We start from the raw sequence: 62,475 nt of genomic DNA, 5'->3' as shown, positions 1-62,475 counted from the left end.
GTCCTGTCCAGTTATCAAGTACTGATTTTGATGGAAAAGCCAGAAGAACCTGACAGTCATGAAAATCTGCCTGCTCTGTTTATCTGATCCTGATTTCAGTAACAGCTGGGCTTTTCTGGGCTTTCCAGTTTTCACCCAAAGCAAGGGGCAGTCCTGGGGGTCAGGGGATGGTTGGAGTTGGCTCCCCTGCTCCGGTGGGTGCACTGGGGAACGTATTGCTACCACAGGTGCACACAGGGTGAAAGGAGCAGAAGGTGACACCGGCCCTGGTTATCAGACACCCTCCTCCTTAACCTTCAAGGAGCTTTATTCAGGCGTGGGGTGGGGTGCACGTCTGCTTTAGCAGACCCCTTCCCAGGGGCAGCAGCGTCTTCTCACCACTGTCTTTGAAAGGCAAATACGAGGTGCTTCAATGCTGTCCTCCAGCTACAGCTGTCTGGGCATCTAAGTGGCCTCTACCCTCCTGGCAGGTAAGTGTGCAGTTGGTTATGGAGTTGGCCTTGCAACACCCCCTGCAGTGCAAGGATGTGTTATTGCTACTTGGGCCGGATGGAAAGCAGGGCCCAGTATCCCATAGGAAGGTCTTTGGCAGAGACAGAAACAGAACTTTGATCCCTGGGACCAGAGCTACTGCCTCTGCTCTCCTCCCTCCGTGGCCTTGACTCCCGGTCTTCTGGGACCCCTTCCCTGTCCGCACATCCCCCTGAGATTGTGCATTGGATGGAAAGACTTCAGCATTGAGGAAGAAAGCGCCAGCCAGCATCTTGGTGTCACCCGAACCAGGAGGCAGCACTGGCCAGGCTTGGAGCCGGCATTCTGGGCGCTGCCACGCAGACTCCCTGCTCAAGTCACCACGTGGAAACCCACTGGCATGAGCAAGCAAGGTTGCCCGCAGGATGTCCTAAAAAGCACCTTAGCAGGGAGGATGGGACACCAGCTCAAGTCTGTCAACCGCTGAAAGCAGCAGCAAAGGGCGGAGGGTAGCAGAGATTAGCAGCATCTGTCACCGGTGCCAGTGCAGGGTGGATGTACAGTGCATTTGTGTGTGCAGCCTTGGGACTGAAACAGTGCTGCGAACTTGCCAGGGGCACACACTTATCTGTGCTCATTAGGAACGATACTCATTAATTACGCAGCCTGGCCAGAGCTGGGCTAGTAGCAACCCAGAGAGGGGGGAGCTTCTGGTCTGAGAGCAGGGCAACAACGGTGCTGCAAACCTAGCCAAGTCCTGTTAGTGTCGTGGGGTCAGTGGCCCCAGAACTGAGCAGCTCCCCTCTTTTCCTCAACTTCTAACTGCAGCCCTTGGAGAGCCGCGTCCCCTGCACTGCCCCGGCATTGTTGCAGGCAGTACGGTCACGTGTCGGTGCATGTAGGTAACTGGCATGCACATGACCAGGTGGTTGTAAGGTGGGGGGAGGGCTGTGACACGGGTGCCACGAGTGGCACTGCAGCCTCTGTGTGGGGCGTGTGGCGGATCGGGGAGGGGACAGGCATCAGTGCATCTAATGGGACAGGGAAGACCAAGTCCCTCAGCTCAGCGCTGCTCCGGAAGAGGTCCACAGGTTGGCTGGAGCAGTGCAAAAAACTTTTTGGCAGCTGTGCCCCAAATTAAGCCCTGTGCCCTCCCCAAGGGCCACTCCGATTCCCTTCGCCTGCGAGCAGCAGCTGGCACAGGGGTGAGCTGGGTCCGGGCCAGTGCCCAGGAAGCACGGTTCCCTTCCCGCCTGCAGAGGTTGTTCAGGACGGGGAGAACAAGGGCAAGGTTCAAGTGCTCGTGGGGCTGCACAGTCAGGAATGCAGCTGCGCTCCCACAGGGCAATGCAGGAGGAGGGAGGGTCCGGATCCACCCCCTCGCCTGGCCTGCCTCTCCAAAACAAGTTTGGCAAGGCTGAAAAGCAAAGCCAGCTGCTGCAGGACCCGCAGTCCTGGGGAAGGCAGCCTGGAGCACAGCATGGGAGTCATCTTAGGCTACTGGGACATCCGTGGGGTGAGTGCTGGGAGGACAGCAGGCAACCTCCGTGTGGGGGGGGTGACAGCCCTCTTTCTCCTGGAGCCCCCTTGCCTGGCCTCCCTTTCCCGCTCCCACCAGACCCTGGAGGTGCCCCTGCCCACAGGCTCGCGGGGGAGGACTGGCGGGGGCAGGGTCTCAACCCACAGGGGCTGTCCCACCGCAGAGCAGAGTCCTCCCTGTGCCCCCTTTGCCTCAGCAATAGGAGCCCCTTCAACGCCCTCCCAGCCAGGCTTTCCATTGACTCTTGTCTTTAAATCCCCCTATTGCTATGGCACGTGTCGGGGATCCCACTGCCTTCTTGCCTTATCTGTCCAGCAGTCTCAGTGGTGGCAGCCCTGGGTCAGGGCTCCCCATGAGGCAGCTTCTAACCCTGCTGATGCCGCAGAGCCACCCTGCCCCGCAGCAAAGTGTTGGCATGTGTGCTATGCGCCTGGGAGCGTGGGCCCAAGGGCTTGGCGTCTCTGCCTCTTTGGAGTGGGGCAGGCTGTGTGGTCTTCCTCAAAGGGCAGACATGCCACTGCAAGGCACCTGCAGTGTCCAACTCTCTCCCGTTCCCCCCTGCAGCTGGCCCACTCCATCCGAATGTTGCTGGAGTACACGGGCACCCCATACGAGGACAAACAGTACAGCTGCGGAGAAGGTAAGGGCTGGAGAAGCTGCACCCTCCTGCCAGGTGTGAGATGGGTACTGGGCACTAGCAAGCAAGAAAGGGACCAGGATCAGTGCAGGGGAGGGGAGGGCTTGTGCCAATGTGCTGGAGTAGCGAGCCTGCAGATGTGGTATTGGAACAAGGGACTGGTGCTCCAGAGCTGCTTAATGCTGGGCATGGGGACCCACCATTTGGCACTTCAAGCTCGATAGGAAATCAAAACGAGTGCCTGGGTCTTGCACTGTGTGGAGCTGGGAGCGGAGTGACAGTCTCTTTAGGTCAGGCCCTAGTGAAGTCAGCAGAGGCACTGAGCTTGAATCAGCCCTGATTGCTGCTGGAAACTGCAGGCAAGTTGGCCCTGCGGGCCCGGCTCTTCCCTGTAGGAATCGGGAGCAGAATGGCAGCCGTCCCAGGGACAAACTAGGTCAGGTTTCCTGCGCGAGGGGAGGAAGTGGTTAAACAGGCTGAAACATTAGCTGTGTTTACTCTCCCCAGGCGAAAGGGGAGGACTTACGTTTCAGCATCTCTGTCTGGGCTAGAGGCTGCCTTGTGCTGCCTCGCTGGGGGATGGGGGCGAGAACTGGCCTGCGAGTGCCATGAGGTGGAGGGGATGTGCCTGACCACCCGCTCCTCTGGGGCTCCCCCCTCACTGCCTGCTGACTGTGACAAGAGGACAGCGAAGCTCTGGCTGTTGTTAGATATGTCCTGGGGAATTATGCAATTATGTGCCTGTGCAATTTTGTGCTTAATAGGCATGACCGCACATAATTGTGTAACTTTGCATAATTTAACTATGGCAGGCTCTGCGCCTCTGCCTCTATGATGTGGAGGCACAGAGCAGGGTGACCGGACAGCTGGGTAGGCAGAGAGGGGAGCTTCTGTCTGCGGGAAGGAGTGGGGGTGGGCGTGGGGTTTTTGGGTGGGCATGGGCCACACACCATCAGGCTGGGCTGGCCGGGTCAGTGCCTCTACGTGGGGCTTCCAGCACTCCAGCAGGAAGCTGCATGTGGAGGCAAGCAGGACCCCGCCTTGCCTGATGGCAACATGACTGTGCCTCTATGTGCAGTGTCCTGTTGGAGTACTGGAAGCCCCATATGCAGGCCTGGCCTGGCCCGATGACACATGGATTGGGAGATGTGCATCATTGGGCTGGGCAGGAAGCTGCACACGGAGGTATAGAGCCATGCACCATCAGGCTGGGTGGACTCCTGCTTGCCTCCACATGTGGCTACCTGCTGGAGTGCTGGAAGCCCCACGTGGCAGCACTGAGCCTGCCTGGCCTGATGGTGCATGGCTCCCGGTCCACACGCCATCAGGCTGGTCCAGCCGGCTCCGTGCCTCCATGTGGGCTTCCAGCAGTCCAGTGGGAAACTGCACATGGAGGCATGGGACTCAACCAGAGGTGTGCGCTGCCAGGGCCTCTGCCTCCCATGGCTATGAGCACCCCAGGGCCTGCTGCCGTGGAGCCGCTGGCAGCGGGGCTGTGCACTATGGGAGAGGGGATGTGTAATGGGGGCGGGGGGGCCACAACCACCTATAAACCCTACACTCGCACACCCCGTCTCACTGCCCCACCCACACCCCACACCCATCCACATCCCCCACATACACCCACACCCCTCAACACCTTCACAAATCCCTACCCCCCCCCAACCATACAAAGTTCCTGCATATATTTCTAAAGAAGGTTCAAATAGTAATTAATTGTGCATAATTTTGAGTTTTTCTGTGCATAATTCCCTGGGGTGTAGTTAGTCCTCAAGATGGTGGATACGTGGGGGGTGTGTGTGTGTGCATGTGTGCGTATGTGTGCGTGCGCACATACCAGGGGCTGGAGGAGATGCGGTGTCAGAGCCCATCTTCTCCTTCCCGCCCTAATTCGCTCCTCCTTCAAGGTCATGTTGTGTGTGTCCTTGAGGCCAGGGCTACTTGCTTTCTAGATGCTGTTAACAAGAGCCCCCCACCCCTTTTGCAGTGCATTGCAGAGGTCCCCTTGGCCTTCAGTTACAGCAAAGCAATGTTTGCACCATGAGCTGGTCTCCTCAGCTGCTGTTAGGGCCTGACTATGAGCCAAGACCCTGCGTGGATCCAGTGAGAGTGATGGGTAGGTCAGCTCCTGGGTGGCCGCAGAGGCCCCCCAACTCTCCTTGCCATGGCTCCTCTGGCTGGCTGGGATCTGTCCCCATCACGTGTCAGGTATTTCTAAAGTCGATTGCTGGTTTCTGAAGGGCAGGACGTATTTGTTGCTCTTTGTTTCAGTGGGAGACAAGGAAAACCAGCTATCAAAGGAAGGCATTGTCTCCGAGAAGTTCAGCTGGATTAATGTGTGCTGGGGAGGGAGGATCAGGTTGCAGTTGGGCACCAAATCCTTCACTGCAATGTCTTCATGCTGCTCTCCGCAGGATCCTGATTAAATTACGCTCACGCTTTCCCAGGGTATTTTGGAGGCACAACCTTCTTGCGCGAGTGGACGAGGTGAAGGGCAGCCAGGGTTGACTTTGCGTTCAGGGACACAGAGGTTGTGTTTGCTCAACCAGGTCCTTTTTTTAATGTCATGAAACCTTTGGGAGGGGAAGAAACCCCTGAGGCAGAGGGGCCTTGATAGGTGAGGTGAATGTGCTGGAGAGCACTTGAGTGGATGCGTTTGTCCCCCCCTCCCCTTCACCCCCCCAAAAAATCCTAGCAGTGACAAGGCTAGGTCTTGATTGGCTACAATTGGGGAAAACAGCCCAGTGCCTCATTTCACCAGGCTTATACCTAGAGGTGGCTATGGCCAGCTAAATGCTTGCTGCTTTTGCAGCCAAGATAAAGCCCCACCAAGTCAGTGACAGAGTTGGAGAGTGGTACCCGGGAGTCCTAGGGCCCAGAACTTTGCTTTAACTGACCACATGCCCCTGGAAAAGGATGAGCCTGTATTGGAGAGAGCAATGCAGTGACGGGGCTTGGGAGCACGGCCCTGCCTGTCCCCAGGCCTCCAGGGGGTGGCATTGGAATAGTCTAATCTGTGCTGATTGCTGGGACAGAGCTGCGATAGCAGGGGAGCGGCCTTTGTTCGGAGTGGGGCAGAAACTTTCCCAGTGCTGTAGCCAGAGACTATTAAAATGCGAAGTGCAGTGACTCAGCTCCTAGGGGAGGGCTGGAGAGGGCTCTGGTTAATAAAAAGCTGCCGGTCCTGGTTAAAGCTGCTGTGCTGGGGAGCAGAAGATAAAAGTTCAACCCTGCTTTGGTTGGGTGGGGGCTGAAATCGGGGTCCCCTGCTCCCTGGCTAGGGCTCTGACCACCAGGGGATTGGGCTAGAAGGGGGCGGGCTGTCATTGTCCTCCTCTTGTCCAACACGAACAAGTCCCAGCTGAATAAAATCACGGCTCTTGCCTTCTGCTGTGCTGGGGCAATTCTGTTCCCTGCGCAGTTGCCCGGCTGGAGCATGTGCAGCCCGCTCGCGCTGGATCGCAAACCGCACGCAAGTGCCAAACGCAGCAGGTACAAGCTGTGTCGTTGGCATATAAGCACAAGAAGGCAAATAGGATCTGCCCCAAGTACCCGCCGCTGCCCCTTGAAGCTCCCACGCTGCATTTACTTCCCATGTCATCAAGGTCCCAGGTGGGCAGCACAGGGTGCTTTACCGACGGGCATGAGCAGCCCAGAGCCTGAGCAGCTCTTCTACTCTCTTGCAGTCTTCCTGAGCGCAGTTGTTTTGCCTGGACCTGCGCCTATGTCGCAGGCTATGCTGGGGTCCCACAATGTCTCTTCTCAAGTAGTAGCTATGCTGGAGGGTGGGGCTAGGATTCAGAGAGACCTACAGAAATTGGAGGACTAAATCAAAAGAAATGTCGTGAGGCTCAACAAGGACAAGTGCAAAGTCCTGCACTTTGGACAGAAGAATCCCATGCACCCGTGCAGGCTGGGGGCTGACTGCAGCAAAGGACCTGGGGGTTACCGTAAGCCAAATGTGAGTCAACAGTGTGCCTCTGTTGCCAAGAAGGTTAACGGCATGCCGGGCTACATTAATAGGAGCATTGCCAGCAGATCGAGGGATGTGACTCTTCCCCTCTATTCAGCAGTGCTCAGGCCACACCTGGAGTACTGTGTCCCGTTTTAGGCCCCCACTACAGAAAGGATGTGGACAAGTTGGAAAGAGTTCAGTGGAGAGCAATGAAAATGATTAGGGGACTGGGGCACATGACTTATGGGAAGAGGCTGAGGGAGCTGGGCTGATTTAGTTTGCAGAAAAGAAGACCGAGGAGGATTTGATAGCAGCCTTTAGCTACCTGCAGGGGGGGTTGCAAAGAGGACAGAGCTGGACTGTTCTCAGTGGTGGCAGATGAGAGAACATGGAGCAATGGGCTCAAGTTGCAGCAAGGGAAGTTGAGGTTAAAGACTAGGAAAAACTTTCTCACCAGAAGCGTAGTAAAGCACCGGGACAGGTTACCCAGAGAGATGGTGGAATCTCCATCCTTGGAGGTTTTGAAGGCCTGGCTAGACAAAGCCTTGGCTGAAATGCTGTAGCTGGGGCTGGTCCTGCTTTGAGCAGGGGGTTGGACTAGATGACCTCCTGATGTCCCTTCCAACCTTCATTTTCTATGATGCGTTTTAGCTCTCTGATGCCACCTCCACCTTGTGCTCACCAGGGCCATGGAGCCCTGCTGGATAGAGCTGAGATGGGCCTGGGCATTCCCCCTTCAGGTGAGGGGAGAGGCAAGCAGACAAGTTTTGCACTGAAGAAAAACTCAAGGTCCCATTCTGCTTCCAGCAGCTATGGGGGGTGAGGGAAAGCAACAAGCAGAGGCAACTGGGGTGCAGAAAGTGTGATGATGGGCGTGGAGGAAGATGCAGTGGGTAGACTGGCATGGGAAGAAGACTGTAGTAGGTGGGTAGCATAAAGATATCGGTCCTTTAAGAGGCTCGTACTCATGTGAGCAAGCTGGTTGGATGGAGCTGGCTGTGGGCATTGGTGAGATGGAAGGCCTCCAAGCAGCTGGTAGATAGAGTGGGCTCCTGGTTACATCCCTCTCCTTCAGTTTAGTGTATCAGCAAAGTTTAGTCTCTTCTGGAAAGCTGGACAGTGGCTCCCCGTGGAATCCATGGGTAACACAAGGGCTGGGGGTGGAGAAGGGCTGCAGTGGGCATGGGAGAGCATGAGGTGGGGCACAGGGTAGCGTGTGGTGAGAGGCACGGTAGCTGGCTGGGGCAGGGGTTGGTGGCTAGGGGTGCATAGATGAAGGTTGGGGGCTATGCAGTGGGGGAAGAGGTGGACACCTCTTCATGCTGTTGCATTTGCCTGCTTTATACCTCCAGCTCCTGAATATGACACAAGCCAGTGGACTAATGAGAAGCAGAACCTGGGGCTGGATTTCCCAAACGTAGGTAGTAGGTAGCAGGGTGTGTGCCTGCGGGAGGGGAAGGGTGTTTCGGCTTGGGGTGTTGCTTTTGCCCTGATAACTCGTTGCCTGACCTTCCCTCTCTCTGCCCTCCCAGCTGCCCTATCTCATTGATGGCAAGACCAAGCTCACGCAGAGCAATGCCATCCTCCGCTATATTGCCCGCAAGCACAACATGTGTGAGTATTGCCGGGGGCGCCAGATTGCTAGGCAGGATTTTGTGCTCAGTGCCAGGAGTGGGGGCTCTCTCTATCTCTGTGTGTCTTCTGATTCCCAGGTGGTGAGAGAGAAGAGGAGATGATCAGAGTGGACATGGTGGAGAACCAGGTGATGGATTTCCGCATGGGCTTTGCAAAGGTCTGCTACAGCCCTGACTTTGTGAGTTCAGCTCTGCTTCACCTTGGGGTGTGGGTCAAAGCTGGGGTATCGGAGATGTCTCTAAGGCACCCCCTAGGGAAGCCCAGCCAAACCCTCCTGCTGTTCTGATGTAGGTTATGTATAATGATTGTTGGCTTGTAGTTATTCAACCAATGACATATCCATATCCACCTAATAGGAATTCCATCTAGCCCACATTTCTCCAGCTTACTTCTGAGAGTGCCTTGTGGGACCATATTAAAAACCTGCTAAAGTCCAGGTGTATTATGCCCACTGCATTCCCTTCAGTCACCTAACTAGTTATCTTATCAAAGAACGTAGGACCTCCACATCTGTGCCATTGTTTGTCCCAAGAGCGCATGGTCTCTGGCAGTGGTTAGACTTAATTTTTTGAAATCCAGGAATGCACTGCTGGATATATGTATATGTATGTATATGTATATGTGTGCGTGCACATGCACGCGCACACACACACACGCGCGCGCGCGCACACACACACACACACACACACACACACACCACCCCCCTGTTCCTGCACAAGAAGAGGAGTGGTTCCTATCATGCACAAGACAGTTTACCCAGTGCTGAGCAGGGGGAAGTGGCCGCAGGAAGAGGTTCCTTCCCGGCTCCTGTAGATCAGGGGTGGCCAACATGTGGCTTGCATGCCACAAGTGGCACGTGTGGCCTGTGTGTGTCACACCACAGACTGGGGAGGAAACAGGCAGAGCAGTGGCAGATTGGGCAGGGAACAGAAAGCAGAGCGGGGGGATGGGGGGGTGGCATGCAGGGAGGGTGCAGGGCTAGCTTGTAGCATGCCTGCCAAAATGTTGGCTGCCACTGCTCTAAACAATCCGATTATGGTCTGAAGGTTGAGACTAATTACTGTTATCACTGCCTGGAGCCTCACAGGAAAGTTAGAGCTCCCCACTGCTCTATTGAGGGAAAGGGTAGAAGATCGCATATGTGCGATGCACAGTTCTCTGGCCTATTTTTTTCCTTTGTCTCTTTGCAGGAGAAACTGAAGCCGGAGTACTTGGAGCAACTGCCTGGGAAGCTGAAGCTGTTCTCCCAGTTTCTGGGGGACAGGAAGTGGTTTGCTGGGGAGAAGGTGCGTTTGCCATATTGCCCAGGGGGGACTAGTGGTGCTGTTGTGCCAGTGGAGAGGCCGGTGATGGGAAGTTTCAGTCTGGTGGTTCTGATCCGAGTCTCTGCGTATTTCCCAGCTCACCTATGTTGATTTCCTCATGTACGATGTGCTGGATCAGCACCGCATGTTTGAGCCCAAGTGCCTGGACCAGTTGAAGAACCTGAAGGACTTTCTTGATCGCTTTGAGGTGAGCTCAGCCCGGCCTCTCCCATGACGTGCTCCAGACCTGTAGGGTGAGTCAGGCTGCTTCCAGCCGGGCAGCGTGGCCAGCAGATGTTCCTTTTTGCCAAGTTCTCCTTTCCCTAAGAAGAATTTCCATTCTAAACCCCTGGCACTTCTTCGTCTTGTCAAAGCCACTTATATCATGATGAATGGCATCCAAATTGTCCTGCACAGTGGCCATACACTGGAGACCTGCACGCGAGGGTCCACGCAGCTCAAATTTGGAGGACTTCCTGCTTTTTGCTTTTCTTCACTGGATCAGCCTGGTTTTCAGAGCTCTCTCTGAAAACCAGATGCTGAGGGCCTGACAGAAAGTTTATTGAAGTCATTGGTCAACAGAGTTTGGATCGGGCTCTTAGTCCTCCAGGAGAACCAGGCTGTGGGACATGCCTGAGAAGACTTGGCTGCATGGCTTTTAGCCTTTTGGTTCCCAATAGGAAATTATTTCTGGGTTGGTGTTTGGCCAAGGCATGTGCCAAATATTTAGCTAAGGTATTGTGTATGGGAGGCGTGTAAGGAGCTGATGTTGCCCTCTTCACGTGCATGTATCTTGCCCTGCTTTCCCCGCAGGCCCTGGAGAAGATTGCTGCCTACATGCATTCTGGCCGCTACATGAAGACCCCCATTTTCTGGAGGATCGCCCAGTGGTGCAGCAAAAAGGAGTAGGATCACCTCGAGTCCAGCAGGCTCTAAAGAGCCCCCTTGACACAAGAGGGCATCCGAGGAGAGCACTGTGATCTCAGGAATCGCTCTGCCCTGCACAACGTTGCTGAGCAGTGAATCAGTCATAGCCAAAAGCTGTAAGCCCCATTCGTATGCAGTTTCCCATGCTATTGGCTAATGAAAGCAGTTTGATGATTGTCCAGTTGTTACTGGGTCCCTGTGTGTGATTTTCCTCATTTGTTTAAAAATAGATGCTGGACCACTGCATTGGGTGTCCAGGGAGCTCTGATGAGGTGTTTGCTGAACCCTCATTCCACTGCCAAACCTCTCCTCTGTCCCAATGCTCCTAGACAAAAGGGCCTGATTTGTAGAGCTGCTGAGATCCTACCACGCCCTTGATCCAGGCGCTCTGAAGAGCCAAGGCTCTTTGCCACTCCTGCCTAAGCTAGACACTGGAAAATAGACAGTGCGCTCCACTTCTGCGCATATTGAATAAGTGCATCGTTCTCTCTTAGCTGCATAAGGAAGCCAGGGCCAGCTATATTTTATAACCGGTTCTGGTTAGTTGTGTAGTGATTCGTTGCTTAAGTACATAACGTCTTTCAGTCCCACTGTCGGCTTTGGAACCTAACGGCACTTGATTTAACTGTGCGAGTACTGAAGTCGACCAGGAGTGAACACTTTTAAGGCTTCAAAAGCAGCCCTGAATCGGCTAGGGTCTGCCACTTTCAAAGACAGAGAAAGCCTTTTGCAAAGTAAGGAGCTCCTAGTGAGGTGCGAAAGGCCTTGCTGGGCTATTCCGGAACACTGTTTACATGACCATATTGTTCCAACCATAAATTGACCCTACATATAAAAGTCAGCCTCGTATTTCCAGGCTCGATTTTAAGACAAACAGCTTCCCTCCACCCCAATGCAAGTTGATAACCACAGATAAAGCCCAGGATCTGCTATTGCCCTTGCAAAATCCCACAAGAGAATCAACTAGCCAAGGAAAGGCGCCCGACAGGTGAATCCTTTTGTTAAAAAAGGGTGTTCTGTCCCAGTGAGACGTTTGCCCAAGGCTCACCATGGGGGGAGAGAAGGAGTCTGTCTTTCCTCAGAGCTCCTCAAGCAGTACCCCGAACTTAACCCCATTTGCTAAAAGCCGGTTCAGATAAAAAAGGACTTAAGGCACTTTGGGAAGATGTCCAAGCTTGGGCTCTGATAAGCCTCAAAAAGCTGTTCCAGAGCTGAGGAGTGACTGCCAAGAACAACGTCTCTCATGTTTCTGGGAGATAATCATAGCGTAGGGATGGTACTTGTAGAAAGTTGCTCTCAGCTGCCTTTGTGATGGAAACAGTTGGTTTTGGGGAGGGGGGGTAAGGCCCAGCCCATTTATTGCCTAGTTCCTGGAGGGTTCGTGAGAAAGCACTGGTGGCACTGCTTAATGCAGGTAATTAAATCCTGCTGTACTCCACGGTAACCTGAGACAGGCCACGGTGAGAGAAGCTGGTTGAGTGCACCCACATCTCCCTTTGGGACGCTGAGGGCAGACTTGGAGAAGACTGTAGTCTGACCCCTCCAACAGGGACGTCCGGGACTGCTAGGCTGTTTTGCCCAGCAGGCAGCGATGTACACCAGCATCCCCTTAGAACAAGCTGAGCAAGTGCTTGTAGGCCCTGCATGTTGCAATGGGAGTGGGCTTGCAGAGATGGAGCCTGGGGAATCTGCTATTTCAAAGGAACCGCTGCAAACAGGAGGGAAACGCTGGCTCTGAAACCATCAGCCTTTGCTGTCTTGTTGAGGTCTCCCCTGGCTGGCAGCAGTGCAAGTGCCTTTATCTGCACTGTGGCTGCACTTGCTCCTATGCACACAAAGCCAGCCTGTGATAACGGTGAGCCCCAATGGGCGTTTCAAAGCCTGCGACTTTATCTCCTCTGCTGAGCCATATGTGATTAATGCACCGAATGCACGTTCGTTTTCCTGATTTGGCGCGTGCTGTTATGACTAGCCGACACCCTTTGTCTCCTGTCCTTCCAGGTGCAGCAGTCTCACTGCCCTGCACTTAGGCAGGAGGGATGCTAGTCTCTGCATGTTTGTCATTGCATCGTGGGCCTGCGAAGCACAGGGTTGTTAAGTCAGAGTAAAATAAAACTGTGGAAGGGGAAGATTTACCTTCAGGTCTAAGTGCTGGAGCCAAGGGGGTTTAGGTGTTGCCTGGACCCTGGAGTGGGACTCCCTGTATAGTGCATGGGGCTTGAACTAGCCAGCATGCCGGGCAGGGAGGCTGCTCAGAGGAAGGGCTGAGGACCCAGAGCATCTCAGTTCCTGCCACTCTTGGCCTCGCAGCAGTTCTCAGGCTGACAAACTTAACTTGTACTTGAGCCCCTCAGTGCTGCTTCCATCTGTCTCCAGATCTGGCCTAGACCTTTCATCATTCAGGCTGTGGTGACGAAGCCGAATATGCGGGCAGGAGAAATTCCCAGCCAGGTGTTCCAGCAACCATGCCGTCACAACATTGCTGTAACAGGCCCTGTTCTTCTTTTGCTCAGCCTGACTCTGCAGATCAAGCTGAGACTTGTTTCCCGGCGTACGTTAGAGAAGCTGGCTCTCGTTTTGGGATGCTTTCTGGGCCCTTTGCCCCGCTCTATGAGAGTCCCTCAGCACGAGGTCTGTTTTGTGTGCATGCCTCTTTGGAAGGATGTGGCCACGGTTTGGTCACGGTCAGTGTGCTCTGGCTCTTGGGGGGCTGTGGCATGGTCCCTTAGGGCATTGTAAAGCCGGGGTGCAAGTTAAGACAGCCTCTGGGACTTAACCAGCTGCAGCAAGTCTGGAATCCGGCAGATTGGGACTGTCAAACTCACCCTAGCCCCAGGCTGAATACAGACGGCAGGGCTTTTTCTAAACAGATCTGTGGGGCTAGTGGCTACAAAGGCAGCTGTGATGGGGGATAGCGGTGGGAGGTGGAGGTAGGGGGGTCTGGCGGCTACAGGGCCAGGAAGTAACGGCAGGCCAAGTAGCCATAGGGCAAGTAAGGCTGTGTCAACACATCCATTCCTTGCACTCCTGCCACTAATGGACATGTCCAGCAGGTCTCGGTGACCCCCTATTCGGCAGCAGGTCACACACCCCCTCCAGACCTGCTGGTGCCTTGGGAGACTGGATGGAGCAGCTCTGCAGGCTCACTCTCGCCCCTGGGCTGGGTGTTGGACACCCCTGTGGTAGTAGATTGAAAGGTATGTGTAGGGGGAGTGAGGTCTGCTCTTCCTACCTGAGCTGTGGAAGCCATCCCTTCCACAGCCATCGCATAGCACAGCCACCGCTCACCTCCTGCTGCTGACACGTGGCCCCAGTAGAGCGCCATGCCCCAGCTATTGATGCCTCTCCGGCAGGGCACACGGCTAACGCTGCGGGGTTTTGAATAAGTGGGGTCACCACTAGGTTTGGACAGAGTCTTCCAGCCTGACCGGTTTCCTGGGGTATGCAGAGCCCAAGGGAAGTGGGAACTGGTGGAAGACTGGGCAGTTAAATGTGGCTGTAGAGAAAGACCTGGGAGAGGAAGCAGGAGTGTGAACTGTGGGATAGGAGGGGGAAGAGTCAGTAGGGTGTGCTACAGGGGGCTATGGGCAGCTGAAGGCAGAGGGGCCCATGGGACAACAAAGACAGGAGACATCTCTTATGACAGCAGGTATGAAAGAGCGACAATGCTGATTGTCCTGATTTTGAAATCTCTGTGTACTTTGGCTGGCTGCCCCTGCTGAGCCGCACGCTCCATATGCCCACAGCTGGCCTCTGCTCTTGGCACTGAGTAATTTCCTCAGTATCACTTATGACTGTAAAACTGCTGCTTCACCTTGCTTCTGAGTCAGCTATGTTTCTGGTCCTGGAGGAAAGCTTCAGGCACTGCCTCATGCGATGGCCTGGCTCTGGGGGCTGGATCTGGCCTGTGGCCATATATTTGGCACCTCCGGTCTAGATCACAATTATGTGGCTGAGCACCTGGTTGAAAACTGCCTTTCAAAGAGTAGGTATTGGGGCTCACTGTTGAATGGGGAGGACATGGGGTCCTGCGTGAGCCTGTCCCGGGCCTCGTTCAATGCAGTATGTTCACTAATTGCTTGATTCATGAAATGGAGAGTGCTCTTACCACATCTGCACATGACACCAAACTGGGAGAGAGGGTGCGAGGACTTGGGAAGATGGGATCAGAATTCAAAATGATCTTGATGCTGAGATGGTCTGAATTGAAAGCAATGAGATAAAAGACCTGAGCAATATGCCAGAGGTGTTGGTTGTAGCTCTGCTGGTCTAAAGACATAGGCAGACAAGGTTCTTTGGGTAAATGTGAGCTCTTTTATTAGGCTAACTAAATAGTTGGAAACCTTTTTCTTTGCAAGCTTTGGGGTACAAACGCCCTTCTTCAGGCACTGAGAGAGAGACTGAATGCACAACATGCAACAGGGCCTAACGGTAGGCGGCAGGACCACAGAGGAGGACTGGGATGTGTTGGAGTGGATCACAAGCAGGCAGTGAGCCCACAGCGTGATATTTGGCAACAATGGCTGATCACATCCTGGGAGGTGTTGACAAGGGTGTTGCGTGTTAGACGCAAGGAAAATGGCACTAGCGAGACCTCAGCAGGACAACTGTGTTCAGTTTTAGGGGGATGATGATGAATCATTTTCTTGGTATTTTCTTGTATTCAGTGCACAAAAGATGAGACTATCTGATTTGCAGCAAAGTAGATTTAGGTTAGATACTAGTACAGGGGTGGGTGGGCAAAATGTGACCTGTAGGCCAGTTGTGGCCCGCCAGGCCATTTTATCCGGCCTGTGGGGCCCCTAAAAAATTTAGAAAATTAATATATATCTGCCCTGGCTGCCTGTCATGCAGCCCTCGATGGCTTGCCAAAACTCAGTAAGCAACCCTCCACCCGAAATAATCGCCTGCCCCTGTACTAGGAGAAGCTGGACTATGTGGCTAGGCTAATGAGGCCAGGGCATAGGGAGGCTGTGAAATCTCCTCTCTGGCCTGACATACCTTGCCCATCCCCAACCAATATGGAGAATTGCAATACAGAGAAATGCAAGGTGCTCCACCTCAGGCCGGGACCGCACATCACACTTATAAGGCTCGGCAGTGCTACACTCACTAGCACTACAACCAAAAGAGACTTGAGGGTCATGATTGACCACAAGGTGAACATGAGCCACCAACGCGGTACTGCAGCCAGCAAAGCAACGCAAAGCAAACCAAACTCTGGCTTGCATCTACCGATGCATGTCGAGCAAGACCCAGGATGTCATCTTCCTGCTCTGCTCGGCCTTGGTGAGGCCACAGCTGGAATCCTGCATCCAGTTCTGGGCTTCGCAATTCAGGAAGGATGTGGAGAAGCTCGAGAGAGTCCAGAGGAGAGCTGTGCACATGATCGGAGGGCAAGACAATAGGCCTTATGAAGAGAGGCTGAGAGTCATGGGACTCCTCAGCCTGGAGAAGCACAGGCAGCCTACAAGTGCATAAGGGCTGGGCATCAGGATCTTGGGGAACGCAGAGGATGACAAGGTCCAGTGGTCACAAACTCCTCCAAGACCATTTTAGGCTGGACATAAGGAAAAACTTCTTTACTCTCTGAGCCCCCAGGGCCTGGAATAGACTGCCCCCCAGAAGTTACTCTGGACACTTTTAAGAAACATTTGGATGGGCGTTCCCATGGCCGTGCAGCTTCGAGGGAATGCTGATTTGGATGCCTACCTTGCTGGGATCCTTCTTGAAGGCTCAGATCAAGTGTAACGGCTTCTTAACCTGGCAGGGGAAATACCATGTATCTGTGTCCATGAAGGCAGTTTTCCTGAACCGCCTGGCAGGAGAACTGCTCTCCTGGCTGGTTCAGTACCTGCCGAGGTGCAGCGGCTTTAAGCCCATTTTCTGGAAACGGGAGTCTCCTCCCTTGCTTGCTCTGTGGGCCATATGGCTAAGAGCAAGCAAAACTCAGGGGCATCTGAACCCCATGCCTCCGGGCTTGGGCCTGCAAGTAGGATGCCTGCGAAAGGTTTTGGAAACATCTGAAAGGGAAACACCAGGTATCTGGGTCCAAGAAGGCAGTTCTCCTTAAGTGTTCGTGGGGATAACTGTTCTTCTGGTGTGGTTTAGCACCTGCTGAGGTGTTAGGGCTTAAAGCCCACTTTATGGAAATGGGAGGCTCCTCCCTAGCTTGCTCCCGCGGCTGTAGGGCTGAGGGCAGATGAAACTCGGGGGCATCCAAACCCCAAGCCTCCGGGCTTGGGCCTGCACACAGGATGCCTGCCAAAAGACGGAAATATCTGAAACCCCTGGTGGGGGTGGAGGATGTTTGTCAGTAGCAGGGCTACATCTGGTTCTGGACCAACTCACGGATTTGGACTTGATTTGGTTGATTTGGCTTGGAACAGGAAGCACTTCTTTAAAAATAAAATAAAATTGGAAACATCTGACGCCCCAGGTGCAGGTGGAGGATGTTTGCCACTTCTGGTTCTGGACTCCGGGATGTCAAATTAGTTTGGGGTAATTTGGCCTTGGATACAAATAGATCTATATGTATCTTAGATTTCACAGACATCAGGGCTGGAAGGGACCTCGGGAGATCATCGAGTCCAGCGCCCTGCCCCAGGGGCAGGAAGTCAGCTGGGGTCATAGGATCCCAGCAAGATAAGCATCCCATTTACTCTTGAAGGTGTTCAATGTAGGTGCTTGAACCACCTCCGCTGGCAGGCTGTTCCAGACCTTGGGGGCTCGGACAGTAAAGAAATTCTTCCTTATGTCCAGCCTGAAACGGTCTTGCAGGAGTTTGTGACAGTTCGACCTCGTCATCCCTTGGGGCGCTCTGGTGAACAAACGTTCCCCCAGATCCTGGTGGTCACCCCTGATAAACTTGTAGGTGGCCATCAGCTCACCCCTGAGCCTGCGCTTTTCCAGGCTGAAGAGTCCCATGGCTCTCAGCCTGTCATCATAAGGTCTGTTTTCCTGACCTCTGATCATGTGCGTGGCTCTCCTCTGCACTCTCTCAAGCTTCTCCACATCCTTTTTGAATTGTGGAGCCCAAAACTGGACGCAGTACTCCAGCTGCGGCCTCACCAAGGCCGAGTACAGGGGGAGAATGACGTCCCGGGATTTGCTCAAGAAGCATCTATGGATGCACACCAGCATTTTGGTCGCTTTACTAGCCACAGCATCGCATTGCAGGCTCGTGTTCATCTTGTGGTCAGTGATGACCCCCAAGTCTCTTTCTTCCCGCCGAGCCTACAAGGCTGCTGCAGGTTCCCCCCCCCAGGGTGGAGACTTTTTTTTTTTTGCACCGGTCCTGGAAGTACTGTAATACCAGGTCAATGCATGGAGTGGATGGAGCACGCTCCGGTTCCACCACCCAATACCAAAAAGAATCTGCTCAATATAGACCTCCTGTGGAGGACGCCTCAGCGGGCCAGAAGCCCCACACGAGCGGAATGCGGGGAGAGGCTGCAGGGCCCTGGGAAAACCCCCTGATTGATCGTGGTGTCTCCCCTGCCGGGAGGGGCGGAAGCAGGGGAGACCCTTGCATTTTTCGTGTTAAACCCCATCAGGGTCTCGCCCGCCCGTTTGCTGAGCCTGTCCAGGTCAGCCGGGATCCCCCGCCGCCTTCAGGCGTGGATGCTTTGCCGTCATGGGTGAACTTGGCCAGTCCGCTCCTGACCCCGGTGTCCACATCGCGGATGATGTTGAACGATGCGGGTCGTACGGTATCTAGCCCGCCTTGCTGGGATCCTTAGACCGCAGCTGCCTCCGCGGGGCGGCGCGGGGCTGAGGGCGGGGGCGGGGGCGGGCCGGACGCGCTGCGGGGGTCCCTCCCAGCCCTAGCGGCGACGTGAACCGGAAGCTCCCGGACCCCCGCGGGCGGGGCGGGGCCTGCCAGGCGCTGCGTGGGACCCGCAGCAAATCAGTCACGAGCAGCTGCCCCGAGCCCCGCCCCCGCCCCCCCGCCGCGGATAAAGGGCCGGGGCGGCGCTCCTCGGCTGCGGCGGCGAGCGCGATGGCGGCGGTGCTCGGCTACTGGGACATCCGCGGGGTGAGCGGGCGAGGCGAGCCCTCGGGGACGGGACCCGTGCCCTTCTCTTGGCTACGACTATTGAGCAGCGACTCGCGTCGTGCTCGCTGCAGTGTGCGGCCAGGTCGCAGTTAATGGCGTCGTAAACCGAGGCGTGAGCTGCGCGCGGGTGCGCGAGACACCGCGGCGGCTGGGTCTCGTCGGCTCACCGCTCGAGTGCGAGGCCACGTGAGCCCCGGGGCGGCGAGCGCCGCGCGCTGGCGGGAGGCATGCCGGGATCCGGTCCCGCCGCGCGTGCGCGTTACGGCGGGCGGCCGCCTCACGCCTTGGACCCCGTCGCGTGTCTGGCACGGGCCTCTCGCCTCGGGAGCCCGAGCTCCGCGGGACCTCGGGGAACCCGCAGAGCCCACCCTGAGCTCGTTTGGCCGCTGCTTCCCCTTCTTCCCCGCTCCTGTGTCTGGAAAGCAGGGGTAATGGGGTAGCGAAGGCTACGAGCTGCCTTCTGCGCGGGGCCTTGAGGGGGGCGCTGGAGGGCCTGGCAGCGGGGCGTTTGGATGGCTGGAGCGAGGTGAAGATCCGTGTGGTGCTGCTGCTCCTGCTTGCCCCCGCTCAGGCTCCTGATGCCCTGTCTTGCTTCTGAAGCACAAACTGCGTAGGTGATGGGCATGGCCCTCTGTGCTGGGGCCCTGGCATAAGTGCTTCTTCATGGCTCCCTGCTCTGAACTTGTGCACTTGCCTCTTGGAAGAGCAGTCAGATGTTTAGCAGACTGTTGCTTGTGCTGAGAGTGGGATTTCCAGACCCGGGGACAGGATGGGACTTGTTCAGTAAACCTTCTGACTTGGGGATTGGTAGATGTGTTATCAACTCACTGCTGTGGCCTTCTCTCCGCAGCTTGCCCATGCCATCAGGCTGCTGCTTGAATACACTGGCACGGCGTATGAAGACAAGCTGTACAGTTGTGGGGAAGGCAAGTGCTGCGGGGCTCGGAGGGGCATAGGCTGCCAGCAGGGAGCCAGAAGCTCTGTGGCGTCTCAGCTTCAGAGACCGGCAGGATGCCTTCCTCTTTGTTCCTTGTAGGACTTCTGTATCCTGAGCTATCCAACTACTGCTGTATTGATTGCATCTCCCTAGCCTCTTGCAGATCAGTTTCCAGACTTGTAAATCAAGCTAACTGATTACTAATTGACTGAGGCTGAGCTACACCAGGCTGTAACTGGTAAAGTTAACTGGCTGAGTGCCCAAGTTATGGTGCATCTGGAAATACCAGATCTGGCATAAAAGCCATGCTAGACCTTGGCTTTTTTCTCTTTTTGAGCCAGTTTTTTGATTGGGCTACCTCTAGCCCAGAAGGCAGTATAGGTTCTTGCTCACAAGCTTCCTAGAAGCTGAAATGTATTCAGCTTAAGCAGTAGTTGAGATACACTCAACTTCTTGCATCAGTTTAGTTGGGTCTTGGAAGTGGCATCTGAACTTTTAGACCAGTGCATCTTGTGTCTCCATGGCATAGAGATCTGGGGGTGGGGAGGGCTTGCCCATGAAAGATGGCCAAGAGTTGGCCAGGAAGGATTCAGACTTGGGAGTCCTTTCTGCTTTAAACTGGAACAGACCTTACAAGGATGTTTAGTCCAGCCTCTTCCTCAAGGCAGGATTATCTCCATCTAAAACCAGACAAAAGTCTGTGTAGCTTGCATTTAAACTCCATCCCATACTGGAGATGTTGCATGCTCTCCAGACAAAAATGTAACTCCTGTGGCACTCTGGCTGTATCATGACCTGGCCTTCTAGAACTAGGAGCATTTTGTAGGTCGGAGTAGCGGAAATCAATAGTTTGGCTCTTGAAAGTGCCAGGTACCTCTACTTTCCTTCTAGCTTCAGTGAGCCAAACTTGCTCAGCACCAAGAAGAAACTGGGGTAGGAAGGCATTGCCTTGTAGTGCAATATGGAGGAATAAGAATGAGTGGGTGGTCTCCTTCTTCCAGCTCCCGACTATGATAAAAGCCAGTGGATCAATGAGAAGGAGAAGCTGGGACTGGACTTCCCAAATGTATGTAGCTTTGTTAGGGGCAGGAGGTGATGGGTGGATCCTCCTGGGTTGTGGTCTCTGAATTTATGCTGGGCAAAGACCCAGGCTCAGAACGGGCATGTTTCGCATAAGCAAAGGCTGCATGCAAAGGGAATGGCTGAGGCAGGTGGGAACTGGAGTAAGAGGAGCTCTTGTTGATCATCCTTCAACTGCCCTTTCAGCTGCCCTACCTCATCGATGGCAAGACCAAGCTGACCCAGAGCAACGCTATCCTCCGCTACGTTGCCCGCAAGCATGACATGTGTGAGTGGTGCTGGGCAGTTGGCTGGGCAGGGGCTGGATGGTTGGTGGAACCCTGTTTATGGGCCCTCTCTCTCCTTTGTCTTGGCTCCCAGGTGGTGAGACGGAGGAAGAGAAGGTGAGGGTGGACATGCTGGAGAACCAAGTCATGGACTTTCGTATGAGCCTCGTGATGGTCTGCTACAATCCTGACTTTGTGAGTTCACTGGTTTCTTGTTCGTTTGCAAAGGGAAGGTCCTGAAGGGTTCTGGGATGTATATAGTTCCAATACAACATTATTGTAGACTTTCATAATTAATTCGATAGTTACTTGGTATTCTGCTTCTAGCTCCTCGGGGAGAACCTAACAGCTTGGTTTACTGTATATTCAGTTGACTCTTTCCTTGCTCTGATGGCATTTGATTCAAGTACAATCAGCAAGTGGCTATTGCTTGTTGTGGATTAAATCCACATAGCTTTTGCCCCACAAGTCTCTTTTTAAAGCTTTTTCTACATCTCCCTCTGCAGGAGAAACTGAAGCCTGGGTACTTGGAGCAGCTGCCTGGGAAACTGAAGCTGTTTTCCCAGTTCTTGGGTGACAGGAAGTGGTTTGCTGGGGAGAAGGTACTACGTGTTCATACAGGCATTGGGAGATGGTATGAGGCGTGGGAAAGCAAAACACTGCTTTATGTCATGTCTGTCTTCCTTCCCAGATCACCTTTGTGGACTTCCTCATGTATGATGTTCTGGACCAAAACCGCATGTTTGAGCCCAAGTGTCTGGATCAGTTTAAGAACCTGAAGGACTTTCTTGATCGCTTTGAGGTGAGCTTGGGCTGGGGTGACCTCTTATTTTTTCCAGTTGGCTGTAGTGTATAGGATTGCTAAGGACCATCTGGTATAGCCTTGTGTAAGTGGTAACAACCTTGCTGGTCTCCGGGGCAAAAGACAAACCTTGAGTTGCTGTGACTGTAGTCTCTGGATGCTTTAGCAGGCACTTCTGAATAACAGGTGGTTTCTTCTCCTTGAGCATGAGTAGGGAAGAGACCATACTGAAACGGCCAAACTGCCCTCTGTCATGTCTAAATAAATGCAGCGCATCCTGCTTAGCAGTAGCTGCATCTTGTCCAGAGATCAGCTCCCTCCAAACTTGACCAAGTCTCCAGTATGCTTTTTGCTGGCCTATTGTAGGAATTGGATAACGGCTGTCAAAACAGGAGTCAGAATCTTGTGCTCCCTTGCCTAGTATTCTTGGTTTCTCACACTCCAGATTTTGGGGAGACATCCAGTCGCTGTCTGCTGGGACAGGACGCTCCTAGCTGGTGGTATGTCATGAGGTCTCCTATCACTAGCACTTGAATTCTGAAGACCCACTTCAGAGCTCTTCTCCGCCCAGGGCCATTTCTAGCAGGGGGCAAATTGGGGCAACTGCCCTGGGCCCATGCTTTGGGGGGCTTTGCAGCTGTGGCCTCTCTGCCCAGCTCTACAGCTTTTAGTCCACCCCCCTGCCTGGTGGGTTGGATGGCGCTCTGCCTGTTTATGGCTGCCACCTGTCCCACTGTGTCCGGTGTACCAGGGCTTTTGCTCCCTGGTGTAAGCGTGTTCTCTGTCTCTACCTAAAGTCTGGCTCATGGATTGGGCATCTCACTGGCTGCTATAACAGTGAGCAGAAGCTAGGATGGGCAGGGAAATAAAGGCCTTCCTAGTGACTGTTTACCATATGTCACCATGGCAAAAGAGTAAGAATGAAAAGCTTGTCTCATCCAGATATCTGGACCAGGACTGTTTGGCCTCCCCAATGCAGGGGTAATTTTTAAGGAAGCTGGTCATGAGCAGAGTGAGGTTCGAACAGTCCCACAAATAGGGATGTCCTGGTCACTCCCTAGCCCTGCGGAGATGGTGTACTGCTGGCCTTTGTACTGCTGAAAGCTTCCTCTAGGGACTGTATGGTCAACGTCTACCCTACTCAGCTTTCCTTGCTCACTTGCTGAATAGTGAATGCCTCATGAGGTTTGACTTGTGCCTCTCTTGGGGCCCTGCTAGCCAAGCACTAATTGAGCTGTTCCTGGCCAGGTCCCTGGAGCAGATGCTGCTCCACCTGGTCTTCATGTGCTCAAGCTGTGCATGAGTCTCTGTTGTAGGAGGGTCTCTTGGGTAACAGGTTGTGAATGGCCTCTTTTCTTAGGGCTTTTCTCTGCTTCCCTCCAGGCCTTGGAGAAGATTGCAGCCTACATGCGCTCTGACCGCTTCATGAAGACTCCTATCAACAACAAGATGGCCAAATGGGGCAACAAGAAGGAATAGTTGTGTGGAGGAGGAAGAACAAGAGGGTCTCTCTTGTTCTCTCAACTGACTCCCTCCCACTTGTGGTGTTGGTGCCAACCCTGGTGAATAGCCCCCTTTGTTCTTCCCCCCCAGCAGTGTGGACAAGTAACCCTTGCATTTGTAGGTTTGCTCTGAAAGGACTTTTACTACCAATAAAAATGTCAGTAAGCTGTAGAGTGGCTGTATCTCGCTAAATGGCCAACTCCCCTTGGAAACTGGCTTCAGGCTGTCTACAGTGTAACTGAAGTTAATGTCAGAAGAGGCAATGGCATGTCACCTGCCACGGCTACACTGGTGCATCAAGGCCAGAAGTGGTTCTTGTATTTAACAGCTTTCACAGACTGGGGCCTTCACTTGTAGGCTGGGTCAGGATAGCTTCTTGATCTTCCCTGAACTGCACACCTTAGTGGCACTTCTGGCTTGCTTTTTTAATATTGCTTTAATTGTATAGCTTCAAAGCATCTTTCTTTGATAATGTGTGTAGCTTCCTTGCCTTCTCTAGATACTCTCTTAGCTTGGATATGCACGTGATGAGTGTAAGAGAGAGGCTCAGCTAGTGTCAGATCTCTGCCAACAATTTTTGCATTTAGAGGAACCATCACTCCCTTGCTTGTGTGTGGTACAAGGTTGACAACTATATATCCTTTTTTTTGCCTAGGTCTGATATTAGGTACTGCAAGCTCTCCAGGAATGGCTGCAGAAAGGAGTAGTTTAGTGGGGGTGTGTGTATGGTTTCTTGGGGGGTGTGGTTGTGTGGTGTGTTTTTATTTATTTATTTTTTTTTCTTGTGGCAGGCTTGCCACCACAACCCAGTCTTACCCCAGCCATTGTCTTGCACTTTTGTACAAGAGGCTGTGAAAGTTTGCACATTTGCCATCAGGTTACCTTTTTTGCAGTCTTCAGCTGACCAGTACAGGTACCAAAGGGCTGACTGTAGCCCTGTGCCCTTTCAATGGGTATAAAATCATGCTGTTGAGTACCTCCCTCTGGAGTGTGTAGTGGTCTGGAAGGGTTAATCTCATTCAGACAAGCTTCACGCCCAAGAACTGACCTGCCTTTAAGTCATGCTTAGGTAGTTTGGAGCACAGGAGTTCATAGTGCCTTTCCAGTGTGAAAACCATGCACTGTAGATGAAGAGGCAGTGCCCACAGCTGAGACCAAACTACCTTTCTGCCATACCCTGATGAGCCCAACCTTGAAGACCTAGCACACAGAGCACCCCTCAGACCTCTAAATTATTAATCTGCAAAAGGTAAGTTTTTTTTTTTTAGCTGGGTACAGCTGAACTAGTCTTCTCTTAAAGGCTTTGTAGATGACCCAAATGGGGAAAACTAACTTTTCCCAGGTTGCTGACTGAAGTTGAGTTAAAGGGCTGCATTTCTGCAGGACAAAGCCAAAGTGTCTGTTTTGGTTTGTTTTTTTTCTTTTCCCTTACTACAAAAATGGCAATGGTAGACTCTGCTTGTTTTCAGGTTTTGTTTGTAGAGAGATTCTGAGGATTTTTAGCTTGTGTATAAAGATCTTCTCATGAAAGGGCTGTAAGCTTAGCTTCTCATAAGGGAAATCCTCTGTGGGCTTTGCAAAATGTCACTTAAAACCTAAGCCTTACTAAGAGAAATCTGGTTCCCTCATGTTTTTTACCTTGCTTGGTGTTTAATGGGATACCTCCAGACTAGATGATGCCTGCAAGCCAATAAACTATATTGTGTGAAGTTATGTCAGTAAGACCCAACAGTTCTTAGCAGTTTTGGTTCCCCTGTGTATGCTTTAGGGGTTGTTGGGAATATAGATTTAAAAAGTCCATGCATAAGTAGCTTGTTTAAAGAACAATTAGCCAAATACTGGCAGCATGTTCAGACTCAAATGAGTGTGCACATAACAAATGTATGGCAGTTGAGCCAAACTGTCAGCACTGGGTTCTTGCATCGCTCTGCACAAGGGAACTGATCTCACTGCAATATATACAGTGAAGCTACTACTGCATCCCACCCCCTTCAGGTATGGGATGGTGTATGTTTATTCCTCTTGTGCAGCTAGGGAATGAGTCCTAAAACAGGGACTGTGCTGAGAGAGGCTATCGTTATTGCATGAGGCTTTAATACTGCATAAATAGGCAAGCTGACAATGTATTACTGTCTGCCTGCAGCAGGGCTATTGGCCTCTAGAGCTAATTCATAGCAGGTCGGGTCGGACGGGACCTGAGCAGATCATCAAGTCCGACCCCCCCACCCCCCCCGGCATGAGCAGGAAAGTACTGGGGTCAAACGCCCCTGGCAAAGTGTACATCTAACCTCCTCTTAAAAGACCCCCAGGGTAGGAGCCAGCACCACTTCTCTTGGAAGCTGGTTCCAGGGGAGTAATGTCTCCTGCTATCTAGCTTGAATCTGTCCTGTGCCAGCTTGTGACCATTATTTCTAGTCACTCCTGGCAGTACTCAGGGGGAACAGAGACTCCCCCAGTGCCTGCTGGGGCCCCCCCCCCCAGACTAGCTTGTGAATGGCCACTAGATTCCCCCTCGGCCTTCTCCTGTGGAGGCTGAACAGGTTCAGGTCCCGTAGCCTCTCCTCATAGGGCCTGCCCTGCTGTCCCCTGATCATGTGAGTGGCCGCCTCTGGACCCTCTCCATGCTGTCCACGTCCCTTCTGAAATGTGGTGCCCAGAACTGGACGCAGGACTCCAGCTGCGGCCTGACCAGTGCCGCATAGAGGGGGAGGATCACCTCCTTGGACCTGCTCGAGATGCATCTGTGGATGCACGACAAGGGGCGGTTGGCCTTCCTGACTGCCGGCCCATGTTCATCTTGGCATCAGTGATGACTCCAAGATCCTTTTCTGCCTCTGCACTGACGAGAAGGGAGTTCCCCAGTCTGTAGGTATGGTGCTGGCTCTTCCTCCCCAGGTGCAGCACTTTGCACTCATCAGTTGAATCCCATCCTGTTCTCATCTGCCCACCCCTGTAACCTGTCCAGGTCCGTTTTTTTTTTTGCAGCCTATTCCTCCCCTCTAACTTGCCTACTTCTCCCCACATCTTAATGTCCATCTGCAAATTTGAACAGGGTGCTTCTTAGCCCTTTGTCTAAGTTGCTGATGAAGATGTTGAACAGTGCAGGCCTGAGGATCAAGCCCTGGGGGACCCCACTGCCTACATCCCTCCCAGGTTGAATAGGACCTGTCCACTACCACTCTCTGGGTGTGGCCGTCTAGCCAGCTAGTGACCTATCTGACTAAATCTCTCAAAAAGCTTACCCAGGATTGAGGTAAGACTAACTGGCCTGTAGTTTCCTGGGTCCTCCTTCCTGCCTCTTTTTTTGAAAATGGGAACCACGTTGGCCCTTTTCCAGTCCTCTGGCACCACACCCAGAGCACCATGAGTGCTTGCAAAGCTGTGCCAGGGGTCCCGCAACGACTACTAATTCCCTCAGCGCTCAGGGGTGGAGATTGTCCGGACCAGCTGATTTAAATGCATCCAGTCCCTCCAGAAGTTCCTTGACTAGATCCTCACTGATCCTTGGCCTAAGTGTGCCTCCCCTGGGGCCTGAGGGCTCCCAGAGGTGGGGGGTGACCTGGTCCCTGCTCAGAAAAATGGAGGCAAAGAAATTGTTAAATAAGTTAGGCTAGCTTTGCTGTCTGGTGCAACAACTGGATTTCCTAGCATGTCCTGCAGAGGCCCCACGTTACCCGGTACCTTCTTTTTACCCCCTATGTATTTAAAAAAGAACTTCTTGTTGTCCTTGATCCGGGAAGCTAGTCCCAGTCCCATCTCTGCCTTGGCCTTCCTGACTGCCCTGCTGCAGCCCTGAGCAACCGCAGTGTAGTCCTCCCTGGGGATGGCCCCTCCCTGTCATTGGGTGTGTGCCTCCCTTTTTGCTAGGAGACGTTCCTGGATGCTTTGGAGTACCATGTCCAGTTTTGGGCTCCACAATTCAAAAAGGATGTGGAGAAGCTTGAGGGAGTCCAGAGAAGAGCCACACGCATGATCAGAGGTCAGAAAAACAGACCTTATGACGACAGGCTGAGAGCCATGGGGCTCTTTAGCCTGGAAATGTGCAGGCTCAGGGGTGATCTGGTGACCACCTACAAGTTTATCAGGGTGACCACCAGGATCTGGGGGAACGTCTGTTCACCAGAGCGCCCCAAGGGATGACGAGGTCGAACGGTCGTAAACTCCTGCGAGACCGTTCCAGGTTGGACATAAGGAAGAATTTCTTTACTGTCTGAGCCCCCAAGGTCTGGAACAGCCTGCCAGCGGAGGTGGTTCAAGCACCTCCCATTGAACACTTTCAAGAGCAAATTAGATGCTTATCTTGCTGGGATCCTATAAACCCAGCTGATTTCCTGCTCTTTGGGCAGGGGGCTGGGCTCAATGATCTTCCAAGGCCCCTTCCAACCTGAAGATCTATGACATCTAGGCTTTTGGTGAGCCATGGGGACTTTTGTGCCCTCTTGCCCTCTTTGATCCACATTGGGATTACCTCTCTTTGGGCTTGGAGGATGGTCTCCTTAAGGAACAACCGTTCTTCTTGGACACCTGACTCCCCTCCCTTCTGGGACCTCAGTGCCTCCCCAACTATTCTCCTTACCTCACTTAAATTCCTTCTAGGATCAGCAGGATTTGAGTCCTGTGAGCTGGTCCAACATCTTTTACTAGAAGTGTGTGTCTGACTTCAGAAGGAAGCAGTTGGGGTGTTGTCTGGTTGCAGTTTAGATGTGCTGTGTAGTATGAGGTGGCAGACACTTAGCTTGTTGGTTTTGTCAGGGCTTTTTGCAATTTTGAAGGTGGAGTCTTAATCCACCAGCTTTGCCCTCTGGCCTAGAGGGCTTCTCCTTGCTAATCTCACAAGATCTGGCAGAGAACAATGCAAACATGAGACTGGCGTGTGCCCAACAGGAGCTGAAATGTGACTTGTGTTAATATAAAACCTGCAACCCGGAGACTTTTTCAGCTTTGTGCCTGCCAGAAGACACAGCAGGCTGAGACTCGCACCCACCAGTGTGGTGACAAAAGCTATTTATTCACGTCCTCAAACACTGCAAGTAAGCTGCTGATTCCATTTCTTTATTGCTTGTAGAGTCAACAACTTGACACTATAAATAAAACATCCAGGTACAAAGTCTCTGCAACATTTGTTTTATCCAGTTAGGCAATACCTCAGCCTTGGGTGACTAGAGTAAAAGCACCTGTGAGAACTGGGTATCTTTTCAGGGGCATTTTATCTCTGCAGGTGTAAGCCTGTCCTAGCATAGGGGAGAGACTTTGGACTTTGTTTTCTTGCTACTGAGGCTTTCTGTCCTACACAACTTTCACTATTGCACATCGGATCTCTGAATTTTTATAGGAGCCTTTCACCCCTGGGGGCTCAGGCAGCAGAAAGGACAAACTAGACCTGACAACTGGATTTCAACATGGTTTTTAAGTAGGTTGCATCTGCTTTTCCCTTTTGCACTCAGTATTAAGATAAGGAGCTCCCCCACTTTCTCTCCAAGGGGATGCTTCTTTCCTAAAGGAAGATTTGGTGGGGGTGGGCAATGCTCTCTGGTAAATAAGTGGGGATTTAATTTCTGGTAGTGGTAGGAAAGTGCTATGACTTATCACTGTGGTGGGGCCTACAGCAGCTTGCAAGAGCCACAGCTCAGCTCTGTACACTAAAGCACCATGTTGGTGCTGTGCCGTCATGCAGCCAGCCTTCAAGCAGGGTGCTGTCAGCTCCTTTTAGGGGTGATGCACAATATTCGCACTGTTTCAGTGTGCAAGCATCTACACAACTCACAAGGTAAGCCCAGGGACTTCAAATAGGAATGTATAGTGTCAAAAGCATTCTGACCTGCTGTGCTGTTTCTGATTTCTTTGCCACAGATTAACTGCTTTACTATTTCCCCTACCCCACAGTTGACAAATGAGTGAAAACTAAAAGCTGGTGTTTTCTGTTTTGGGGGGGGGGGGGGGTCTTAAAGGTTGAGAACCATTCGCTTATATGCTGGGGCAATGGGGCAGAACTTCTCTCTAGTTCTGGTATCTTAATAACAAGGGGAGATGACATGTCAGCAGCAGTCTCTGGCCTTAATGGAGGCCAAGGAGTGTCCTACACAGAATAGCCTGACAAAGATGAATCTCTAGCAATCACAAGCCTAACCTGCATGCAAGGGGAGGAGAAGCTATGTATAGAGTCCAAGGTGAGCAATAAAGTTGCTGATCTAGGCGAGATCTGCTATTGAGATGTCCCTTCTGGTCCTTGCAAGCCCCTTGACCTGTTGCAGCTGGCAGTGAGTGGCATAGGGAGCGTGCTACTCATGAGGGTTCATCTGCAACAAGGGGAAAAAAGAAGAGGTTATCAGAAGGCCCAGTGCAAAACCTCTGCTAAGGCCTAAGAGTAAAAGATGTGGATGTGTGCCCACCCTTGGGATCAGTGCAAGTAGGCTAGCACCAGTAATTCCCTAGTGGTTGCTGTGCCATCACTGCCAGTAGAACTGTGGGACTTGGACATCAACCTGTGTTCAAGTATTGGAAACCACTTTTTTTTGTGCACTTGAAACCTTGTCTACCTGAATGTTTACAGCTTTACAGACTTGGCTTTTCCTTTCTTCCCACCTTGTGTTTTGCCACAGCAATGAGAAAAGGACATGGAATAGACTGGGGGTTGGACTGGATAACCTTCTGAGGTCCCTTCCAACCCTAGGGGTTCATGGATGGACTAGGGGCGTCTTAGTTCCCTCTTTTTAACAAACTTAAAAAAACAAACCAGGTTTTAGTTAGTTAAGGTGAGCACCTTGTGGTCTCCACTGGCTTTTACCTGGAAACTGAGAGGGTCAGAGCACAGCCCTGCATATCTGCAGAAAAAAGCATGCTAAGGCTCAGGGGGAGAGTGGCACCCAGGTCCTCAAAGCTGTTAGGCCCCTGAGTCAATGTCCCTGAGGATCTAGGTCTGCGCACCTTGTGCAAGACCAGGAGGCCTGCTGGAGTACAGGATTGAGTGCATGTCTCCCAGGTCCTAAACCATTGCCCTAAACAGCTGAGGTCATGCAAAACTCATTTATTAACATACTGTGCATACATCTCTCCCTCTTCCTATCAGTCCTGGGCTGTAAGGTCCTTTCATCCTTCAAAGCAGGTATTGTTAACAGCTGCTGTCTGGCAAGGGCCCATTAGCAGGAATTATGATCTCTGCCCTGCTACTGCTTCACGCTCTGATCCTGGGCAAAGCATTTCTGGGGCAAGTGCTCTGACATGGGTCCAAGTCTTCAGGAAGCACAGGGGATCCCCTATGTCCACAGATATTGAGCAGCCTTTGGAAATGGAGCCTCACGTGTTGACTTGGACCCCCAACCAGAAGTACCCAAAATAAGGTATCTCTTGCAGGCTGTGGCCTTCCTGTTGGCTCAGCCTGGCATCTCTCTTGCCTGTCCTATGGGCCAGTCTACCTGGGCATTCACAGAGCCCCTCTGCACCCTGAGCAGGGTACTATTAGCTGGGGGCCTGTGTCCTGCCTTTACTGGAAAGTTTGCAGGGAAAACTCACCCCCAGGGAGGTTTTAACTGCTGAGAGCCTGAAGACGATGCGTCTCCAATCTTCTGGGCAGATGACTTTCAGTTCGTCCTGGCTCATCGCTAGCAGCTGGCGCCCTGTCAGCACACCCAGGGCCTTCACCGTGCTGTGGCAGAGAGCAAGGGAAGGGTTAGTAGGCCCCCACAGGAGGGGAAGAAGAGGGGAACGGACAGTATGGGGAAGGATGCTGTCTTCCTCAGCCCCAGCTATCAGTGAGACCCCTGAAAGAAGAGTACGGCCTGAGGTGTGAGGCCTCTCTGTTCTCACAACAAAAATGCGTGCAGGCCTGTCTGCCCCTGGGAAAATGCAGATGGACAAACAACATATATGAGAGAGTGGGAACAGCTGCGGCCTGTGATCCAGCACTGTTACAGGCCAGAAACCATGCTCAGCTCAGCTTGAGGGATACTGGCAATATTTGGGCTTGGGATGAGCAGCTGTGCTTCAGGGAGGTAAGGGCAAGGATTGCTGTTTGTCCTATGCTGCAGGTGGGGATGGGGGGGGAGCTGTATTTTGCTCCCGGGACTGACTAGCTTCCCTGGCTGCAAACTCCTTGTGCCAATGGCTCTTTGCTCAGGTGGGGAAAGATGGGGATATTCTTTTGGCAAAAACAGGTTCAGGAGGATTGCAGCATCTCCCATGCTCAATTTTCCTGCTGGGGTGGGGCTGGGAGTGAGGGGGGTATAGAAGGGATACTGGAAAAAGGAGCAAAACTATTTTGAAAAAGCCCAAAGAATCCCAGCTCTTGCAACTGCCAAAACCATGTCTCATTTGTCAATTGAAATGACTTTGTTTCCGAGTTCCTTTCAGTGTTACTGCAGTTCACTGAAGCAGTGGGAAGTGAAACTAAGCTTGGCTTCAGCCTGGAGCGGCAGTTTGCATTTCTCTATTTTCACTGCTGTGCCTGTTCTCAGTTGTCAGTGCCACCGTTGAACTGGAACGTCGGCTCCTTACATGGGCCCTGCTCCAGGCCTGACCCCTTGACGCACGTGACGGGGAAGCTGCCTGCAGAGCTGGTGCGTTTGCTGAACTGGGGCTCCAGGAGTTAGTAGGCATGAGGTGAACTGGCAGCTTCAGGATTGATGCTGGTGTGGGACCAGGGATAGAGCTGGGGGGGAGCTTGTTGCACCAGACACGGATTGTCCCTTGCTAGGGGATAGGACAAAAATGGCTTGTGGCTTTCAGCTTTCACCATCCACTTGCAAAGGCCTCTTGAGCCCAATCTCATTCCTTTTCAGGGTCCCTCTGTTTCTCCCTCCCCAGCAGGGCCTTAACAAAGAGGTTCTAGTGCTTAGGGATAGAGCCCACTTACATCCTGGAGAAGCCCTTGTCCTTCAGCCACTCGGTCACCTCTGCTGCTGTGGAGTTCAGCCTCAGGCTGGGGGGCTCTTGTGGACCCTGGATCCAAAAGAGAGGAAGGCATGGAGAGTCATGGTAAACACTGGTGCAAGCTAAACCACTGTCTCTGGGCAAAGGCAGATGCTACCCTCTGCTGTGCCCCTCACAGTGGCTGCCAGTATAACAGCTCTTTCTGTGTTAGTGGTCCCAGGACAAGACCCTCTATGCCAAGTCCGGTGTGGGCTGGGCAAAGGATGCACATGCTTGGCTGATAGGGAGGTTGTTTCCAAGCCTTCATCTCCCCTGTCGAAGCTCAAGAGCAAGGGCCTGGCTCTGGCACTGCAGCGCAGTTCAGTGCTGTGCTGGAGCAAGAAGGTCCCACCTGATTCATGCCATTCTCTCCCGCTGGTTCCTGATCTGCGGGAGCCAGGATGTTACTGGGGATGTAGCCTCTCTCGCCCATGCTGTTTTGAACGAACCACCACTTCTTCCGCTGGTCCAGCACCTGAGCCAAGGGACATGGGGCAGTCAAAAATCGGCCTGCATGAGCCCTGGCAGCAAGTGGGTGAAAGCTACTGTGTCCTGTTAACAGAGACCAGGGATCGTGCTGCTGCGAGCATGGTCACTGCATCTGACCCCCTTCCCCTGCCCAGAACAGAGACCTTCATTTAGTGCAAGGCCTAGCACATAATGCATCAGCCTGTGGGGTCCTCACATCCAGCCAACCTTGCCCATGATTGCAGCCATAGGATGGGAGTGTCACTTCCTTCCTACTCTGCCTGGGCCTCAGCGTGCTATTCTTGTGAGACCCAAACATGCATCACTAGTGAACAGGTGCTGCTGCGTGTCCTATCAGTAGGGTGACCATATGTCCTGTTTTAGCTAGGACAGTCCCAGATTCAGAAGCTGGTCCTGGCTGGCTGTCAGAATTTATAAAGGGTGTCTCAGAAACACAGGGGCACGAGGCGCAGTCTGGCAGGTGTGAGGTGGCAGTGCCCTGGATTTCTGTATGGTCAGCCTACCTGCCTGATTAAAATCCAGCTCCACTCCTGGACCCTGTGCCCATGGGCAAGAGCAAATCCTTTGCTGGCAGTACTTGTTCTGTTCATGTGCATGCCTATTACTTCTTGATAGGCAGCAATCTCAGCTCATTAGTCCAAGTGTCATGGTGCTTTTGACAGCCTGCCCATTTTGTGGTCTCCATTTGCTTTGACATACTAGCTGCCACCTTGCCTCCCTGACTATAAGGAGCACGGTGAAGGTGCACGGTGCCTTGCAGAGCGAGCACAGGGACAGGCCCATCCCCAGGCACCTGTGCTTCAGCTGTCGAGGTTTTGGCTGTGACAGTTTCTTGGTGCCTTACCTCCAGCATGTCTCCCTTCCTCACTGACAGCTCCTTGTGGTTCCTGGCCTCGAATTCGTACATGGCTTGCATGAGCACAGGTCTGGAAGGAGACCACAGCTGGAGTTAGTCACAGAACTGATCCATGGCTGCCTCTGGCTCCCTAGATCCCTAGTGAACCAGCTAGGAGAGCCACCAGCTCCAAATCTGCGTGGATTGGGAATGCTGCTCATTTCAAAGGAGTCCCTCTAGTTTTGCACGCATCTGTCCTGCTGTTGATGCCCCCAGAGGGTTTTATTCACATGCACCTTTGGGTGCTGAGTACCTCAATTCTCCTGTGCCCCTGTGGGGATGGAGGGGGTGCTCCCAGCACAGTAGGTGCTTGCCAGGTGCAGTGCTGGTTACTCCTGGGAGAACAGTTGATTGCTACCCTGAAAGGCTTATGGGGGAAGTGCACACACCTGGGGCTGCCCAGAGCAGTGCCACAGACACAGAGGGGAGCAGCAGGCTGGCATGCACCCCTGGGCCACAGTGCGGCCAGGAAAGGTGACCCACTCTTAGTGTGCATGGGAGTTGAACAGCTTTATTGTTCATCATTGAGGCAATTCTCCTCCTGTGTCCAGCGGGTCGGACCTTGTCAAGAAGCTCCTCCTCATCTCACACACACTCTTTCCCCTCTCCTGCTTTGACACAGCATGTCCTGCTGGGCCCCAGGGCAGATGGAGGCCCCTGCCTTCATTGCCTTTCCTGTGCTGCAGCAGGCTGGGCCCTGCATGTCCAACCATAGAGGCTCTGTACAGGTTGCCCCTGTCCCTGGAGGCATATTGCTTTCTGCCCTGCAGCAGATACTCCAGCCCATGTGCACCGGTGTACATGTGTAGTGCATGCAGATGAACACTTGGAGGAAAGGGGATCTAGGGAACCAGGGCTGTGTCCCAGTATATTCCCAGTGGTCCCAGTATATTCCACGCCACGTGTTCTCTGCCCTTCTCCATCCAGGGCCCTGCCCTGCTTCTGTTCATTCATGCGTGCTGATGTTCACAGGATTCACATCCCCACAGGGCACAGAAAATCCCTTTATCAGGTTACTAGCAGTACCACTGTGGGGACAGGCACATGTACCTGATTGAGTAGTAGCCCTGGCTGTCTTCAGACTGTTGCAAGGAGAGAGAACACACATGCTTTAGTTGCATACAAGGATACATCTGGAAAACTGCTTGTGCAGTGAAAGTGCTTCCCAGCATCACTGATGTCACATGCAGACACCACATAGCAGGTATGAGCCCAGTGTCTTCTGCTGGGGAAGTACAAGCCTGCAGCTCTGAGCTACAGAAGAGTCTTGCCTAGCGGTTAGATGGAGGCAGTAGTATTCAGGCATGCAGCACAGTACAGCGAAGCAGGCATTGGGAAGCAAGTGCATTGTATATATTCAAACACATCCTTGGGGAGCGCAGCCCTTTCCCAGAGACTCGGCACATGTCTATACCACTTCCATGGTCCTCCTGAGTTTGCTGCCAGGAAAGAGGGCCCCTCGCTCACTCCTGCTGTCAGCATTGGACCCAAAAACAAGGCAGGGAAGCCCTCGCTCCCAAGCATGGTGGAGACGGAGCGCTTAAGAGTCAGGCGGTTGGGGGATGCCTGCAGGGTGGCAATGCTGCCTCCTTTCTGGACCACAGGGGTGCTCGAGCTCTGTGCAGACATACCTTCCCTGGTAGGTCACAGCCTGCCATCGGCCTACTGCTTGTGCTGGAGAGAAGCAGAGGGGCAACAGCAGGGCATCCGAGACAGAGCAAGGAATTGAGCCAGCAAACTCACCTGCTCCGTGGGGGTGGGGGTGGGGGTGGGGTGGGGGTTCTCCCGGGCTGGCAAGGGAGGCACCCACTCATCTGAGAAGGTGGGGAAGTAGGTAGGCACGGACTGTCCATTGGGGTACTCTGCCCTGTTGGGGGAAGAAGAAAGCAGGTGCCACCTTCCTTCAAATATTCATCCCAAATGGAGACGCAGTGAGCAGGAGCCAGGCTCGCTGAGCACAGCACACAGGGTCTCCCCAAAGAGCAGGGAGACCCATGGGCAAGTCAAGTCCAGCAAAAGTATCTTGGGACAAAGGCAAGTTCTAGCTCTGCTGTCCAAGTGGGCCTGGGGAGCTCAGCCAATAAAGTAACAGGTGGTCTCCGTTTCTCCTTGGAGGGTTTGGGTTCAAACCCAGCTCTAGCTGGCACCCTTGAGCTGGGTGGCATTTACCAGAATGCCCTCACCAGCCGATTCTCCTGCAGCAGGATACTGAGCAGAAGTGGGCTGTTTGTCTCAAAAGAAGCATGGAAGAACAACAAAGCAGTTGAATTGGGGCAGAATATGTTTCCCACTATCCTTTGCTACATGGGATGTTTGTGTGTTTTGCTTCAAAATGACATCCCAGTTGGGTTTGCTGTGGTTTCATATTCTAGAATATGCAGCAATACCAGTCAGAAGTGGAGGAAAGCTTTTTGACTGCATGGACATGGGCCCCAAACAGCCTTTGATGGAACTGGAGTTTCAGGGAGCTGGACAATGCTTTGAATCAGAATGGAAGAAGTCTGAACTGGCAGCGTGCACCCTGCGGTGGAAACACCCATCCCCACAGCGCTGGTAGAAACACGTTCTGCCTCGCGTCCGGTGTTCGCTTGGAATAAGCCGATGGCCCCAGGGTCAGTGCCCTTGTCACAGAAGCTGTCCCTCCTGCCTTGTTGGCAGCCACACTGGACAGCCCAAGGAGCGAATGGGAAATGGATGCCAAGTACCTATCTCGGCCACAGCCAAGGAAGTTCACAGGGTGGGGAGCTCGCTTTGCTATTGCCTGTGGACTTCAACGTTAAAAATCGCCTTTGCATTGGAGGAGGCTGCCAAGGATTGGAGTGGGAGTTACAGCTCTATCCTTGCTCACAGCCCTACCAGGGAAAGCAACACCCATGGGACACAGGTTTCATCTGGCTGCTCCTCTCCCTGCCTGCCACCCCAGCGTGTCTCACTGTTTGGCAAAGCTGAGCCCTTGATCACCAAGCTCTGGGCCCCCCCCCACCTCGTCAGGGTCCAAGCCTTTCCAAGCGTCTTCCAGGTGGCACGATCCTCTCCCTCCAAACTCTCTTCCAGCAGGTCAATGGCTTCCTTGGTCAGCAGAGGCGAGATAGTGGAGGACGCCAGGTCAGACCAGGGGCAACTGGATATAGTCTGTATGTGGAGAAGACAGGGAGGAAAAAGTTGGTTCAGCTCAATATCACCTGCTGCTGCTGCTGCTCTCTTCTCCTGCACGATTATATTGTTCACTGAAGGAGCTACTGGTCCCCTGGGCTGGGTCTTGGGTGCCTTGTCCCACTCTGTGATGAGGGTATAGGATGCAGCATGTGTTAATGATGGGCCTTTGCAGGACCAAGGAGACAAGCCTAGGGGACAGCAGGGTCCTGCCTTTGGGTGGTTTTGTACCGGGGCAGTGCTGCTAGTCTTTCTGTGCCAGTCTGGGGGGACTTGACCCTTGGGATCAGACGCTTTTCGTTGCATTCAGCAAGCTGGACGCAGCTCCTTGGAAGCCCATGAGCTTGGCACCAGTCACAGGCCTGCCCTGCTCTCAGCTCCCCACAGAGAACAGCCTATACTAGGCATGCTGCTGCTAGGAGGAGACCAAAGCATGTCCCCCGTGTTCTTCAGCCTGCCCACGGCTCCGAGACCCTCACAAACTTCCACCTCCCAGAAAAGCGCCCTGCTGACGAGAAGCTCCCCACACTCACAGAGGACAGGATGGAGAAGAGGAGCCGGAGCAGTTCCGGGGCATTCGGGTCCTGCAAAATTAGCTTCAGCTTCCCCTGGATATGGAGAAAAATTGAAAAGCAAGGGCAGTACTTAGTGGTGGTCTTGGCCCTCCTCTCCCTGCACAGCATAGCTCAGCTCCTGCGGAGGCTAGTGCATGAAGCAGAGATGGTGCAAACTTCCCTGCTGCTGGGGCTCTGCAACAAGCATGCACAGCCTGCCAGGGCACGGTGCCATTGGTCTCAGATCCCTGCAGAGGACCCTGCTTGCTCCATAGAAGGGAGGGTCTAGCCCTGAGCTGGCAGAAGCCCCAGGGCACTGTCATGGCTTGGGCACCCCCTGCCTGCACGAAGGGCCAGACCAGGGCACATAAAGTGGGCTCCAGCACTAGCAAATGGAGCTCATGGGGATGGTAGTGCAAGATCAGGCCTTGCTGGTCCATCAGCCCTCCTGCTGCCTGCAGCAGAGCAGAGCATAGTGCTGTTTGCCTGCTAACTGCTGCCAGAAATGTCTCCCTAATTTCTGTGCTGGGCCCCGGCAGTGGTCTGGGTCCCATGGCACTGCCAGGAAGCTGTGGTTTTGTCATGCTGAACCTGCCTTGTTTCGCTCACTAAGCAGATCCCCTGGAGCGCCTGCACCCCTGGACTGGGACACATGGGACTGACTGGGCATGTAGGAACCCTCCTAGAGGCCTTTATACTGCACTCCTCTCCATGTGGCCCCCGTTGGACTGGTGCCCTCTGCTAACTGGGTCAGGCTGTGCCAGGGCTGTGTCTGCGGACACACAATGGGCTCTGTGTCCTGCTGCCCGGGGAGCTCTACGCTAGGGGCTGGAGCAGTGGAGGAGGGCTCCTGGCCTGCCTGCCCAGCCAGACCTACCAGGAGGTTGCAGGCATATTTGATCTTCCGGAAGCAGGCCTGGTACTCGAGCTCCGGGAGCAGCACTGCAGGGACAGAGAGAGGATGGACTGGATGGAGCCCTCTGCCTCGGTTCTGGGCTCTGGTACCCCCGTCCCCAGTGCTGCAGTGCACAGACCGACAGGCATGGACACGGTTTGGCCTCCCCACCCTACCAGCTCCCCCAGTGCATAGCTCCTTTCTAAGAGATGGAGCCCGTCTGTCTGCCCACGCATCCCCTGCCTCCTTGGTGCCTCGGCCCAGATCTCCGAGGCTGCCACTCTCCCTCCCCTCCTCCTCCCAGCAGCTGAGATCAGCGGGTAGCTCTGGGCATGGCTCTGGAGACAGCAGAGGCGGGGAGGCTGGACACCTGGCATTGGTGAGCAGCCCAGACCCTGCGGGACACACCTGTAGGAGCTGTGCCCAGGCACCCAGCTCCATACCTGAGGTTAATGCTTGGCCTGAGTTCTTGCCCACTAATCCCTGTGGAGCCCTCCTGCCTCCTGGCCTCCTCTCACCTCCTTTGTGCTTGCCTTTCTTCTTTGTCTTCTTTTTGGTGTTCAGTGAACCACTTGCCTCCTTCACCTTCTCCATGAACAGCTCGATGTCGTTCAGCACGTGGTTCAGAATCTCCTGCAGGCACAGACCCACCCGCCACGTAAGGGGCCTCCGGCCAGGAGATGCCATCTGCCCTTCCCAGCCCTGAGCTCTGGGATCCTGCCAGGGCATAGGGGCCGGGGCAAGGTCTGTCTCCAGCACCCTGGGGTCTATCGGCTGAAGACCAGCCCAGGGACTATGTGGTGGTTGATGCTGCTGCCAACCTGCAAACCTTTGAGGTCAGCTCAGCCCTTCTCCTGATGGTTCCTCCCATGAAGGGTGGCCTCTTGGGGCCTGCCAGGACACCCCTGAAATCTGCTTTCACCTGGGGTCCAAGCCAGCACCACAGACCTTGAGGTTCAGAAGCAGTTTGACGTTTTGGTGCATCTCACCCAAACCAGAATGAGCTCTGACCCACTGCTCCCACCCTGGGGAGCTGCTTCAGAGCCCCCCGGGCACTGAGGGCCCATACAAGGCTGCTGCCAGCACAGGGCAGCGTGGTGGGGGAGAGAAGGCAGGGCGCTTACCGAATCTCTGTCCAAGTCCTCCTGTTTCTGCCTTCTGTCATCCATCCATTCTGGCTGATCTCTCTGCTTCGGGTAGTAATGCTGGTCAAATGCAGGTGCTGCAATGCCCCGTATAAGGAGGTGCTCAGCCTGCAACTCAGCCTGAGACCCACTTGCAGGTAGTCAGCAATTCAGAGTCTGCCTGGCTGGGATCCAGTTGCAAGTGATGAGGCGGGAATGGGGGTGGAGCTGCAGAGGGGCTTAAAAGCTTCAGGAGCAGAGTGCAAAGGGGGAGGGAAGGCTTCTTAGGGTCTGGCTTTTGTAGGGGCAGGTTTTTCCTCATGGAAAACAAATGGCCTGGAAACCCAGAACATAGGGTGGGCTGGCCTTGGGAAGGAGGAAGCCAGGTGAATGATCTACTTATACTGCAGGGCATCACAGTGGGAGTTTGCATCTGCTCCTGATGTGCTGTTGCTGTCTCATCCTTCCTTATACTACCTCCCCATCCTGCCGGAGCCTCTCCCAGCATTTCCCAGACCTCCTGAGTTTCATAGGGACCCTGCCCCAATTTCCTAGCTATGGAGAAGGAAAGGAGACGGATTCTGGGAAGTGACTTGCCTGCACTGATACAGCAACACAGTGGCCAGGCTGGGAATGGGACCCAGGAGTCCAGAGTCCAACTTGCGCTGCCTACCACTTCTCCCTCTCAATCCCTCATGCTGTGTTTCCCTTGGCCTGTGTACCCTGACCTCCCTCTCCTGCCCATACTAATCACTGGCTCCCTCCTTGGCGTGCATGGGTCTAACTCTCCTGGTGTGCAGGCCCCTTTACCAAAGTCCGTGGAGGGCAAAGAATACCATGGGGACTCCTGGTTTTTGCCACCCACCTGGTTGTGGGGGACCACAAGGATCCTGGATGCTGTGGACGGATCTCTGCTGGGACAGCATGGTCTCCAAGCTGTTCCTGGGGAAAGGCAACAAGGGAACGAGCTTGTGGCTGGCTTTCTCGGACCACTGCTTTGTGGAGGGGTGAGAGGACAAACCCTGCTCTCTGGGGGACGAGTTTTCCTCCAAGAAGAAGGGAAGACCCACGGGGAGGGCATGGTCCCACCACCACCTCGGGACAGGGTTGGGGGAATGGATGCCACCTCCAAGGGGTGTTTGGGACTCCCCAGTGCACAGAAGCACCAGGGGTTGCCGTCTGGACCTGGGTCATGGTCAATCCAATGTGGTCTGTGCAAAGTGGGGAATAGCGCTGGGACTTTCCGTGGGTTCCTCCCTGGAAAACCAGGGTAGGGGTGAAGGGGTGTTAAATGCCCAGCTGGGAGTCCGGGGATGGCTGTCTGGGATAAGCCTGGGAGTGCCCCCATGGGAGGCAGGCTAGGGGGCCTGTCACCTCCTGGTATCCCCTGGAGGCAGGCGCTCTATGCCATTACCTCAGCACGTGCTGGTTTTCCAGTTCACTCTTCCACTCCTTGACGGCCTTGTCCAGGTTGCTTTTCATCAGCTCGGCCTGATGGGATGGGAAGAGCAGCAGGGCAGAGCCATGAGTCCCCTAGCATGGCGCAATCCCTTGCCCTCAGCTGGCACTGCACAGCCCCTAGGAACCTCCGACCAGCTGGGAGAGACCCTCTGGCTTCCTGCCCCAGGACTGTCAATCCCTGCCGCTGTGAGACTCTCCTGGCAGTTGTGGGGCACCGACACGCAGTCCTGACTCCATCCAGTAGACAGCAACTCATACCCCTTTGTCTAAGCCCACCCCAGCAAATCTCCCAGTCCCCCTGGGGTTCCCTTAGCTGTTGCCCTCCCCCAGAGGCGGCACAGGGTGGCAGTGCCCGTGCAGCTCACCCCGCTCTGCGTGCACTGGAAGAGGAGGATGCTGATCTCTTGGTGGCTCCTGTCCTTTACGGTGATGGCCAGGATGGAGTCGTAGGTGCAGCTGTCCAGGACGGCCGTGCATCTCAGGACGCACTCCAGGGGGAAGCTCTCCAGCTCGTCCTGCAAGGGCCCCGCCAGCAGGAGGGAAGAAGTCAGCAGCACCGTGGGGGCTCTCTGCTCTGCCTCAGGTGGGAGCCCCGTGTCCCTCCCAGGTGGCAGACATCAGGACACACAGGGTGAAGGAAAAGGGCTATGTTTGCTCACTGCCCCCAAGTGAGCAGTGGCCCACTGGGAGAAGGGGTGCGGGATAGGGAAGAGAAAACATGTTTAGCCTAAGTACTACTTGCCATCAGCAGCCTGGAGCTGCGCTAATGGTGGTGGCAGTGACAGAAAACTACCAGCAAAATTGCTAGGGAGACAGCGCAGGCAGAGAGGTTTGCTGCGCAGGCTACGGCTGCCATCTGCAGAAGGTGCGAGAGGCAGAAATCTGGTGCACAGCAGCTCTGAGCAGCCCGGCAGGGCTGGGGTGCTGTTCCTGCCTCAAACACCGGCTGCGTCTGAAAAACCAGCGGTGTGTGATGGAGGACATGGCCTGCGGCTGAGGCACAGTGGGTGGCAGAGCTCAGCTGCCAGCTGACAGGGGCAGTTAGCTCAGGGCTGTGAGGGGTGTTGGCTTGCTCTGGGGGTGATGAACTGGGAAACAAAGCAAAGTCACAAGACAGTCTCCCATGTCCTGGTCTTGGGTAAACTGAGGCATGTGGTGGCGGGGGTGGGAGGGGAGGGGAGAGCCCGATGGGGAGGAAGGAGGCCCGCACGCACCTTGCTCTCAATGTCGCTCAGCAGCAGCTCGTGGTCCTTCACCTCCAGGATCATGTCCTGTCCCCAGACCCGGCCCTGCGCCTCCATCATCTTCAGCCGCATGATGCAGTCATCCACGTTGCGGATGTCCTTGGAGTCCACGTGGAGCGTGAGGAGGTGCTGGGGACCCAAAGCACAGCACCCAGTGACCTTTCTGGGTCCCCTGCCCCAGCATGCCAGCTCTGCGACCCCAGAGGGCAGGCAGCCAAGGGCTGGGCTGGGGCACACCACATCATCCACCGGCTATTCGGAGGGAGGTAGCATCGTGGCATGGGGTATGTGGCATGAGGCTGGGCTTAGCCCTGGGCAGCCTCTGCCTGTGCAGCAGGGGAAGAGGGTGCTTGGGCTTTGCCAACCTCAACGTAGTGCCGGAGGTCCCATTGCTGCTTCAGCACAGAGAGAGCGTAGTTCTTGCGCTGGTCTGTGGGGGAAAGAGAGGTGTGAAAGTTGGGGGCTGTGAAGGCAGGTGGAAGGAGGGGAGGGGAGGGAGGGCTGCTCTTACGGTAGATGGCTTTGCTGCTGGGCCTGGACATGCTGTTGGACCTGCTGAGGTCGGGGCTGCCACGGCCAAGCTTGCTGTGGAGAAGAGACAGGCAGACAAATCGGTAGACATGTGGCTCAGGACCTCTGTCTGGTGGCTCAGGAACCGACTTCCCCATCCCTCCCTTCTTCCTGCCTGGCACTGGCATGCATCGGCTGGGTGGGGGTAGCTGGGGTCAGCTGGCTTTCAACCCCTTTTAGAAGGGGAGGAGAAGTGGGAGCAGGGACAGGGAGTGTATGGGTGACCACAGTAGGGGCATCCCAGTATCCCCTGGGGGACCCCGAGCCCAAGAGAAACAGGCACTCACTTGGAGAGTGGAGGCTGCATCCGGCGGCCAAAGAGATCCGTCGTCATCTTGCAGAACAGGCCCTGCCAGTGGCCACATCAGAGCATGTGTAGGCCCAGAGTACTTGTACCTCCCGCCCACCCATGCAGTGCACCTGCGGGTGGGTGCACGCACTGCATGCAGACATGAAGTGTGTGTATAAAGTGCCTGTACATATTGCACACCCAGCCTGGCCATGCATGGAATGCCACATACAGTGCGTGCTCTGATGCGTGTACCAAGTGGATGCACATGCAGAGAGTGTGTCTGCCACGTGTGTGCACATACAGATGTGCCTGTAAACTTGCTCGTACAATGGGGCTACAGGGCCACAAATGTACATGTACTTTCACACACGCACTCATGTGCCCAGGGCTCTCGTTCACTTTCACAGGGACCTGCCACAGGAGGGAGCAGCAAGGCAGCTGGAGGGATTGAATGGTGCCAAAAGCAGAGGGACGGGGACCTGGTTTCCCTATCAGAGAAGCCCTGCCTTGGAGAGACAGCAAAGGAGGCTGTACATCACAAGGGGGCTCAATAATGACCCTCCCTTCTCTGCCCTGTACCCCCCCGACCCTACCCTGCCCTGGCACAGCCTGGAAACCCCTGTTGCAGGGAATGGGTGTTTCCAAAGAGGGAGGTTTGAATGCCCAGGGACACACACTGGCTGAATCTCGGGCGGTTAGTGGGGAGCTGGCGAAGCGAGCTGGCTATTTAGCCTTGGCTGCAGGGGCCCAGCTAGACTGGTTCACTCAACTGTTCCCCAGGGCCCTTTCCTATAATGCTGCCCTTGGCCGCTCTCTGGAGCTGGAGGGGGCACTGCCCAGCCAGCCCTCTAGTCGGTTCAGCCCCTTCCACCTCTCCCAAAACAAAACCACAGGGCCCCGCTCGCCAGTGCAGAGGCCGTCCCCGGGGCGGGCGGCAGCAGCTCGAACTCAGCAGAGTGCTTGCTTTTCTCCATCCACGGCAGCAGGTTCCTCTCGAATGAAACCTGTGGCTAATGCACATTGTTGCGGCTAAATCATTTCCTTCCCCTCCGCCCTTGCCTCCCCGCAAAATCTCCTTCTCCAACCTGGACTGTTTCCTTTAGACATTGAAATGGAGCATTTCCATCTCTCTGACCTCGGCACAGCCTTTAGTTAGAAATGGGCTTCAGCTTTTACTTTTAAAAAGCCCCAGAAAGAAAGGAAGCATTGGGGGCTGGCGCTTGTACATGTGACGGGGGTTTAGTCCTTAGGCTTGCATTCTGCGCCCCCTCAATTGAAACAGTGGGGTTTTATTTTTCTGTCACTGTTACGGTGAGAGGCCTGATTCTTTTTTTTTTTTTTTTTTCCCAACAGAGCCAGCCTGTGGCCAAGGGCCAACCTGTTGGGGTCCAAGCAGCCCCTGCGCTGTGGGGGTCCCAGTCTCTCCTTCCATGTTGGCGGCATCCCCTAGGGCCACCTGGGTGGGCTGCTAGTGGGCCGGGTGCTACCCCAGCTTGGAGGCAGCATGCAGCCTGACCCAACTCTTCCCCGATACTGAACTACACCGGGATATAGTTTAGTTTGGAACAAGGCAAACTCATTTAAAACCCCCACAACTATTGCACGTGTCCAGTGTGGTGCCATTAAGCCGCACGCAGTGACATGTTCGTCATGTGTGCATGGTAATGGCGTCATATGTACAAGCACCCGCGGGAAGCCCAGTGCCCTGCTCCGCCTGCAGCAACGCTGGCCTCTGACTTTTCTGAAGCACAAAGAAAAACAACTTTTTGCCTGGCCCGTTGCTCCGCTCTCGTCCACGAGATGGTGCCACGTCCCTTCCCCTGCCTGGCTCAGAAGCTGTGGCCCCTATAGCCCTGTTGCTGCAATGGGGCAGAGACACGTCCCAGCTGGCTTCCCACCAGCTAGCTGCACACTGTGGGCAGTAGAGCGGAGGGTGCCCAGAAACCCGTGCAAGTTGGAGAGCCCACCTGTGGCGAGGAGCTGCCACGGCTGCCCTGCCAGCAGTACCTGAGCCAGCCATGGGGAAGTTTATGCTCCAATGCATAGACTTCCCCTTTGAGATAGGGCCTGGGTATGATCTGCCACGATTGCCTGTGTCCCATGTCACCAAGGTCTAGTCTGTGCTTGCACTTTGATCTAGGCTCTGCCCTTCCCTGCTCCATCCCCTTCCACTAAGTGGTCCTAGTTGTCAGACAAGCCCCTGGGCTTGGTCCTGCTCTTTCCTAGCTCGCTGCCGCCCTGCAGCCACAGCTCGCGAGCCAGCACCTGGAAGCTAATGGCGTCACAGGCAATGCTGCCATCTTGAAGATTCAGACTTTCCCTGTTGGGCTTGTGTTACAGAGAAAGGGAGGCAGTCCCCCTGGTCTGAGCACGCCGAGGGGCGTTTCCCCTTATTAACTGCCTGCCCCATTCCCTGGCAGCTCCTCACCACCCCCCAGGGCCCGTTCCTGCCGGGCCCCGGGGGAGGCTCTCTCTCAAACCCCCTCCTGGTAGCCGGCACTGAACTGAACCGGCCCGCTGCTTTGTTCCCCTTTTCTCCGTGCCTGGAGCAGGGGCTTTGCCTGCGCTCAGAGGGTCCCGCGTGCCTGTTACCTGGCAGCTGGTCAGAGCGGTGGGTCTTCCTAGTCCCCGAGCAGGTGATCACAAGGGCATTCCTTGCAGGTGGGAGTCAGGGCGGGGGCCAGCTGTGGTTGGGAGAGGTCTGGCTCCGATCGCAGGCTTTGATGTCTGGAGGCTTACCTGCCCGGTAACTGGACCCGGGGGGAGCGAGTCGCAGGGCAGCAGAGCAGGAAGAGCGAATCTCTGCAGTCTGTCTGGTGCGTGACTCTGGGGCCACACCTATTGGCCTTTGGTCTCTTGTACTTGTGCAGAAACCAAACCAGGCGGATTCTGCTGACGTGCAGCGGGGCTGACCCACGGCTGGTCCCCACCCAGGCACCGCAGCGTAGCTGGAGCTTGAAATCCCTGCCCGGCTCTGCCACCACTACTGATCTACTGCCCCTGCCCAGTCCTCCTGATGACCACAGCTCCTCTGCCGAGAGAGTCCTGCCTGGCCTCGCTCCCTGCCCTCCAGCTCTCCCTCCTCTCCCCAAATGAGGCTCCTTACCTGCCCTGTGAATCCCACTCTGCTCTGCTCTTCCTGCCCTGGCTCTTTCCTCAACGCCTGCTAGTTCAGGAAGCCCCCACAAATTCATTCAAGATTAAACTCTTCTTATATGTGGTTCGTTCTGCATATAGATCCACAAACCAACCCCTCCTTTAAACCTGACCCAGCTTCTGTGCTTGGCCAGCTATCCCACTCATCATCGCCTCTCGCTCCTGAACAGCTTTAGCTCACGCGGTTCCTCCAGCACTGCCTTCTCCAGTCCTGGGCAGGACTCTTGTCTCTACTCTCAGCTCTTGATTGAACTGTCTCTATACAGACTTGCTTCACCCAGGGTTGCCAGCTCCAGAACGCAGGAATTCACCAGATAAACCTCACAAAGTTGCTGGATGTTGCTAGGCTGCAAATTGCTATGGGATCCTTAATGCACATTACTTTGCCACTAGCTAGTAGATCTATTGTCAGCACTATCTGCAGCGATGCCAGGACTCCAGCCTGGCAGAGTTTGCGCTGCCCCTTCCAGACTCCTCTCCTGCAACCTGCACAGTACTCCTTTCTCCAAATTGCCGGCAACTCTGGGGGGGTGGGCAGCACTGTTATTGCCTGTCTGTGGATGGGGAACAGAGCCTTGGGGTGATTAAGGACCTGACTTCTAAAGGGAAGAGAAAGACATGCCTTTCAAAAGCTGGCCATAAGCATTGCCTAAAGTCACAATGTGTTTTAGTGGAACTGAACTTTTTCTCTTTGGTGCCAGGCCAATGACTTAGCCTCTAGATCAGTGTGGGCAAACCATTCTGCCGGGGCACAGCACAAGGCAAGCCCTGCACCCTCCTCAGGTGCTACTCCCATCCCCTTTCCCCTCCCCAATCTGTTTTTCTGCTCCCTGCATGGTCCGTTGCTCTGCTTTCTGCTCCCTTCCCTGGCTGTCGCTGTTCCTTGCTCCCTTCCTGATCTGCTGTGTGCAGCAAACAGTGGTTATCTATGCCGCTTGTGACACTCATGCCACCAATGAGTCACTCGTGCCTTAGAGTCATCCTGGCAATCAATCCAGTGGTTGTCACCATAGTATTGTGATGGGAACTACGTACATCCTCGACTGGTGCTGACTTAGCTGCACCCACAGCCATTCCCTCCTGATGCCTGCCGTTACGGCCAGGCAGCAGAGATTGCCACTTGAAGTTTTTCAGATGAAATGTCCTGGGTTTTTTGGGGGACATACAAACATGTTGGAAAAGGCTGGTGACCACTGCAGCAGCTGTGCTGTGGGAACCTTTCTGCACCTGCCAGCACCAGCATGGGATTAAAGTGCTGTTTGCTGGACACTGGCTTGTGAGAAGTGAGAAGCACTGGTAAGGATGCTCAGTAAGGACCATGGATTGGAAATTGGATCCTGGCTCTGCAGGGTTTCTGGGAAGCAGCTTTGTGTTTTCTGGCTGGCCCCCTCTTGTGTTACTCTCAGCCCAGCCTGCATGCAGGGATCAGAGTGACCCAGCCTCTGCAGAGCTCAGTCTTGCCCATCCTTGACACAGCGCTGTGGGGCAAGGGATGCTGGCATGCTTCCAGCTGCTGCCTGCTGTCCAGCCCTCTCCTGCTGTCCTTTACTTGCTCCTACTGCAGGTACTGGAATGTGGTAAAGCACGCAGTTAATAGCCCACAAGTTCAAGTCTACAGCAAGGGTGGCTCTGTCACAAAGATGCAAGAAAGGACTCCCACATGTAGGTGTCGGAGCTCTTTTCCAGGATCAGGTGTATGCTGTGGACTTCATGTACCCAATGTGAGACGAGCTTGCATGTGGCCAGGCCTTGCTTATAGCAGATTCCTGGTTGCTTTTATGCTCATTAGACTCTAGGGGCCAAAGCCTATTTCACTCAGCAGGCATCTAAGTGGAGTTCAGGCAAGTACAGTCTTATTCCAGCCTGAATACTCAGGAAACATTTTGAATTGCTGGAATACCATGGTGGCATCGCCACGATGTGCCTTCTCCTTACCCTTGAGGCTAAGGCACACAAAACAGTGAGGAAGGGGAGGACCCAATTCTGCCTCAGGTGCCTGCAGCGCTGCAAGCAAATGGCCGGTTCCAGAGTTTGCAGGGTGAGCAACACTTCACGGGGAAGTCTGGGTGTAGCATTCTTATGGCAACCAGGGAGTGGAAACATCCCAGCACAACACCGTAGGAGACTGGCATCAAGGGGTTCTTCCCATGCTTGACTGGTACGTAGGTGCCTGATGAAGGGTACCCGAGAGTCCAGTGGAGAGCAAGAAAAATGGTAAGGGGGCAAGGGCACATGACTTATGAGGAGACACTGAGGGAACTGGACTTATTTAATCTGCAAAAGAGAAGACTGGGTTGGGATTTAATACCTTAAGGGTGTTTCCAGAGAGGATGGAGCAAGATTGTTCTCAGTGGTGGCAGATGCCAGAACAAGCAGCAATGGTCTCAAGTTGGAGCAAGGGATTTTAGGAAAAAAGTTTCTTGTGAGGAGGGTAGTCAAGTGCTGTCACAGGCTATCCAGAGCGGTGGTGGACTCTCCATCCTTCGTGGCTTTTAAGACCCAGTTAGACAAAACGTGGCTGGGATGATCTAGTTGGGGACAGTCCTGCTTTGAGCAGGGGGGTGGACTACATCGGCCTTTCTCAACCTGTGGGTCATGATCCAAAAGCGGGTCACAAGAATATGAGGAAGGGTCACGAGCAAACTTTAAAAAATGGATTTTCCTTGAAAGGAGAAAAATGTGGGAACCTTGGGTTTTCCCTTCCAGGCTGGAAGAGTTCCAGCCTACAAGGGGCTGCTTGGGGCCCCCCCATGCCCCCTCCCTGCCATGCATACCTACCCCCTACCCCACACACTGAGGCACTGGGGGCAGGGGGCAATGGGTCAAGAATGAGGGGCCAGCGGGACCAGGGGGCTGTTTTCTACTTAAACTATTTACCAGGTCGGGACTGACCATTGATGTTTACAGATGGGTCCTGGTACAAAAAAGGTTGAGAACCACTGGACTAGATGAGCTCCTGAGGTCCCTTCTGACCCTCATTTTCTATGGTTTTTATGATTCCATGATAAGGGCAGATCCGAAGCCGGCATTTTAGCTTCTCCAGAAGCAATGGCCGTGCAGTCCTCCATCAGGGCTACACGACTGGCCTGATGCTTGCTCTTAGTACTAACAGGCAAGAGCCCCTGATCTCTTGCAATAAGTCTTGAGCGATAGGGGTCACACTGTAAGCTGGCTGTTCAGTGGCCTGGCTTTGGCTGCTAAATAGCACCTTCTGGAGGAAAAAGCAGGAATCACTCATAGTAACAGATAGGGTATGTCTCAGCCCATGGGCTTGATCATGATTTGTAGAGGCACCCAAAGTACTTGTTTTTGGTGACAAGGATCAGTCTGTTTTCCCCTCCTGGCAGCAGAGGGGGTCAGCAGAAGGAGGCCCACGGCGTGGCACAAAGAAGTCGGTAAGGGACCAACGACTTCTCCTGAAGGAAGGGATACTGTGTCCCTATTAGGGATGCACTCTCCAGCCCTGCAGGCAGCGAGGAAGGGGCGAGGATGTTCTTATGAAGAAGGGCACTAGACTGGGGCTCAGGACTTTTGGTTCTCTCTATTACTGATCATGTGACTCTGGGCAAGTCACTCCCAGGGTGTCTGGCTTATACAGGCCGGGCTAACCACAAAAGGGACTATCTTAAGTACAGAGAGTCAAAAAGCCCGAGGCTGAATCGATTCAATCTTCACAGGTTAGTCTAAGCTGCATGGATTGAACTGATAAGCAAGTGAACAGACATTCACTTCTGATTCCAGAAATGTAGCCACATGTCTGCAGTGGCCCAGGTTGGAAGTTGGGGAGCGCTAGAGTATTCCTCCCTGCTCTGATGGAGCCACAGCTAGCCCTGATGGAGCCAAAGCTAGCCCCTCACCCTGAAGGGGGTGGTGCAAAGCATCCTGGCATGCTGGGGGACTGTGAGTTAACTTGAATCTGGAGGGGGTCTGGGACAAAAGTTCAACAAATTGATTGAACTTAAATCAATTAAGTCTGATACTACATCCATCCAGGTTTATCTTAAACCAGTTTCAGCCCATTTGAAAGCGGTTTATGTGCACTGAACATCTGTTATATTACAGATTTGAACTGGTTTCTGGTTCCTTATACTGCTTTATGTGTATTTTCTGTCCCTAGCCTTTCTGCACTGAGCACATATAGCAGCATATAGACATCAAAGCATATTCGACCCCCTCATGCTTTGGGGGCTATCCTTCTAAATTTTGTTCCCAGAAGCTGCCTTTGGTTGCCTTCCATTTGCATGTGTCCACACAGACACACCTTGAAGTGGGGTCACCCAGCCATTCTGCCCCCTCCTCTAACATTGGGAGCCCTCAGCTGTGCGGAGAAGGTGAGTGCAAGCTGCAGAGCAGGTAATTCTGTAACGAGGAGCACCTATCCCTTCACAGGAAAGGAGTTTGAGACAGAAAAAGGCCTCATTAAGGGCTGTGGCTAGAAGGAGTGGAGCCAAAAGGAGGTAAAAGCCAGCCTCCATGGATTAGGAGTAGCTGGGTCAAGCAGTAGGGGTGAAAGGAGAAAGGAGAAGAATGCAAAGGTACTTGCTCCAAACTGTGAGTAAGCCCAGGGAGCTGGAGCGGGGTAGCCCGTAAGCCAGAGGGGAAGGGTACCCTGGAAGAATTGTCCGTGTGTTTCTGCTGGTTATTATGGGCATGGTATGTTCCTACTCTCAGGAGCCTTGCTGTGGGGTATGAGGCAGCTTACTGGAGAGAAAGGGTTGCTGTAGTTTGGGTGTTGTGGGCTACTGAGCCCTGTGTGGACTTGCTGAAGGCTGATTGTTTTGGGAAGACTGACCAGCGCTCACAAAGGCCTGAGGACTGGATTGTAATAAAAAGCTTGGGGTGAGTGGATGAATTGGGTGGGCCGACTGTGCTAGTGGACCTTGGAGTCCTGCAAGGACTTTCTTGGCATGTGGTTCACCAGGCACTGAGCTCAGCTGGGCCAGAAGTGAGGCAGCCTAGTGATGAACCCTGTGCAGAGGCACCTGTCTGTCACCCTGGCAGGACTGGGGGCGGGCTCCCAAATCATGAACAGATGAGCCCAGAGGCCTGGCAGGTAAGTGGGGGGGCACAAAGATGCTGGAGTAAAAATGCAGGCCAGGGCTGACTGCTAGGGGGTGTGAGACTGAGCACTGCAACACTGAACCTGCTACACAGGCAATCCCCCATTGCCTTTAAAGTGCTATAGGTGTCTTGTCTGTCCCCAAGTGCTGGTCTCTGTGGCAATAAGGGTAAAGCGAAGTCCCAAGTGGTCACTCACCTTTCACAGGGATCCTGGCAGGCTGGTCACAGCTCGTGCTGGTTTGACTCATCTCTTTGCCCTTACTCCTAACAGGCCAGGGCTGCAACTGTACATGAGTTCAAGTCCTGTGCCATCTTAGCCCTCTTCAGCCAGGTCAGAGCAGTCTGTGCTGGTTTGTACTTCCAGAGACTTGTTCTTTGCATTGTTTTAGCACTAAATGAATTTTAGCCGTTACCTTCTCTGGTACTTTTTTTTAGTTCCCATAAGAAACATATTTTAAATGATTCCATTCAGCCAGGAATACCGTAACTCCCTTAGAGATGAGCATAGAAAATGAGGGTCGAAGGGACCGCAGGAGCTCACATCTAGTCCACCCCCCTGCTCGAAGCAGGACCAGCCCCAACTTGCTCAACCCAGCCAAAGTTTTTTGTCTAGCTGGGTCTTGAAAACCTCCAAGGATGGAGCTTCCACCACCTCTCTGGGTACCTGTTCCAGTGTTTTACTGCCCTCCTAGTGAGAAAATTCTTCCTAATATCTAACCTAAACTTCCCTTGCTGCAACTCGAGACCATTGCTCCTTGCTCTGTCTTTGACTATTCTAAGCCTTCACAGCACCTGTCTCCCTGGCTCTTGCCCTGCTAGATGACCTTGGCTCTCATTCCCCTCCAAACCTGGCCTAGGAGTTTCTTTCATCATTGTCTTTCTGCTGTTTTGTGCAGACTGTTACATGGGAGACATGCACTACGTGCTCTCTCTGTCTTAGACTTTACTTCCTGTTTGTTCTTTTTCTCAGCTAAAAAAAGTGTCATTCAAATCAAACCTTTGCTTTGCTGAGTGCAGATGATGGTTTTTCTAACTGCTGGTAAACCCTGATAGAGGTCCCGAGTCACCTGAACTCATCAGCACGAGAAGCATTTAGGTCACACGCAAATCCATTTCAGAGCTTGGGACTTGTGACTCCAACCCATGGCAAGCATCCTCCAATCTCATGAGCACCAGAACGTTTTTTAGTGCAGTGTCAGTTCATTGAAAAACGGAGCTGCAGAGGGACTGAAACTATTTGCAGACTTTGACCCAATTTTGCAAAAAGATTTGGCCAAAGAAAAGTGATGGAGTTGGGGAGGGTTTGAGGATGTTGAAACATTTCCTTATCACATTTTTGAACATTGTGTTTTTCCACTTTTTCCACCCCCCCAGACAAACGGATCAACTTCTGTAGTTGGATTTAAATAGCCTCAAATAAAACACAATGAAAGGGTTGGTGCTGGCTGGACAGCTTGCTGATCTGAAGCAATATACACATGTATAATTTTTTTTTCTTGTCTTGTTCAATGTTTTGTTTGTTTTTAGTCTGTTCCAGTTTAACCTAATCCCCCCCCCCCGCCAATGGCTTGGCCCTGAACAGAAGAAACTATTACTTAATCAGCTCCAGATTCAACTCCACCCCGAAAGCCAGAAATAGACCCCAGGGGTCCTGACTCCTTGGGCCCTGATCTGAACAACGGATGATGCTCCGTGTGTATGCGTGCATGCGCACACGCATGTGCGCGCACGCGCGCACACACACACACACACACACTGCTAATACAGGTGGGAATCATACATCGCTTAATCTCATTTCTCACAGGCAAAGAGGAATTTTGGCTGATGTGTGGTTTCTTTGGGGGTTTTTTTGGGGGGGGGGGTCAGGGGAAGTACCTGCCAGGCTATTGGAGAGTGGATGCATCTCCCTGGGGCAGGGGTGGGAACCCAGCTGGCTGGGACGAGAGAGGGCCTGTAGCATTTGGAACTGGGTAATATAAATATGATTCTTATTAAAGAGAACTGCTCCAGCAGTACAAGTACACGTGATGCTTTGCACGCTCCAAGGGAGACACGGCTTCTGCCACGAGGAGCTGCAGCCAAAAGGTCCTGGGGTGACTTGACTTCTGGGAATCCAACCTGCAAGGCTTGGAGCCCGCTTGTCTCGCAGCCCCTGGGAATCTCGTTGTCTGATGTCTCTTGCCCATCACCACCAGCAGGGGGCAGGGAGCCCCCAATTTCCCACAGTCCACAGCTGAAGCTAACTAGTGGCTGCAGGGCCGGATTTGTTCGTTGCCTTGCGTGGGCTTTGGAGGCCAAACTCCCCCTGGATGCACTCGCCGGCCCTTGAAGCCCAGCCGTCTCCCCCGGTGGAGGTGGCGGCACCTTTGCTAGACCTCCTCATGTCCATCCCCTCCCCAGCTGCAGCTCAGACCGGGGCACTGGATTTGGGCAGAGTGGTAAAGCCCAGCAGAAATGAAACTGCCAGCTGCCCACATCTGGAGGGGGGCAAGATCAGCCCCTGCCCTTGCTTCTTCATCCCAAATCCCACTTATGTCTCGGCTCTTCCCTGGAGGTCCGGACTAATGTCCGTGGCAGTGCTGGGCTCTTGCTGGGAACAGGCCTACGGTCTTCCAGAGCTCCTTCCTTGTTGCCACGTGCACTGGGGTATGTCTCCTGCCTTCCATAGTAAATCCCAGGTACTGCCATGCCTCACCACGGTCTTCACTCCACAGCAGTTTCTGCTCTGGCCCGCTGATCAGATCTGATTGCATCCAGTGGAGGGCAGTGGTGGCTCTCGTGCAGGGCAGCTTGTTGTTCTGGGTTTGGTTCAAGCTCGGAGTCCCGCACACAAGCTCATGCAATCCTTGCAGCGCTAAGGAAACCAGGAGTGGCAAGTCTGTAGCAAAAGGTTCACAGCAGGTGAAGCCGAGGTGCCACGGGGGGGGAGGCTGCAGGCTGGAGGTGTGGCCTGTCCTGTTCTGTGTCTCTTCCTGCATTTCTTGGCGCGCTGGCACGCTGCTCTGGGCCTTGGGCTTGTTCTGTTGTGCTTTGTGTCCAAAGCTGGGTTAGGATTTGCTGCCCCTCCCCCCCCAGCATCTCCAGGACATCTCAAGTGCTGCACCCAGCTCGCGGTGGGATGTGCTGTTCATCCTGGCTTGTCAATTTGTGCTGCTACAGGTGGCCGAGGGGTTCTTCCTCCCGCTGGATGTTCCCAAAATGCCCCAAATCAGCTCTATCCCCGGTCCCTCCCTCCCTTCCCCCAGCCACCCTCTACACGCAGGCCAAGCCAGCTAGGCTAATGTCCCACCTCCAGCAGTGTGGACACAGCAGGGTTCATGTCTGTGGCTCAGAGGGCTCTGTTCCTTTCCATAGCACTTGGTTGCTTCTCTGGTCTTGTCTATTGTCCCTCTGGTGCTGTCAGTAGCTGCTGATCCTTGTCAGGATCCCACTAAGCTCTGGACCTCACTACTGTTTATTGCAATGCTTTTGAAAGCAATAAAGCCAAACAGGCAGTGAATGTCATCCAAAATGGGACAGCTGGATGCTCATGACGCAGAGAATGGCGTGCATTCACTTCCAGAGAAGGGCAGGCTTACGGCCTGGGGGCAGGGCAGGCGGGCTGGTGAGGCCGACGGCCTCCGGGTACCCAGAGGCTTCCTGTCCGGCCTTCCCCTGTCACCTGCACTAGCTCATGGAGCTGTCCTGCCTCATCAGCACAGCATCTTCTGGCGGCACTGGGGTAGGAGCTGATGTGTAAGCAGGGGCTCCAGATGTTTGGTGAATCCCGGACCCTGAGCTGGTGTGGACAAGTCCCTGGTGACTCCAGAAGTTTCCCGATCCCCACAGTCGGTGTGCCTGGGATGCAGGGTAGACTGCCCACTCCCACCTGCACCCCCTAGTCCTGCCTTTATCTGCCCCAGCCCCCACCATGTGCCAATTCATCGTCTAGTCTACTGAGCTGGCAGGGCAGAGAGGGCCAGGGACTGGGCACTGCAGCACTGGCTCAGGGGCTGGGCAGATGTGTGCCCCTCTCTGGGTGGGAGCTGGGCTGCAGGGTGCAAAGTGGGAACGTTGCCCTCGCCCCCTTCAGCCTAGGCATGCTGCCCCTCTCTGCCTCGCAGCAGAGCCCGGGAGAATTGCTCCAGGACCATTGACAGGAGGCAGGAAGTTCTCGAAGGGGTCTGTCAAGGAGATGGAGGAGCTGCCTTGCATCCACGCAGGATGGCTCCTCTCTGGCTGAGAGCCTGGAGGGCCGATGCTGACCCCAACGCTGCAGGCCAGATGCTGCTATCCTCCCTTCCCACTGCCCAGGCCACAGGGCAAGCTGCTTCCTAGATGAGCCTTGCAAACTCTCTCCTTTTTTCCATCATCCTGTGCCAGAGCCTCGGCGCCTTCCACTCGCTCCCCTCGCCAGTGGCGTCAGTGCTGTGGCCTCCAGGGTCCTGCCACCCCCGCTGTCTCCAGGCTGCAGACTGCTTCTCCTGGGGGCAGGAGGGCTGGGCCATTATTTTTTAAATGGCTCAAACGTTCCAGGTTGGTACATCGAAGCTCCCTGATCTTCCGTGTTGATGGCCCTGGAGCAGTCCTGGGTGGGCTCCAAGCATGCTCTTGCCTGGGCTCGCCAGGGCAGCTGTGTGATGAACTTCCCCACCTCCCTGTGCATCTCAGCTGCGGTCATGCGAGACTGTCTCTAGGTCTGGGGTGAGAGGGAAGTCTCCACGGCTTCTTTCCTCCCTGCTGTCTCCTTGCCACGGTGGTACGAATACCCACCCACTAAGCACTGGACCAAGAGCCCCTGAACTCATCTCCTGCTGTGTGGCTGTCTGGGGAGGCCATGGCTTGCCTGGCTCTACTCTCCACCCCTCCGGAGGGGAAGCAGCACCACAGCAAACCCTCTCGTGAGGTACGGCCCACACCTGTCCCCAAGCCACGTGCCTGCCTTGTTACCAGCTTGTGCAAGCCCCAGGGCTGCAGTCGCGTGGCAATTATCTATGGGGCCCATTTGTTTCCAGCGCCCCCACCACAGGCTGGGGTTTTGGGGTGACCTGACTTCCTGGGACCCATGCAGGCATCTCCTCTCCCTGCACAGCACCAAAACAACACCCCTGACACCGGGATCTGCTTCAGAGACGGTGACTCATAGCGGGAGGTCAATGCTGGTGCTAGGAAAGAAACCAAGGCAAGGCGACCGGGTGTGAGATTTGGGAAGGGCGGGGGTGGGGGAAGCTGAGGACAAGGCTGGAGGAGTCTGGCACTGGGTCTGTGGAGTCAGAACTTGGATCTTGCACTCCTAGAAATGTAGGCCTGGAAGGACTGAGGGGTCATCAAGTCCAACCCCCTGCTCAGAGGCAGGATTAGCATTCCTAGCCCTTCCCGCCTTGTACCAGCAAAACTGGGGTGCAGGCAGAGGGAGGAGCAGGGGCGAACACTGGACTGGGGCTGCAGTGCGCCTGGGTGCACACAGGGGAAGTACAGGGCTGGGATAGCAGGGAGCTGCAGGTTGGCATGGAGGAGCCATGGCACAACTGGCAGCGGCAGGGGCTCTAGGGCTGGGCTGTCTGGTTGGGGTGGAGGGGCATTAGCTGGCTGGGGGGCAGTTTGCTTGGCCTGCCTGCAGGTCTCATCCTCCCCCTCTCATATCTCTTGAGCCTTCTCAGCTGCAGGGCCTCGGGGCCGGAAGGGAGGGGGAAAGCAGCATGCGTGGGGCCAGCTGTGGGTGGCCAGTGCTGGAGGGAGCACACCGACAGGGGCTGGTGCTGGGCCCCTCGGCGACCTTCCCCAGAGAGTACTCGACCTCTCCATCCTGGAGAAGGAGATGCCTACGGCCCTTGATTTCACATGGGGGCATCTCCATGATGTGCTGAGGCACTTTCTTCTGGCCACCTCCGTGCCTATGATGGTGGTTTGTTTCCCTTGGAGCAGTGCCCAGGGATGTTAGGAAATGTTTGCCCTGGCTCCAGTGAGATGTAACCAACACTTGTGCAAGAGCCTTTTTCTGCACTGTTGTGCAACAGAGGAAGAACGCATGGGCTTGTTCCATGCCTGCTTCATATGTTTCCCTCCTTGACCCTGTGGTTAGGGAAGGAAGAGCCATTCACAGGCTTAGCGCTGCAGCTGCTGCTTCAGTTCATAGAGGAGAGCTGAAATCCTAGCTCATGCCTCTCTGATGCACCCAGTTGGCACCTTCTGCCAAAATGTCCTTGCACTTGGTTGCTTCCTGGATGCGGCTTGGGGGAAGCTCAGGCTAGCGTCCTGCGCTGGGATGAACCCAGCTGGAGGGAGCATGGCACGGCCAGGGATGGCACTGCTGGAAAGCAGTGAAAGGTCCCAAAAGCAGCATCAGGGCTGGACCCAGCCAGGGCAGATGTGGCGAGGGTAGGGCCACAGGGCCTTTTGCAACCGGGTGGCTGGGTTGGATCCTAACTGGGTGAGGAGAGCAAAATGTTATGGGGTGCTTTAACATGGCTTGTCCTGACTGAAGCAGGGGATCTAAGGCAGGACCCAAGTCAGGGGCTATGATCCTGAAATTGTGGCCAGGACAGGGCTGGACATCAGGAGACAGGAAATCTTGGGTTTTGGGGGCATCCCAGTGAGAACAGCATCCAGCCTAGGGCAGGAGTGGCAGCCAAGCCAGAGCCGGGATCAAGGCTAAAGCACGAACAGACCCAGGCAGGGTCTGGGGTCATGGGCTGGAGAAGGGCAGGATGGGGCACTGCAGACATCCTCAGTCTGGGGCCAGAGACCACTGGGTAGGCTTTGTAAAGGGCAGCCTGCTTGGCCCCCACTGGCGCAGGCACCTCATCCAGGCGCCTGGCACTCTGCCGACTGGCCTTTGTGCCACCTGGGAGTCTTAGGGCGTTTGCGTGGGTCATGCCGGTGGTGGCTGGTGTGCAGACGTGTGTGCTCCCAGTGCCTGTGCTAGACTTCGTCTTCTCAGCGCTTCATTCCCAAGCCACCGCTTCTCACTGCCTAGTGCCCAGGATGGAGCTGGGCCTGCCAGTGTGCCCCTTCGAAACATCTCCATTGATTCAGCACTGGACAGGGGCAGTCCTCCTAAGCCTAACTACTGCAGGAGCAAGAGGTCCTCTCCGTCAGGTAGGGGCTGGGCTCGGAGGGCGCCAGAGGATGGGTAACCATGGCCAATCCAGGGGAGCAAAGTCCTCCAGCCCTCTCGCCACTGTGGGTGCACCATGAGCGACTCCTCTCCTCGCCTGTCAGCCTAGGAGGGGGGCACTTCAGAGCACAGGCCCAGCGTCTTAATGCGAGTGAGGCGTGGGGAAGCTGCAGCCTCCCGTCCTTGTTGCTTGGAAATGCAGAACATGCTTGAAGGGCTTCTTGTTGCAAGCTGTGGCATGGAGAGTCTGGCATGGGGCACGAGGTGGCTTTGGCATCTCTCTGGAAAGAGGCTCGGGGAGCCTGGGCTGGAAACCACTGTAGGCAAGAGCAGGGCATTGAATCTGTGGCCAGGCTGGCTTGGAGAGAGCCAGAGCTCTGCCATTACCTAGGGGGCAAACATCAGGGAGGGAAGCAGGCAATGGTTGTTTCGTGTGTGCATTCGCTACTTTGGCTCCTGCCGGCTGTTTACACGTGGGTTATTCAGTGAGTTGCTGTGGTCAGGGGGAATAACAGCTGCTTCTTCGGCTTGCCCAGTGGCTGCAGCTGCAACCCACAAAGGAGAACTAGCGTCCTGGCTTGTGACCTGTTTCCCACCCTTGCCCTCAAAACCTTTCCCGTCTCCAGGTCCTTGCTCTTTCCTCCCGTTGGAAGAAAACCTGCTATTGCTCAGCAGAGACATGCCATGCTTATTTGGGGAGCAGTAGCCCTTAAAGGCTCCCACTCAAACTGTGTAGCATGATGGGGCCGCCAGCATAGGGCACAGGTCCTGCCCTAGAGAGTTTGCACCTAAATAGGCAAGGAGTCCAGAGAAAGGCTGATGTCTCCCGTTTTAGGAAGGGGGAATTAATAAAGGCACAGGGCCACTAAGGGAGGCTGTGGAGGAGCTGAGATGTGATCACAGTTCTCCCATGTCCTTAAACTGCAAGATTATCCTTTACAACTCCATTGCCTTGGTGTCCCTTATAGACTATACAGGGCGGGAAGGGACCGTGTAGATCATCGGGCCCAGTCCCCCTGCACTAGGCAGGAAAAGACAACTGGGGTCAAGTGACCTCAGTGAGGTGACCATCCAATCTCCTTTTGAAGATTTCCAGGGTAGGTGGTTGCACCATTGCTGGAGGGAGCTTATTGCACAGTCTGGACACCCTGACTGCGAAGGAGTTTTCCTGGAATTGAGCCTGAAGTGGCCTTCCAGGAGTTTGTACCCATTGCTCCTGGTCTTCCCCAGGGGTGCCCTGGCAAACAGCTGTTCACCAAGTTCTTGATGTACTCCCCTGATGTAGCGGTAAGCCACCACCAAGTCCCCTCTCGGCCTCCTCTTCTGTAGGCTGAAGAGGCCCAGGTCCCTCAGCCTTTCCTCGTACGGCTTGTCTTGCAAGTCCCTGATCAGACGGGTGGCTCTTCTCTGGACCCTCTCAAATTTTTCCACATCCTTTTTGAAGTGCAGTGCCTAGAACTGGATGCAGTACTCCAGCTGCGGTCTCACCAGTGCAGAGTAGTGGGAGTACTACTTCCTTAGTTTTGCAAGAGATGCAATGGTTAATGCGTGCCAGCGTGCTGTTTGCCCTGCTGGCCACAGCATCACACTGCCAGCTCATGTTCATGCCATGGTCGATCATTACCCCTACGTCCCCTTTGGTTGTGGTGCAAGTCAAATTGTTGCCACTGAGCCCGTAGGTATGTTAGGGATTGTTTGCCCCCAGACGGAGCACCTTACACTTCTGAGTGTTGAACTTCATCTGGTTCCAGTCTGCCCAACTCTCCGGCCTGTCCAGGTCCGCTTATATCTGCAACCTACCTGCTGACATGACCATGCTCCCCCATAACTCGATGTCATCTGCAAACTTGGCCAGCGAGCTTTTCGCCTCCACATCCAAATCATTGATAATGATGTTGAAAAGCACCGGTCCAAGCCCGGACCCCTAAGGGACACCACTGGCCACTTCTTGCCAGGACGACACAGATCTGTTCATGAGGACTCTCTGGGTCCTACCATGCAGCCAGTTTCCCACCCGCTGAATTGTTGAGCAGTTAAGCCTACAATCTTCCAATTTTTCCCCAAGGATATCATGGGATATTGGCTGAAAAGCCTTTTGGAAGTCTAGGTATATAACATTAACCTTCTCTCCTGCATCCAGGTAGTGAGAGACCTGACCATAGAAGGAGATGAGATTGATAAGACTAGACCTATCTGTGACGAAGCCATGCTGGCTGTCATTCAGCATCTTACGCTTGTTGAGGGTGCCGCACACAGATCCTTTAATGAGTTTTTCCAGGATTTTCCCTGGGATGGAAGTTAGGCTGACTGGCCTGTAGTTGCCTGGATCCTCCCTTGTCCGCTTCTTGAAGATGGACACAATATTGGCCCTCTTCCAATTCTCGGGGATCTCCCCTGTGTGCCACGATTTCTGAAAGTTTTGCCAGGGTTTCCGCAATGACCTCGGCCAGGTCCATCAGCACTCTTGGGTGGAGCCCATCCGGTCCTGCTGACTTACAAAACCAGCTAGAAAAACTAGACATTTATACCAGCTCGGCATCCACCATGGGAAGGCTATCCTGCTCTAGACCAAACCTCCCACCATGCATGGAGTGTGAAGGGTTGGCTGAACATGAAGGACTCCCCTGCAGCATGGGGTCCAGGCTCACTGACCCTCGGGGCTGAAGCATTAATGGTTTGGTGTTCCCTGCCATGAGCATGGACACTCTGCCAATGTCCCTCGGTCCCAACCCCCAGCACCCTGCTGTCCTGGCCCGGGCCCTCCAAGAGCGCACAGCTGTAACATGTCGCTCTCTCATCCGAAGATCCCGGTTTCCTTCAGTGCTACCTGCTATTGTCCAGCCCCGTGCTCTCCTTCCACTGCTCCTCAGTTTTGACAAGTTCCTGGCCTGGGTCTAGAGAGACTACGCGTGTCCTTTCTGCACTGGAGACCTAAAGGAGTGGCAGTAGGGTGGCGGGGTAGGAGGTATAGTGGGGTTTTACGGCTGTGGAGACTGTCCCTGCAGGCGCAGTGCTACACTTTGCAGCCTTTGGCTGTGCTGGGCTCTGTTTCCCAGCTCTCCAGTCTGCAGTGCCTCCTTCTTTCCTTCCTGTAACTGAGCCACCCAGCCTGCAGCAGCCGGGACTGGCCTGAAGCATGTTTCCTACCGCTCGATGCTACCAGAGTGTGTGGGGGAGCCCTGGTGTTTGTGGCAGTGGGTTTGGACTGTGCACTTATTGTTTTATGACGAGTGCCTCTGCCTATTGCACAGAACAAGACCTCTCGGTTGGAAAACAACTGGGTTCTGGTTCCAGCTTGGAGGCTTTTGTACCAGCCTTTCACTGCACTGGATCCTGTGTGCTAGCAGGCAAGGGTTAAGCTAATACTAGATGCTTTATTTTAAACATACGTCTCAAGAGCAGGGGTGGGCAAAATGCGGCCTGCCAGGCCATTCTATGAGGCCTGCAGGGCCCCTGAATATTAATTTGCTAAATTTTTATCTGCCCCTGGCTGCCTGTCCATGTGGCCCTCGATGGCTTGCCAAAACTCCGTAAGCGGCCCTCCCCCCGAAATAATTGCCCACCCCTGCTCAAGAGCCCCATCTTGCAGCTCAGGGCCCTAGCTGAGGAAGCAGGAGATAATAGAGCTGGGGACAGAGGTGCAGGACTCTTGGGTCCTTCTTCCCAGTTTACCTTCAACTTGGTGCACGGCCATGGTCAAGTCACTTCACCGCTACATGCCTCCGTTTCCCACCTGTAGGAATGAAGAGGTGAATTGCAGCCTGTTGGCTTCAAAAGCTTTTTTTTGAACCCGAAAGCTTGCTTAATAATTGTTTTCCAACTATTTAAGTTGGTCTAATAAAAGATACCAGATTCACGCAAAGAACCTTGGCTGCCTACGTCCTGAGACCAACACGGCTACAACCTCCACCCCTGTAAATTTCAGCCATGCACTTTTTCTGCAATCAAAAAAAGGCTTTGTCAAAGAAATATGACTTGCAGAGCTGGTAGGAACCTTGAGTAAGAGCAGCTCTGGGTGCTCCTAAGAGACATGGAGATCGCTGCATGTTTGGAACCGCAGGTGGGGAAACTTGGTCCCCATGAAGTTGGTGACAAACCTCCCTTTGACATCAATTGAGGCAGGATTTTGGTGGGTAACTAGACATTATGAGTCGTTAATTGGTTTTTGTTGTCATTGTCCAAACACAAACAGGCCGGAGCTTGTGCAAGCCGTTTCTTAGTCATAACTTAAAAATGATTTAGCATGCATATTGGATAGGCCTTGCACCAATGATTTTATAATTCAATTGGGCAAACAATATGCAATGGGTGGAAGGGATATATAGTCTGATATATGCAGCCCAGGTCTCCAAGCACTTCACAAGGGAGATTGGTATCATGCACAGTCCCTGTTTTACAGATGGGGGGGAAACTGAGGCATGGAGCAGTGAAGTGACTTGCCCAAGGTCACCCAAATGCAGAGCTG

General features: G+C 54.1%; 3 protein-coding genes and 1 pseudogene across 5 annotated transcripts; 2 read left to right on the top strand and 2 right to left on the bottom strand.

Annotated features, from left to right (window-relative positions):
• The first annotated feature begins 1,832 nt into the window (after positions 1 to 1,832).
• LOC149853908 (glutathione S-transferase Mu 1-like) lies at positions 1,833 to 10,653 on the top strand. Its single transcript, XM_090025959.1, has 8 exons — positions 1,833 to 1,987; positions 2,576 to 2,651; positions 7,956 to 8,020; positions 8,136 to 8,217; positions 8,316 to 8,416; positions 9,429 to 9,524; positions 9,640 to 9,750; positions 10,356 to 10,653. The coding sequence occupies exons 1-8, from the start codon at positions 1,952 to 1,954 to the stop codon at positions 10,449 to 10,451; spliced, it is 663 nt and encodes a 220-aa protein (XP_089882085.1). The 5' UTR covers positions 1,833 to 1,951; the 3' UTR covers positions 10,452 to 10,653.
• A 7,104-nt stretch (positions 10,654 to 17,757) lies between these two features.
• On the bottom strand, positions 17,758 to 17,842 carry LOC149853907 (U2 spliceosomal RNA; annotated as a pseudogene).
• Positions 17,843 to 18,354: 512 nt separating this feature from the next.
• Positions 18,355 to 23,287, top strand: LOC149853906 (glutathione S-transferase Mu 3-like). Its single transcript, XM_090025298.1, has 8 exons — positions 18,355 to 18,507; positions 19,379 to 19,454; positions 20,467 to 20,531; positions 20,732 to 20,813; positions 20,906 to 21,006; positions 21,318 to 21,413; positions 21,503 to 21,613; positions 22,997 to 23,287. The coding sequence occupies exons 1-8, from the start codon at positions 18,472 to 18,474 to the stop codon at positions 23,090 to 23,092; spliced, it is 663 nt and encodes a 220-aa protein (XP_089881424.1). The 5' UTR covers positions 18,355 to 18,471; the 3' UTR covers positions 23,093 to 23,287.
• Positions 23,288 to 29,044: 5,757 nt separating this feature from the next.
• Positions 29,045 to 45,544, bottom strand: EPS8L3 (EPS8 signaling adaptor L3). 3 transcript variants are annotated; one of them, XM_090025296.1, is made up of 20 exons: positions 45,290 to 45,544; positions 42,693 to 42,754; positions 42,347 to 42,420; positions 42,201 to 42,265; positions 41,806 to 41,964; positions 40,957 to 41,106; positions 40,545 to 40,621; positions 39,996 to 40,072; positions 39,131 to 39,228; positions 38,525 to 38,639; positions 37,989 to 38,053; positions 37,091 to 37,165; positions 36,388 to 36,536; positions 35,148 to 35,271; positions 34,455 to 34,486; positions 33,354 to 33,435; positions 32,373 to 32,495; positions 31,965 to 32,050; positions 30,626 to 30,758; positions 29,045 to 29,412 (listed from the first exon to the last, which is right to left on the bottom strand). In XM_090025296.1, exons 2-20 carry the CDS (start codon positions 42,737 to 42,739, stop codon positions 29,395 to 29,397), a joined length of 1,749 nt encoding a protein of 582 aa, XP_089881422.1. In that variant the 5' UTR covers positions 42,740 to 42,754; positions 45,290 to 45,544; the 3' UTR covers positions 29,045 to 29,394. The 3 variants fall into 3 exon arrangements, with proteins under 3 accessions (XP_089881422.1, XP_089881423.1, XP_089881421.1); XM_090025297.1 differs by having other exon boundaries at positions 45,437 to 45,522; XM_090025295.1 differs by lacking the exons at positions 42,693 to 42,754; positions 45,290 to 45,544 and having other exon boundaries at positions 42,347 to 42,669.
• Positions 45,545 to 62,475: the final 16,931 nt, after the last annotated feature.

This window comes from Crocodylus siamensis, chromosome 13 (assembly GCF_052110815.1).
Source record: "Crocodylus siamensis isolate JL-2025a chromosome 13, ASM5211081v1, whole genome shotgun sequence".
Classification (NCBI taxonomy): domain Eukaryota; kingdom Metazoa; phylum Chordata; order Crocodylia; family Crocodylidae; genus Crocodylus; species Crocodylus siamensis.
The sequence above is the reverse complement of the archived record's forward strand: the minus strand, read 5'-3'. Positions and strand labels throughout refer to the sequence as shown.

Coding starts and splice junctions, on each gene's coding strand:
- LOC149853908 (XM_090025959.1), top strand. CDS start 1,952: ATGGGAGTCATCTTAGGCTACTGGGACATCCGTGGG. Junction 8,218..8,315: donor TGCCCGCAAGCACAACATGT/GTGAGTATTGCC, acceptor TCTGATTCCCAG/GTGGTGAGAGAGAAGAGGAG. Junction 8,417..9,428: donor TCTGCTACAGCCCTGACTTT/GTGAGTTCAGCT, acceptor GTCTCTTTGCAG/GAGAAACTGAAGCCGGAGTA.
- EPS8L3 (XM_090025295.1), bottom strand. CDS start 42,533: ATGCCAGTGCCAGGCAGGAAGAAGGGAGGGATGGGGAAGTCGGTTCCT. Junction 41,965..42,200: donor ACCTCCGGCACTACGTTGAG/GTTGGCAAAGCC, acceptor TTGGGTCCCCAG/CACCTCCTCACGCTCCACGT. Junction 35,272..36,387: donor AAGGCTTGGACCCTGACGAG/GTGGGGGGGGGC, acceptor TTCCCCCAACAG/GGCAGAGTACCCCAATGGAC.
- LOC149853906 (XM_090025298.1), top strand. CDS start 18,472: ATGGCGGCGGTGCTCGGCTACTGGGACATCCGCGGG. Junction 18,508..19,378: donor GCTACTGGGACATCCGCGGG/GTGAGCGGGCGA, acceptor TTCTCTCCGCAG/CTTGCCCATGCCATCAGGCT. Junction 20,814..20,905: donor TGCCCGCAAGCATGACATGT/GTGAGTGGTGCT, acceptor CTTGGCTCCCAG/GTGGTGAGACGGAGGAAGAG.